The 72,089-nt window shown below is 29.7% G+C and overlaps 1 protein-coding gene across 1 annotated transcript; it reads right to left on the reverse strand.

Moving 5' to 3' along the window:
* Positions 1–19,884: 19,884 nt before the first annotated feature.
* On the reverse strand, positions 19,885–58,650 carry LOC123301239 (serine proteinase stubble). The gene is made up of 9 exons (XM_044883974.1): positions 58,629–58,650; positions 56,101–56,205; positions 37,528–37,975; positions 35,751–35,920; positions 35,112–35,687; positions 34,411–34,606; positions 22,092–22,389; positions 21,883–22,032; positions 19,885–20,319 (listed from the first exon to the last, which is right to left on the reverse strand). Exons 1-9 carry the CDS (start codon positions 58,648–58,650, stop codon positions 20,185–20,187), a joined length of 2,100 nt encoding a protein of 699 aa, XP_044739909.1. The 3' UTR covers positions 19,885–20,184.
* Between the last annotated feature and the right edge of the window lie 13,439 nt (positions 58,651–72,089).

Below are 72,089 nucleotides of genomic sequence, written 5' to 3' on the forward strand. Positions count from 1 at the left end.
TATTTAATTATTATTTGATTTATTGAATAAGACCTGAATATAATATTAATCACACACTACTGTAGGTACTTCAGATCATCCCTAAATCCAGGTTTGCATCTGGATATAAGACGCTTTCTTTGGCAATTAATATTGACAGCCAGTTCACTCTAGGGAACAGCATCATTGGGCGTTAGTATTTGAAACATGGAAAGCTATTCTCTAAGCGATAAGTTTCTCTTCCAAACATTATCTTATTTGAGCCTCCTGTAACAGCTTCCTTTTTAAATTGACTCTTAGTCATATATATTTCCTATTTGTACAACGAGGCATGCTGACCTATAATTAACAAAAAATAGCATTTAATGTCTACGTTAATGATTACTGATACAAGACGTTGTTTCGATTCAAGGTTTATAAGCGTACATTTTTTCATACTTTACCTCTTACCCATCCTATCTTTTAAATCGCAATAATGAAATAAGGGCTGTATATATGGCCCTTGAAGTTGGAAATACAGTTTAAATACTATTAAAAATAAACGAAATAGGGAAAAACAATATGCTCATCGATAAGCAATGATATATGCAGAAGGTGGCTAAGCTCATTCGTATCTTAAAAGGCCAAATTGTATGACCCTTTGAGGCTATGAATGCTTTTCTCACATCGTAATAAAATCTAATAGAATTCAATAGTTTTTTCTAGAAATGCAGAACATTTGTTTTGGAACTTCTGCGCTTGATTGCAAGCGTTTTTTGATAGACAAAATAGTGATAAAGATCAATTTTTGATTAGCTCTATAAAATACGGGTGCCAAAAGTTTTTATCTTGTGTAAGGGTTTTTGGATTGGAGTGTTTAGTTTTTTTAGTTTTTAGAGCAAAGGACAAATATGCTAAGAATTGTATAATAAATTTGCAATAATCATCAATGTTTTTTTTTACATAGTACGCCAGTAAAATCTTACAAGAAAACCAACTCAAATCAAAAACGCTATGTAAAGTTTATTTTTTGGCATGTTTCGAAAAAAATTAGGGGAGTATGAAATTACGTTTTCTAAGCAAAAAAAGTTGTGTTACCTGCGTAAACCGTGAAAAATTTTCAGACTTTTTTCAGTTTTTGCAGTTGAATTCAAAAAGTATGAATTTTTGACATTAGTTGCTACTATCATTTTGCAAGTATATTAAATTTGAAACAGTTGAAGCTCCATCGCACAGTGCGTATATTTAATGATTTTTGAGATAAGACGCATGAAAAATTTTCATGGTTTGCAGAAATATAAAAACTTTGAATTTTGCTATGTAAACCGTTAGAGATAGAACAAAAGTTTAAATGCAAAAAAATGTTACTTATAAAAAATAAAGTTTTGTATAAAACAATTTTTCGTCAACATTGTTTTTAGTGAGGGGGGAAATTAGGGCAAAACTGGAAAATTTATGAAAAAAACGAACAAAATAGTTTTCTAGAAAATTCTTCGAAAAATTTTTTAATCTTTTAAAAACTAGCACAAATGGAGGCTGGAAGGCGATGTAAAGCTACTTGTTTGGTATGTCATTTGGAACCCTTAGGGATGTGTGTAACTACTAAGGGGCCCAATTAACAAACCCAAAAAGAAACTTCTCGACTTGCGTAACAGTTAGAAAGTTATTGAACTAGCTTTTAAGGGTCATGTCTTCTTCGGTCGCTTTTTGTTTTCTCTTTTTTGCTACATGAGCATGAAAAACACCATTTTCTATCTATATATGTGTATCCTATGTCTGTAAAAGATGATTTTTCTTTTGTGCAAGCTAAGCGTAAAGTTTTTGTTAGTACTACTATAGTACTATACTATTCGTATACACAACAGTTATTTTTATATAGCTTAAATCTCCACATATTGTGTGTGTTGTGTAGCATTTTTATAGTTTGTGTGTTCTGCAGTGTAATATTTTTCTATAATGTGACTCGTACTGACTAACACTGACTGTGACTCGTATGTGTAACTCGGGTGTGTTACGTTTTGTAATCAAATGACACATTAAATGTATGTATTGTGTATACAAAAGGTACTTACATACTGCAATCAATGTGTATTTTTCATGTCTCTGAATACTAATCACTATGTATCTAAGACTGGAAAAATAAAGCAAATTTACTTCTCTCAGAATAAAAAGGCATACGATTCATGTATGGTTGAAAGTTCAGAAATCCAAATCCAGCCACCATTAGTTTGACAATTGCAATGAACTAGCTGTGAACTACCCCTTTGTTGCGCAACATCCACTCCCTTTTCACCCCTCCCCACATATCCCCTTGCGTAGGGATTATAGTTTTGTAATGTAGACGTCATGCTCTTTTATTTGATACCCCACTTGAGTATATTTGAAAATATTCGATTATTCATCCCCACTTTATCGCAGTACCTATCCACTCCTTGAAGGTAAGAAGTAAATAAAAGAATCCTTGAAGCTGGTTGTATATATTGTCAATATTTGAGCTTAATCGATGTACAACTTTTTAAGTTTTTGAAGCACATCTCTTTCAGCCCCATTTCAACCCCTTAACTTACTATATTATGCATATTGTTCATAAAAACCTTCCTCTTGAATCACTCTATCTATTAGAAAAAACCTCATCAAAATCCATTGCGTAGTTTTCAAGATCTAAGCATACATATGCATTAGGGACAGTTCGACATACATATTCATTAGGGACGAATTCGCTTTATACTATGTATTGAATTTGATTGGGCGTTTGACTTGATTGATGTTGACTTCTTTTGCATAAATAATAACGACGTAGTTGACTCTTTTCGAATTAGAGTTAGTAGGGTCGCAAGAATGTTTTAGTCAAACTTAAATTAAAAGCTTAAAGCTTCATGTATAATAAAGTTGAGATAAGAATCCAATATATGAAGCCAAAATCTCTAGAGCAATATGCAGTAGAAGGCTAGATTCACAGTTAGAAAAATCTAAATTTTATACCTTTTTTCGAAATAATTTTATTAATTTATTCAAATTTTATTATTATTAAAAAGAAAACCTCATTGACAGCAATAGTTAAGAATGCATTCAGCCTACCTGCATTCTGATCAAATACCCGTATTTGAGTCCAGTAAATAGCTGATAAAATATCTGTTTAGAAATATTAGAATGATTCATGGTACATTTTACTCTTCTGTTTAGTTTGATTTTTGCCCCAATTTCCTAGATTAATTTTATGTAATTACTCTTATTGTGTATGATACGTTGCTAAATTGGGGGCGGACTGCACCTTGATATTTTTATGTACCTACAATTTATACTGTTCTAAGTAAATGTCAAATTATAATGTCAGTGAGGTCTGCCAATCAGCTTCATTCAGGTGACTAGTGCTTGGTTAATGCGTATGATCCTCATGCGCAATGTTATTCTAATATTTTTATCACTTGATTTTGACATTTAAAATAAATTACAAAATCAAACTTAATTTAAAAACCATATAATAAATCATGAAAGTAAATAATCATATATTTTCACAATATATTCCTAATTCTAGAAATTCAACCTTGATTTTGTAATTTTTATTAAATCTGAATTTGGAATAGGTCCCTTGTCCAAGATTCATTTCCCAATTTTTGAATGTGGATACTTTCATAAGCGTTCAATTCGCTCGGGTTGGGTACTGATTTTAGATGTTTTAAGTTCGATTTGTAGATTTTATGATCATTTTCCAAAACGTGATCGCCTACACATGATTCTTCTTTTTCTTCTATATTTTAAATGCCCCATATGTTCTTTAAATCGTGTTATAATTCTAACCCTACATCAGAAATGCGAATTCATACAAAGCATAAAATATCCAAAAATAAATCTCTTAGGTAAATCGTATAGAAGAGCCCTTATATTATTAAATAACACTATACCACATACAAGACAATCAAAATTTATTGCATATTACATAACATAGATAATAATATTAGATATAGAGAATGTGTCCACCTTTAATATACTGGTTAGATGGACGTTTTTGGCAGTACTCAAGAAGCAATTTCATGGAAGTTAAATCAAGAATTATACTTTTGTTTAATATACCATTAGATATTAGTGTATGTATGTCTTGAATGAATTTAACGATTAAAATCTAGGTTAACTGCATTTTTACTTTTTTTGTTGATGATGCTTTTCAAATAAGAAATTTAATATTGATTTGAATGACAAAACATTTTATATTGCCCTAGACATATTGCCTTAATCAGTTTATTATCTTGTGTACATCATATGTAATTTTCTTTTTGAAAATTATAACATTTGGGTCGAATTTAATGTTTTCGCACATTTTATTGACCTCACAGCAATCGAATGCAAACGTTATAATTTTCTTTTACCAGTTTTAAAGAAAATTTCGATTCAGGTGGTTTTAAACCTGACAAAAAGCGATGAGACTACCCAAAATCGACACTATCCGATGGTCTCCGGTTCGAGCCCCCACAAAACCAGTTAAATAATTCGTACTTCAAAGTGAGTAAGAATAGTAAATGAGAGAGAAAACAGCAACGTAAGTGGAATAGGGAGATATGAAGGCAAACAATTTCAATTTTTTTTTATTGGAATGATTGGTACTGAACCATCGGGAGCTGATCGGGTTACTTGTCCATTTGGGAATCAATTGGGTCCTAATTGAGAGCACACGAAAAGTAGTCGGGTGTAAGGTAAGGAATGGAACGATGGTTCGGTTCCTATATAAAATAAGAAAGAAAATAAGTATTCAAGGGCGAATTCGTTTCATATTTCGTTGGTATGCGAAAAAACTATCACAGACAAAAATACAAAACCAATACGCTGCCATTTTATCGTTGGGTTTTAGGTTTCAGTGACAGATAAAAGTGACTGCATATTTTATAGCTTGTGAATGGTGGAAAATTTTAAGAAAAATAGCTAAAATAGTTAAAATTTTTTTATTATAAGCAGTACATTTTCATAACAAAATGTTTGGGCATTGAATGAACGGAAACTTTGTGTTTTCATTTGATAATTATTTTTTCGAAGAATTTATTACAATGGAGTATGGTTTCGTATGATGGCCCGATATGTGGCTTGCTAAGAAGGCATGTATAAGATGAAAGAGAATATGTACAAGTATGAAGATGACAAACGTCCTAAATGCATAATTTCAACATTATACGGCTAAATGCATTCTCTTATAACATACAAACGGTCTGATATTAAGACGGTCTGATATTCAACTGGACCAATTGACTGAGTTAATTGTTGAAATACCATTTATTGACAGTGTTGATGCGCAATCGTTTGTTTTTTTTGACGTCACGTAAATAACAAAAGATATTCACTTTTAAGTAGACACACACACAATTGATATTCCTATATTTATACATACTATACAATTTGCACCTAATTAACGCCCTCGTGGGTAAACAGTGATGTTTACAAAAAAATGTTTCAATCAAAAGTTTTTTATTTTTTTATAAGGAACATTTTTTACATTTAAACTTTTGTTCTATCTCTAACGGTTTATGATGCTCATTTACGAACCTGACCTCACTTTTTACGTACTGAGAACGCTGTAAAAATTTCAGCTCGATATATTTTTTCGTTTTTGAGTTATCGTGTCCAGGACGGACGGACGGACAACCCGAAATGGATTAATTAGGTGATTCTATGAACACCTATACCAAAATTTTTTTCGTAGCATCAATATTTTTAAGCGTTACAAACTTGGGACGAAACTTAATATACTATGTATATTTCATATATACATGGTATAAAAAGTCAAAATAGATTCAAGGATACTTCAAATAGATATTTCCCCTCAAAAATGTATCACAGGACTTTTTCACGAATACAATATACATTTCCTTTACTTTATTTAAGGAAATGAAAATAAATATTTAAAGATTTATGTTACATACTCTTGTGAATAAATTTTTGAAATTATGCAATTTCTTTTTTAGAAATGAGACATTTTTCTTCGTAAAAGCATTACACAATAATTCCATATATATTATACAAGAAAATGTATATCTAAATTTACCAATTTCCATGTTAGTGTTTGTTCATAAATAATAAATACATTTATTTACCAGTCCTTGAAAATTTATATATCTAACACTAAAATTATAGCGTAGCCAGAACAACTCTTACATACTCAAACAAGGCTCTATGTTTCTATAAATATGTATTTCTATCGGAAAATTTTCTCATAAAAATTCAATGTTCATATTTATACTTTTTTCACCTCCATAAACAGTCGTTATTGAATGAAGTTCCTTAAGGCGGCTTGCCATGGTGAACAAACTGGTTGAAATCGTCACGTAAGCATGTGAAAAATGCTGTGTGTATGTGTGTGTGTGTCATATCCATGGCAACCTACTGTATGTTCATTTACTTCAACCACTTGACACTGACCACTTCCCTTACTATTCTGCTAGTTGTCAAACGACAACTAACAGAATATTACAATATATTACAATAACTAAATAGTTTTTATCTTTATTTAAGTGATCAATCAAAAACAGATCATATGCATAATCCCCTTGTTACTTTGCTTTGTTTTCCATCACAGCAAACACCAATTCTTAGACTAGAACTTCAGAATCGGTACGAAATAAAAGCCATTCGTATAGGATTCTTGAAGTATTAAAAGCTATTCACTCAATTGTTATATGAACCTGATTTTTGTAAATTTTAGCTTAAAATTACCCTAAATGCCAAGTTTAATCCAATTCTGATACAAAATTTGTTATGCGTTTTTCTCAATTTTTCCCAAAATTTTAAAATATTGATAAAATTTGTTTTGTCCCAGATTTGGATAAAATCATTTTATAAAGTAATTTTGGCCTAGATTATTCAAAACGCAGATCTTTATGACCTTTAAACAAATTTTTAAGAGACTATTGACTAAATTACTAGAATTATATTGAGGCAATTTTTTCGCTCGATATCTAAGAGGCTTGTCATTCAATCGCAAAATTAGCTAGATTTTCATTCTTATGAATTAGTATGAAGCAAAAGGTAATTATGAACCGAGCTAATTATGACCCAAAAAAATAAACATAAAGCTCATTTGATCATGGAAAAATATTTTACGGGGTATTTTCAGAGTTGATAATTTTGGACAGAATTTAAGGCCATAGCTCGAAAACTATTCATAGAATTGTTAAATGAATTCTTTTTCAGAAATTTTTATTACAAAATTAGACCAGGTACCGAGCTTGATAAAATTCCCAACCAAATTCACTGTGATTTTTTCCATATTTTCAAAGGAGCACTTAAGAAAACTCTTCAGAAAATGGGGAAAGTCTGAATAATTTTATGGTCTCCATAAATATAATAAAAAATTTTTTATTTTCACTTATAAGTCCGTTCGGGGGTTTAGGGATTGGGGGGCCAGTAAATTCTGATATATCGACTAACATCGAGAAAGAGGGCTAATATCCCGCTGAAATTTTAACAGTCGATACTTCAGAACTGTTTCGTTTAATCATTCTTTGGTGTCAATTAATTATTTGGTAGTAATCGAAAAGAGTAGACCGAAAATTTTTAGGCCCGGAGTATTGTTGTAATTACGAATTGGTTGGGTTGAGTTTGTGAACTATAGAAGAGTTGGTTGGGTTCTAAAGTTAGCCTTTGCGTTCAAAAATGAGACACAAATTTTTATATGTTTTTCGGATTAATTTTTTTATAAATCCGGACTATTTAGAATTATTAGAAATCAAAAAACATAAAACAGAAATGGTAAACCTGAAAAGCAACTGGAATTTTGGCAATTCGTGTTTTTAAAATACAACTAATGTCCCACTGATTGAAATGTTGTTTTTTTTTTAAACATTTTCACGCCACCTTCCATGTTTGTATGGAGGTCGTATAGCACTGGTTGCCACGTTTTTATTTATTTAGCTTTTACATTTTCTGTTTGTTGTACAAAGCACAGTGTTAGAAGAACCATATTATTCGTAGAAAAACACATAGTAAACAGAATATTGTTATGTAATAATAAAATAGTTTTGTTGAAAAAGTCAATTTTCATATGTTTTAACCAAACATAAAAGTCAATTTTCACATATTCTCGTTTTTGTTTACGTATTTTTTTGTTAGAAAGCACAACTTTTTGGTATAAATATTATGTCTACCGACACATGTTTTCTATTAGTCAAGTTCCAAGAAACTACATTTTCTTTTTGACATAAGCTGATAATTTAGTTTATTGTGTTTTTTTCAATTTCCAAAAATTAATATTTAGTTTTTGTTTTTGGCTTTTGAATTATTTCATCAAGCAAATTAAAATAAAATTAGTAAATTATCTTAAAATTGTAATTAGCAATATTTTTCCGAGTTTTATAATTAATTAAAATTAACGTAAACAATTATTTCATTTTTTTACTTCCGGTTAAGTTTTTTAATAAATCATTATAAAAAAAAACCCTTTTACCGTTGATAAAGGACAAAGTACTAAAGTACATTTAAAGAAAACTTTGGGCCAACCTCAATTAACAGCCAATTATTTAATGCGAACAGTAACAGGAAGACCGCATTTAGCATTCAAAGTTGTGTACGACTGGCAGTTGAGGTCAGCTGGGAAAAGCGATGATTTACTACACATATACAATATAAATATATAAAAACAAAAATCAATTATAAAAAAGCTCGAGGTGATATATATGTCCCCTTAATAAACGTTTTTTCAATCAACAAAACAATGTAAATTTAATTTACCCTAATTACATTTAATTTTTTTAATTTAATTAAAAAGAGCAAGAAGTGTCGTGGGACACACGGTAGTACCTATATTCCTTTCGTAACTTGGTACTTTATTTTAGAAGAGAAATACTTGTTTGATTATTTAAAGAATTTAACATAGCTAGTTTTAGTTTTGACGAAGAGATATCAAGCTGAAATTTTTATAGTATGCTGAGAACGTAAAAAGTGAGTTCAAGTTCGTAAATGAGCAACATAGGTCGATGGGGTCTTGGGTCCGTAGGAACCATCTTGTAAACCGTTAGAAATACAACAAAAGTTTAAATATAAAAAATGTTCCTTATATATAAAATAAACAACTTTTGTTTGAAACATTTTTGCGTAAACGTCACTGTTTACCCGTGAGAGCACAAATTATGCGCAAATTGGATAGTGTTATATGGGTATATCAGTTATATGTATATGTGTGACATGTATGTATATGTGACGTGACAGTGTAATCAACACAGTTTATACATGGTATTTCAACAATTAACTCATTCAATTGTTTGTTTTCACTTGTTTAAATGATAAAACAAAAAATTTTGATAGAAAAAAACAAATTGACAATGGGGTTTTTGAAAAAAAAAAATTCTCTTTTTTTTTGTCAAAAATGGAAAGATCAAATAAAGTTTTACAACAAAGTTACAGGCAGTTTTAAAAGAACTTTTCAAAAGAAACGAAAATGATCGAAAAAAAAAAATGTTCGAAAACATCATGTTAATTAACATTATGACGTTACAACAATGTTAAATTAACATTTTTTTCGTCGAGAGTTTTCGGTTCTCTTTTGAAAAGTTCTTTTAAAACTGCCTGTAACTTTGTTATAAAACTTTATTTGATCTTTCCATTTTTGACAAAAAAAAGAGAAATTTTTTTTTTCAAAAACCCCATTGTCAATTTTTTTTTTTCTATCAAAATTTTTTGTTTTATCATGAAACAAGTGAAAACAAACAATTGAGTTAATTGTTGAAATACCATGTATAGACAGTGATGATTACACATACATACATGTCACACATATATAACTGATAGTCACATATAATACATATACTACTATACAATTTGCGCTCTCACGGGTAAACAGTGATGTTTACGAAAAAATGTTTCAAACAAAAGTTGTTAATTTTTTTATAAGGACGTTTTTTACGTTTGAACTTTTGTTCTATCTCTAACGGTTTACAAAATGGGTCCTATTGCTTTCATCAATCTATTGTGTATATATAATAAAATTTATTTTTTTAAATGTTTCCATATATAAAAAACATGGAACAAACAAATATTATTAGTTTTATTCTTTGGTAAAATCGTTTAAAACGACCTAAATATAAATTGTATATTATTTACAGAGTGGGCAACCCTTTCATATATCGGTGTTAATTAAGATGATTTTGGATACTTTAATTCTGAATTCTTGTAGGATTTCGTCACAAATGTTTTAAGAAACAAGTGAAAACAAACAATTAACTGAGTTAATTGTTGAAATACCATGTATAGACAGTGTTGATTACTCTATCATATTACACATATACATGTCACACATACATAGCTGATAATGCCATATTAATACATACTATAAAATTACCATCTAATGAGTGCCCTCGTGAGTAAACAGTGATGTTTACAAAAAAATGCTTCAAACAAAAGTTTGAAAAGTTTGAAATGCTTTTGTTCTATCTCTAACGGTTTACAAGATGGGTCCTACGGAATCAAGACCCAATTGACTTATGTTGCTCATTTACGAACTTGACCTCACTTTTTACGTTCTCAGTGCGCTGTAAAAATATCTGCTTGATATCTATTTTCTTTTTTCAGTTATCGTGTTCACAGACGGACGGACGGACAGACGGACAACCGAAAATGTACTAATTAGATGATTCTATGAACACCTCTACCAAAGTTTTCTTCGTAGCATCAATATTTTTAAGCGTTACGAACTTGGGACTAAACTTAATATACTATGTATATTTCATATATACATAGCATAAAAATAAGCCTTTCGGTTAATTTTTATCTTTGATCTGCTGCAATGTTGAAGCTCAAGAACTTTTCGATACATCATGTTTTTCAAAATTACTTAAATTTGAAATTTTGTGTTAGAGCCACTCTGGACTATTAAATACTTCTCTCTTAATTTCCAAAATATTTACGTCGCTTCCCTGCTAGATAGACAATAGCATCCAATGCTTTCACTTACCCAAAACGAAAAATATTTGAATAAGTAAAAATACTATAAATTACTTTGACTTTAAATAACTTCCATCATTTCATTGCAAAGGCGGCTTTCGCAATCTACTATCAACCCACGCAAAGATGCTGTAACAAAAGTTTCTTATTATCAGTGGGAGTCGATTGGAAAAATCTATCGTTCACCAAAATACACAGTAAGAAATGCTTGACGTTTATTATAATGCTGGTATAGTATAGGGACATATACTCAACAAGTATCTGACAATACTTACAACATTGCCGTCAGATTCATAACTACATGACCTATTTTCAATACTTTATGGTACAAAAACTTTGGCGCCACTTACATTATTAGTAAATAGTAAGTTCAATTCGACAATATGGTCTCTTGAGTCCCATATTACATTGCAGATGACGCTATGCTATTTGTTTTTCCCGCTCTAATTTTTGACGCATTTACCAATATAAATTATTGAATTACGATCCTTTTCTATATAGTTTTAAGCGCTATGTTTGTTGTCATACTGCTCGCCACTCGATTATTCTTAACCTATTTGATCATTTTAATAAATATTACTAGTATGCCATTAGTAGCATCAGTGACATTTCAGTGTTAATCAGTACTATTCACCAGGAGTATTGTGTATATCACCAATCAGTATTGGCCTAACACCCATACTGACATCGGCGCATGCACCCTAACTGTTACTCATGTTCCGATACATTTAAAGATAAGTCATCTTTGTTTTAAATTTTGTAGCAAATCCAAATCCTCGAAACCGAAATCTTCGAAACTATCTTACAGTATTGCGTTCACGTCTATACTTGCATAGTGATATCGGCAAAAAATTGCTTATCGTGTAGTAAGTCGTACCAGTTATCACTGAAGAACTGCAGCATTGCAGCTCGAAACTTTGACCAGTAAGACGGACTTGCATTTTAAATTGACCATAAATATATTATTATCAGATACCTCGGGGACCAATTCTGACGATATTCGTGTTCAGCGACCCAAAAAAAACCCCGAGTAACAAGTTTGGAATCATTTTTATCACTATTAATCGAATTGGGAATGTAGTATATTTTGCGGTTATTTAAATGCAATTATAAAATGCGTATTTTTAATTTATTATAAATAAATTTTTGGTAAAAAAATTTCCTGACGCAATAAAATCCGTCTTACTTTTCAAATGTTTCAAACTTTGACTGTTTGCAGTGTTTTATTTCCGCGATTAAGTAAGCGTACACTCAAATTACTTCTTGTAGGGATATCACTATGCGTCTCCACTAAAGTTGACAAATAATCCATCCATTAAGATTTTCAGTATTCCTACCTATACTCAACGTTCTTACCCTATATACATTTAAATTAGTTTTTCACTAAAAATTCATATTTTATTTTCAATTCAATTTCTCTTTTATGGTACTACTTATTACACATATAAAACCATTTTCACAAAACTTAAAAAAAAAAAAACAAATATATGAATTTTCCATTTATATGGATATTAGGATATTTTATATTATACCGTTCGTTGTTCACAAGGAATGAATGTTATTTGACAACTGTTTTTCTCCCAACCGTGTAGTTATCCTATTGTAAAATTGCATTCAAACATATGGAAAATAACTTCATTTATTATAATTTTTCTTTTAGTTTTTTCTATATGAAAATTTTTCTCCAATTGTTTTATTTTACTGTATGAAAATATGATAATAATAGCTTTTTCATTTTTATGAGTAGAAGAAATTTTCGATTAAAATTCAACATACCGTCAAGATAATTTTATTTAATGATTTTACGAAATTAAATTTTTTAGAATGTCATAAGTTTTGTGTGTGTCTGTAAAAAAGAATGGTGACAGTTTACAGCAACTAGAGAAACCTAAAGAAAATCGAATGATTTTTTCCAAAACAATTTTAGAACTTGAGAAAGAAACACTAGAATGTCCTCAGCTGCTAAAACCAAACCATTACCCAAAATTTCATTGAAATTCTTCTAAGAAGAAGATTAAAATATTATCTGATTTACTTAAAAGAATGCATTTTTATTGACTTCAAGTTGAGACATACTCATTGAAATAAATACTTGAAATAAACGGCGACGATACTTGAAATAAAATTGTATATTAAGAAATTTTATTTAGCAAAATGTAATTAAAAAACATTCAACAGACTTGATAAAATGGACAACTATTTAAAGTAAAGCCATAAAATTATTATCGTCAATTATAGCGAACTTGGACACATCTATTTCACAAGCGATGCCAAATTTTAATCCACCTCATAGATATAAAAGTTACGATCGATAGCGGAATTTTGCAAACCCATTTAATAATTTATTGTGAACTGTTACAACTGTTTGGTGCTCTTGAAAAATTTAGTTTTTCGATTTTGTGATAATTTTGTACGTGCTACTGTATTTTTGGCAATGTTTGCAATGTGTTATATAAATAAATTTACCTACTGTCGATGATTACGTTGCTATTAATATACCTATAATCAGTGAAATGCTAGTATGTTGTTTGTTTTTTAATTATATTTTTTAAAAAATTTCGAGTATATTTCGAGTACCGTGGTATTTATTCCGATAACTGAATTTTCTTATATTAACAGGGAAAAAAAACTTCAACATCAGCAATGATGTCAATCAATCCTTTCTTCCTCACTGTTTGATATCATGATATTAATTGTACCACATTTCTGATATACGATGAAGAAAATTATCTTCTACAGATAGGAAAAGTCTAAGAATATAAAAAATACAACTGAAAATGCCGGAAGCACTTGAAATGCATCGAATGAACAAAGATTATTAAATTACTTTGGAAGTACCTCCTAGTGTGGTTTATATATCTTAGCTTTAAAAATATAAGATATTTATATATTTATAGAAAATACTTACAAAAGCCTTCGGCAATCGAATTTATCTTCGTCTTTCTGAATGAAAAGCAATGATAGGTGGTTTGGTAAGAAAAATTATATATGAATAGGAGGGGGATTGAATGAATAAAATATTGAAATGAGACGTGTACTATATAGGTATGGATTTTTTATAACATGTGTCAGAATATGTTTGAATGTTAACTTATCACATTACTTAAACGAAAATCACAGATCCGCAATGATAACTGATTTTTTCTCTTCTATAAGCAGCAGTTTTTGTTATAGCAAAAATTATGAAAATTAAAACACTTTTTGTCTTCAACCTAAATGACAGGTTTCATTGTAGTCATATCTGTCGCCCCTTGAAGATTGCAACCTGGCGTTGAGGGCGATCAACTTGTGGCGTCAACTCATGACGCTAGCATTCCATACCTTAGTCGCGCATAGAAGTTGTTATTATTCACTGTAAGATCCTTTGTAATACGACGAACGGCAACTGTAGGAAAGCAATTGGTCCTTGTGTAAAACTGTGTACTACCTACATTCGCAGGTGTCTCAATTCTGGAGAGACACACTGGTAATTGTTCTGTTAGCTTTCTTTTTTGCTTCACCAAATATTGTCTCATATTTTGTACTTGAATTAAAAGTTAAGTTTAAATGTTATTTTAGATAGTCATCTTGAAAAATCCAAGCCTTTAATATTTGCACATTTCGGGTGCATTCCTAAGTCAAAGGAGGCTTTATAGGCTTTAAGTTGCGCAACCGGCATCTTCGGATACAGCAGGATCCAAATAAGGAAAAAGACCTTTTGCCCAAAAGTAATATGAAATGCTTCAAAAAAATTTAAGGAGACCATTTTTCAATTTTATGGCTATACTATTGTGCACAAATCAAAGTTTGTAGTATTGTTAATCAATTTTTAATTATGTTTTATAGATGCAAATAATGTTTAGGTTATTTGCAAATATTTATACATGATGACATGTAAAATCTAGTTAAAAATTTTGAACTAATGATGTACAAAAGGAAGCCTTGTTTTTCTTCTTGACCTTGATCTCAGAATATGAGAGTTTTTGAAATCTACGATTATATAATATTTTCAAAAATTTTTAGCAAACCGACTTAAGATATATTTCTTACGACATAAGACTAAAAGTTTTGCTGTTTGTACGGAGGGTTGAAAGGGTGAGAATTTTTATCCCTAAATTTTATATAAAATTTAGAAGCGTACCAGAATTTTAAAAATTATTGTAAATAATTATTGAAAATATCTTCTTCTATCCAAAACGAGCCTTATAAAAATTCCTACGCTAAATAATGAAAAACAATTCCATGAATTATTATTATTAAGCCATTCGAACGCTTATTTATTTTTCTTGAAAATGAGCTATAAAAAATTGCCGTACAATTTCTTTTGGACCAAGATATTCGCTTTTTAAGCAATATTGACACTTCGGGGTTTAAATCCTGTATCATTTGAAATAATCATTGTACCGAAATTTTTTTCATACTTATCGAAAACTTAAACTGCCTTCTTTTAAGTTCTTGCATATTTTTTCATACTTTCTAGTTTTGGAATCTATTACTCAAAAAGTCTCCCCTTTCCACTTTGCAACGGAGGGTTCAAATGGTAAGAAATGTAAAATCCTACAAAAATTACTTCATATTGTTAGAAATACCTTAAACATACAAAAGTATAATTTCACGAAAATTTTTCACTTTTCCAAAGAGTTTCCCAATTTTTAAATCGTTATGATTATTTATTTCAAATATGTTTGAAGATATTTGCAATCAAAGGTGGTGGGTTCACAAGATATAGACTATTGTTTTTGCAGATATCTGTACAGACTGAAAGTAAGAATGTTCATGTAAATATGGTGACGAAATGTATGTGCAAACTTATCATTAGTATGGGAATACTTCCAACTTCCGTGCTCAAACTTGTTTAACTCAGACTTTATCGTCATACCGACTTTTGTTTACATTGATTTGTTGCGCAGACAAAATTCTATAGAAGTCTGTGTGAAGTTGGTATCGTGTGGACGTGTGGAGATGTTTTTCACGTCAGAGATGCCAAATTTTTTTATTTTACTCTACTCATCAAACTTAAAGTTTAACATGTATGTACATACGTAGTGAGAGATTGTTGCAGTAATCTGTTTTAAATGACTGTAGTATAATACGTGATCTTGTAACATTCGACAATATTCTAACACATGCCGTAAATAAAAACACACAAGAAACATTCAGAAAAAATATCTTTTAATAAATTTTTTTTCTCTTTGGACGGGCAAGATTTTCTTTTTTTTTTATATATACTTCACAAGATTTGTTTATTACACAAAAATAATAATAATAATAATTTTAATAAATACATAAAAAAAATGGAAACAAAAAATAAACCAAAAAAAAAGTTTCATACTTTTTCTCTCAAAATAATAATTAATTATCATTAAAAGTGACTTCAAAGGCCTTACATTTATATTTATAAGTTTACCTTTATATATTTATAGGTCTACGACCATACGAAGTATTTGATAGTAATTTCGGAATGATTTTTCAGGAACGGGGACTTTTCGAGACAACGATATTAAAATAAAAAGATAGATTATTGAATAAAAACTGCAAAAATCTCTTTTTTCCGATATTCGAAATTCGTCGTCGAACAAAATGGTTTATCCCATTTTTCAGTCATCTTCTAAACGCGCACCCTCAGAAACGAAACGCAAAGAGTTAATTGGTAAATCATTCGAATTTTACAAGGCTTAACTCCACCCCTTAATAGCGGCTCTCCTTCTCATTGTCTACTATTAATAATTTCATTTTCCATTGGCAGGACGCTTTTGTTCTAAAATTTAACAATAGCTCTATTTCCCATTCACAGACAGCGCTCGTGTTCTACAATTTAACAATAAATCTATCAACCGTTCACAGATGGCAATTTATTGCCATTTTACATAATGAATATAAATTTATATAAATTATGTTTAATTTATATAAATTTTATTTGAATATCAATCGACTGAATTTTTATTGCATCTCTGAAAGAAAATTCTTCAGCTATGTAAATTTGTTAAGAGGGTTGTTAGAAAGAACTTTGACAATAGTCCCTTAAATTTTCATCCCCTATGAAATGACAGTCAAATACTACCATTGGTCCTAGACTTATTATATCTTTATATCTCGTTAAGGTAGCAAACATAATTTCAAATATATATTTTAGTTTTTTCTTTATATAAAAAATATATTAAGATACATTCAGATTTTTTTTTCTTGAGCAAATATTTTTTTTATTTATATTATTAGTATTATTTACATAGAGAGTGATTCATAAGTTTGTTAGCACAATTCTATGTATACAAGAAAAGAATTAATATTTAAAAAACACAATTCAAATCATTCAACACAAATGTAGTGACTAATATTTATTTTATATACATTATGTAACTTAAATTATTTTGATACATTTTGTAGTATCAAGTTCGGTAATTATATAGGATATCTCCTTAACCATTCGTTCAATCAAATAATGAATGAGTTTTAGCAAAATATGAAACAAACATTTTAGCCGTTTTTCCCAAAAAGGTGTTGTGCTCCTTTTGTTCTTTTAAAAAGCTTGAAATCTTGCAAAAATATATGTTTGTTTCCCAGTTCGATCAAATTCACACATGTGATGGCCAAATATCGAAGTATTTTCAAAGTGTTATTTGATAAAAGTCCGCGGAAATATAATTCAACAACGTGAATTTGCGTAGTTAATAATTACGTGAAACATGACGCTTGCTTTAAAAGGACTGGCCAGAAATAGTTTCGAAAGCTTATTATATTTTTTGGAAGCTCAGATTGATCCAAAATCGATATTTTAAGTTAAAGCAATTTTTACAAAAATTTTTTTTGTGTTTTTTATATTTTTTAAATATTTTTATTTCTTTAAAATCATACAAAAATAAATTAAATATACAATCAAATTGTTAATCTAGATTCTCACACATGCGCACAAAATAATAGATCAGCCACCAGCCCCAAAAATTGGTCGGGACTCCACTTCAATCGGTTGGGACTCCAATCAATTGTTAGAACCAACCCACAAAAAAAAAAATGTATAGCTTATTCCAATAATTCCCATTCACGTTTTTATAATTCGGAAAATAATGTTTTGTTTTGCTGCGTCAATTGCATCTTATCTATTTTAGGACTAAGCAGACAATTTGCCGTCCTTTTTTGAATCCGTTTGTGAGGTAGATTAGACTCGTTTTTTTTTTTCTAACAATTAATGTGAGTGGCATCCAAAATACAAATCAAACTCCCGACCAATTTTTGGGCTAGGAATTGCTGTAAATATTTAATATTATATACAAATTTTTATATAAGAGAGATAATATTTATCTTTTTATATCACAAAAAACCCATTTTTATAATTTATTAAAAAATAACGTAAAAACAAAAAAATAAAATAAAAAACAAAAATCCTTATTCTAAAAAATATTTTCCTAAAAAATTATCATTTTCTCATGATCAGTAGCAGTACAATAAACAAAAATTGGTAGTATAATCCGAGAGCCAGGGGAAAATTTCAAGAATTGAGGCTACAATTTGTGAATGATTTTTGAATATATAGAGAACAAACTCAGTTTTTGCTTAGCGTTAGAACACATTCAGGTGTCAAATTCGTAAAATAGAAACATAACTCTAAATATAAATAAAAAAAATTCACCGTACTTCTCGAACCCAGCTAGGGACATGTCTTTTGAAAGATACAAACGAAGAGATAAGCCATGTAATTTTCTTTCGCGAACTTCAGACAAATATAGATTTGAGTAAAGTCCGTCCTCTAAGAAAGTTGTCTGGCTGGCGGTGTGTCCATATCATGATGTAAAAAAGTTTAATTCAAATATCTTTTCAACCTTTTGTTGGTATTTTTTAAATTATTAAAATCACGATATTTTGTTGGTATTTTTTAAATTAAATTTTTTAACCTTGTGTTGGTATTTTTTAAATTATTAAAGTCTGCTTCTATTTAAATTATCTATATTTTGAAAAAAGGCACTTCACCAACAAAAAATTACTCGTATTGTGAGATTCGAATTTTTTAAAATATTTTTCACTCTGGAAAACTGTTTAAATCTCTCATCAAAGCTTGTTACAAAATGGTAACTTTTGCTACATTTGACCAAGTAAAGCCCCTTCTAGTTATTCAGCAACTTTCAGAGACATTTATTTTTTAAAGATGAGTAATGAATACTCGATACGTCGGCTGATTAAATAGAGTGCGGTCAGTATTTTACCCAGTGCTCATATTCACCAATTGTGTCCATAAAGGGTTTTAAAATTCATCCCTACACTCAGTAGCGGAGTATCACATTTGCCAAAAGTAAGCATTCAATTTTTTCCGCCCCAAGTTTCCAATCATCTGAATAACATTTTCTTGCCAGTAATATTTCATTTTTTTTATTTTTGCTCTTTCGTTATCGTTACTTAGGTTTTTCACGTTATTATTATGATCGAGAACTTCTTGGAACTCACGATATACTGAAGTTTTCATAAGAAATTGTATTTAAGTATATGTTTGCGCTAGGAAAGGCTCAATCAAGGACTACTCAAGGTGAGGTAAGGTATACCTTAAAACTACTTACACAATATGGACACCACTTGGACAAATTGTACGATCGATAAAGTTATGCAAGTTTTACATTACCTTTTTGCGAAATTTTAAATCTCCAAAATCATCAATTATAGCGTGCATGAAATCCTATTCATTAGTTTTAACTCAATGCATAAAACAACTGAGGCGTTTAGCTTTTCTTGACTAAATGTGGTTTTATTTTTATTTCTGTTAAGACAAAAAAAATTTTCGGGCCAAATTAGCCGCCCCTCTAAAATTGCCGTCATAGGCTCCCGCCTACTCGGTCAGCTGGTAAATTTGCCACTGACACGAGGTATTAGTAATACTTCTGATCTTGAGAAAAAACTATATACATTCAAGTTCACTTTCTTCGAAATTCAAAAAGACACATACACACTTGACTAAAAAAAAACAAACGAAAAAACAATATATAGCAATAAATATTATTGACGTAGAGTACATTTTGAATATTTTCAACAATATTCATCTCACAACTATTTCATAAAAATGATGTTGTCTTGTCCTAGTGATATCTTCTTCGAAAGGTCTTCTTACCTCTCTTGGTGTGGTGATGATTTAAAAATTATGATGATAATCGTATTTTTTTTTTTTTTTTTGTAAGGAAAAAGCAACAGCAACACACCACCACGTTCATGAATCCCTTCCCACACCATCCAGAAGTAAAATGCGTGTAGGTGATGGAAAACATCGTCGAGACTACTATAGCAGAATAATGATTGCGTGTGTGTGTATATTATATATTGACAACACAACATTCGACGACATACACTGGCTGATTACGTGACATTCTCAAGTATCCAAGGCACGAATTTTGATATTCGCGTACATACACCGGGTAAGTTGGCTTCTGCACATCCAATACCCCATGATATAATACCAGCTAAAAAATAACGCCCATCACGGCCCTTTACCTATACGAAGAGAACATAACAAAAGGTTTATTTTTTTTCATTATTATTTTTCGTCGGAATTATTGTTATTTATCGAAAAAATTCTTTTTGAAATTTTTATTTCTAATAAACGTGAATAAAATTTTGTATATATTTTCATTAAAAGTTTTATTTTAAAAAGTATTATATTTTTGGTATTTTTAAGACATTATATTCTGGTGTAGCTAATTCAGTGAATCAATTTTGGACAAGTCAAAGTTTTCTTACAAATATCGAAAATTACAACCTACCAAAAAACAGTGTCGGGAATTTGTAATTTTTTGAGCTCGCGATAGTAAGAGCTCGTAAAGATAGTAACATATCTGAATGTTTTATATTCTCGTTTCTTCTTAGTAGAAAGCTGAAACATTTTTCAGAACTGGCTAAGATAATATCAAATTTGATTGGCAGCCAACTTCTTATTCTATGATTGATGACAAACGTAACGAAATTGTTAATTTTAAAAAGATAGGATTTTATAATATGTCGTTTCTTATTGAAATTAGATAGAAATGATGATGATTTTTGACATCTGAGAGCTTTTACTACAGCACCAGAATATTTCAAATAAAAGTTGATTATTTTTACATAAGGAACATTTATTACAAATTTTTGCGCTATCTTTTATGGTTTAAAACAGGTCCAGTAGACCAAAAAATCAATTGACCTTTAAAGCTGATTTACGATATCTGTCTTAGTTTTTGAGTTTTGATCGTGTTCACAGACAGACGAACAAACGAAAATGAATTAATAAGGTAATTTTATGAACAAGAATACCAAAATTTTCATCAATATTTCTAAGCGTGACAAACTTGGTATTTAAATTTTTAAGTAATTACCAATTGAATCAGTCTCTATAGGTACTAAATTCATTTTTGACTAATTAGATTTTATAGTGCTAATGAAAACCGCTAAAATAACAAAATTTCATTCAATCAATAACTGTATTTTAATTTTACCTTTGAAGAAAGGTTTGACTAAGGATATTTAATTGATTTGTGGTCATGACGTCAAACAGCTGTGTAGAAAACTGCTATGATATTTTCTATGAAAATTGTTTATAATTTAAACTTTGTTTGTTTACACAGCAGTATGACGCAATAACATGTGACTACTATTTCATAGTATTTAAAAACAGATTAAAAAAATTGAAAACTTTGAATTTCGTAGTTAATTTTATTATTTTATAAACTAAAACTAACATTTTTCAACTGCTTTTTTCCCAATAACATAATTTTAGATTATTTCTCGTATAGAGTAAAATACTCCATTAAAGAATGTAAATGTAATTTTAATTTTCCAACCGGAAAACGGGTTGTTTTAGAAACGTGCATTCCGTAATATTTACCGTATCTGCTCCTAGATTCAAGACTTACTACATCCCTATCTAATAAGGAAAGAAATATTCGATATTCCGCCATCTATCTAACTAATGATTTCTCAATACAGTTTTACAGAAAATGATTCTTTTATCATTACATTGTAACGGGAAATTGTGGAGAGATTTCGTAGAGATATATATCTTTCTAGATTTAATTTGCTTACCTGAAGAGGTCCACCAGAATCACCTTGACATGAATCCATACCTCCACCTTCATGGCCAGCACAAAGGAATATTTCTGGAATATACTCATGTCTTCCTGCTCGTAAAAACATCGATTTACATCGATCATTACTAACAATTGGTACTTGAACCTAAGACAAATTATAAATAAATTATTTTTGCATAAAAAAGAGAAAATTTCTTAACTTACCTCTTGTAAAACTGATGGCAAAGTACCACCTTCACTTAATCGCCCCCATCCCGTTACCGTTGCATTCTCTCCAATTAACAAATCATCTGATGCAGGTAAACAAATTGGGGAAATATGCGGTGCGAATTCCAATGGTTTATCTAATCGCACCAACGCTAAATCATATTCATAGGTGAAGAAATTATACTTTGGGTGTACAACTTTTTTAGCAACCATACGTTCCACAAATGGAAACTCTTCTTGTGTTTTGGAAAAGTCGTATTCACCAACTCGAATACGAATTTGGGATGTTAATAAACTGAAATAAAAGAGATGACTTAATAATCGGCTTATGTTAAGAAAGGATTTAAGTAATCATCTTTAATGTTTTGGTGTATTAATTGTTCCTAAAGTTTTGAATAAATAATCCTTACACGGCTTTTGTTATGTTATAATTAGGCCCTAGAAACTGATACACATTCAGAATGTATTTATATTGAAACATTTCAGCTTATTGTCGCGTTATTATTAGTCGACACTGTACTCAAAACAAAATATAATTTTCCAGAAAATAGTATTGGATTTAAATTTAGTTTCAAACATGTAATTACTGAAATTCATTCAAAATTTTTGGCTTATTCAAATATTAATATTTCGGCTAATTCATGCCAATTTTCTTGCGACTTATTCCTTCTTGTATATTATTCCCATTCACTAGTTTGAATGGAAACTAATCTGAAATAAGAACTCCTTTTTTTGCGTGTTCCCTTCTTTACGACCAAAATGCGAAGGGGTTTCAATAGCCTTAAACGAATTTTTCTTGAAATTATAGAAAATACTTTCGAATTTATTTTTTATGTTTTTCTTGAGAAGACCTAGCTTTCGATTCTGATGCAAATAAGATTAAATGAAAATGGAATTGATTTGAACATAGTGTCTACTTCTAGATACAACGTCCTTAATTCAGGAAATTTTAAATATAAGACGTGTTGCGCTGAGGTTGCAACAACGTTAATTCTTAACGGATTGCGGAATGTGGTCAGTAGCATTCTGTTCACCAGGTTCAAATTTAAAGGCTAAAACTAAAGCAAACTTGAATTCCGATTGATTCAGATTTATTTTACAATTTTAAATAGTGAATTAGTCTGAAATTAAACTTCTCCACGAATTGTTTTTCGTGCTGTAGCTATTTCCAAGAAACGAAAGCTGTGCTAATAGTACAATATAAAATGTGTTAAAAATGGTTTTTGTTTTGCTCTAGTTGTCCTAGCTTTCAAACAAAATGTAAAAATTCCTCAATGTCAGAAGAAGGATAAACTAATTCTTTAATTTTTTATTTACTTTCAGTTAGTTTTTTGAAGTTCATTTTTTTAATGAAAAAAGCAAAACAGTTTAGTCTTCAAATCATTCCATACGGTTATTATGTGTAAGAGTAACAACATACATCTATAATTTTCACATTCATTTTGAGGAAACCCAAACGTCAGAAAAATTTTTCCTGTCAGATACGTGTTTATTAAATAAAAAGCTACTATGGTACTTGAACCGGCGATGACCCGGGTCTCTAATTGAAATAGCCCATATTTAAAAAATATAAGTACCTAGTCAATGAGTTATTCATTTCATATTTCGAGTATGTGTAAAAACTATCACAGAAAAAGAGGCAATCCCACCTTTACACAAATACTTGTTTGGCGTTGTGTGCTACTTTTCGTTGAGATAAGTAAGTGCATGTTTTAATATTAATAGTAAAGTAAAGTAAATAAATTTTCCTACGAAAGCCCGGTGCGTGGTTCCCTAAAAAATTCCTATGATTGTATTTGATTGGCATCCAAGCAATCAAACGTGATCTACAAAATATTATGACTAATTAAACAACTTTTTCCTTATTCTTTGTTAGAAATGAATATGATAGTACTTATCATGTGTCATATTTTTGATTTAAGAAATATATTTATTTTTAGTAGAAATTTGGAGTTTTGATAAGCCTAATATGGCCGATCCACTTTTTGACAGAATTCTTGAAATTATCATAATTGCAATGATTAAATTCTTTATAAAACTGTAAATGGACATATGTATTAATAAAAATAAAAAAACGCAATAAAATGATAATTTTACGGGCCATCTTTGGCCACTATATTCCTACATAACCCATTAACACTTTTTTTCTAATTTAATTTTTTTTTTCAGTTCAAGTACTACTTAAATTTGACAAGTTTATAAAATTTGCATTGCCAAAAAATGATTAATTATTTTACTAATCGCAATTTCAAAACAAAATTTAATTTAAACGAGCTTTCGTAGGATTCAGGACCAAATTCTTTAAGATATGGTGAAAATCTGATACTATTTATTTTTAATCCAATAAGTTCTAGTTCAGTGTCATCGCCTAGTTTGTTTTCATGCCAATGATGTTTAATAATTGAATTTAAACACACGCTCACACACCAACAATAATACATTTATTATGTAATACATTTAAATAAACGTAAATTTTCAAACATTTCATTTCTCTAAAGTATATTAAAACTGATTATAATCTTTAATAAAATGTTATTATAAACATTTACGTTATTATTAGTCATATATATATATCGTTTTTACCTAAATATCTTTGCTATACACAACTAACAAAATTTTATATGGGGTGCCCGCAGAAAGTGCAAAGCTAAAAAACATTCATTCATTTACGAGCTCTAACCCGGATACCAACTCGGGCAAATCTTGACTACAAAAACTATGCATTTAGTCGCGGAAACGAAACATTTAAAACAAAGTTCGAAAAATTTGAACATTAGGATGGATTTGAATGGGATTTCTGCATTCGATTCGTCAGTAAATTTTTTTACCTGAATTGATTTATAAGAAATTAAAAACATGCAATTTTCATAAACAATTTATATATTATAATTGCATTTTAAATTAACCATAAATAGACTAAATTCACAATTGGGTTAATAGTGATGAAGATGATTCCAGACTTGTTACACGAAAGTTTTTGGGGTCGCTGAACACGAATATCACTGAGCACGCGTCGAGGTACCCTGTGCACCAGAAACATCGGAGATCAATTCTGTCAAGGACTCTGGCAAGGCAAAATTATGAATTATTTCATTTTAAAATTGTGATTTTTAACACAGTACCTTTTGGAAGAACTCAGATTGAGCTTCAATAAAGTTTTCACCATTAAGAAAATTTATTACCTACAGATTCAGATGTTTATGAAAAACAAACATTACCTTTCGGCGCTTTCCAAAAAAACAAAAAACTTTAGTCATGATAAATTGTTATCGCTTTTACGATATTTTTAAAGCATTAAAAAACATTTACGTGACGCAAATATTACTTTGATTCATAACATATTTGCTAATTTGACTAGTCATGTGACGTTCGAACCACTTGGAATAGAATGATATATTTCTTGTAACAGATTCTTGTTCTTTGCCGCAAAAAAAACAAGTAAAGCCTTTTATTTTTCTAGGCTTACTGGGCTAGGCTAATATATCTTTTCATTTCTCATAGGTCTGAGAAAGACACAGGATACTTGTTATTCGTTTTATCACATTAATTTTTTGACATACCTACTGTTCGAAACAAAAGGTAATCACTTTTAATCAATAAGTTTGTGATGACGAATTTTGATGTGTATAAGTTGTTTAAATGACCAAAACTTTGTGCCATTTTTTAAATAATTAATTTTTTAAGAAAAAATTAATTTTGGATCATTAAGAAGCCATCAAATTTCAAAAAAATTCATCATTTTTTCGGGTTCTAATATTATAAAAAGATCAATTTCCTTTATTCAGATTCGGGAACGCAAAAAAGAGTTTGAAAAATGGTTGAAACTATGGACTTTTAAATTATGACGGCAGAATGGATCTATAGATCTTTATTAGGAATATATATTTTTAAATAAAAATAATTTGAAACGACGATGTAATACACTCGCAACTACATATTTGTATTGAATTCAGTATTTTCCAGTTTCCAATAAATATCACTAAAGAAAGTAGACATTCGGTATATTACAGGATATTTTAATACAATTTTAATATAATCCTTTCTCATTATAACCACCAAAAGTGTAATAAACTTTTATATCTAGAAATACATTAAACACTTCTCTATCTCACTTTTTTCTATATAGCTATACTAAACTATTGATTGTTTCATAATATTCAGTAATAAATTTTACACATTTGACGATGTTATTATTTTTGACGATGTCATTATTAAAAATCCTTTTGTAAAAATTATACAATATATTTGATCTGGTGTTGAGTAATAAAAAACTATATAGAATTTAATTATTGCTCGGTGCAGTGCTTCCTCATTTTATCATCAAATCTCAACTCATTCAAAAGTATGTAAAGTTTCAAAGATGCCAGGTACCTTGAATCTAGGCAACATAATATTTACCGACACACGGCAGTAAATACGCAGGAAATTTTACATTTATTTTTTCGTTTTTTATGGAATACTAAATTTAGGAAATAGTATTAAAAGTGAGTTTCATTCACCTCCGACTAAATAAATTGATGAACTACCAGACTGGCGAAAAGAGAATACTACTTAGAGAAACGTAGGATTTTCAGTGTTTCAATTACTTAAATTAACTCAAGTGTACTATAATCATATGTTGAAGAGAGCGAATTCAGCTATATTCGTTTGGAGTAATCCTATATAAACTAGAGTTTGATTTCCGATACATTATGATCATGTAAGGCGGATCACACTTGTAGTACCAACAATCACACGTTACTTTCAATAGTTGTTTAATATTAAAAATAAAGAAAGAGATTGAAATAATGGTTCTCTAAGAATTAGTAATAATGATAATGGAAATTACCCTCCGTTTTATAGATATCCATCTATAACAGAAGCCACCCACACCCTTTTTTTAAATCTTTATTTATTTTAAACTACAACCGAATATAAAATTAAATTAATCATGTGGGTAGATTCGGTAACTTCGTTCTTATCCAAACGACGAAAGTGTGATCAAATTACCGCCCCAATAATTATAATTGATCAGACAGCCGCTGCCTGGATTCGAACCCGCAACCTCCTAATCAGTAGTGAAACGGTTAGTGAACTTTTATCCGCTCGGCCACTTAACCAGTTGATTATCCATTACTATACATTCCCTGGTACTAAACTCTTCCCAATAATATTTTATACAGCTATATTTAACAGTTGAAAATATAAAACTTTTCTCTTAATACAATTTTCCTCAAAAAGCAGCCGTATAGTTAGTTAGAGTAATCTCAAAAACAAACGCAAGAAAATTAGATGTTTAGAAATGAAAACTTGAGCAGTTTACAACAAACTTAATTTATAATTTTCTTATGTATATTTAATGAAAAACCATATGTTAGTTTGTTTATATTATAATTTTAAGTTCACCTGTAGTTTCTTTATATTAGATCGTGAGCTCATAAAGACACATTACTAGGATTATTTTTCTCTGCTATTTCCACAGTCAATAGCGATAAGTTTGATTATAAAAAAGACTGAAGTTTTAATCGTGGCTAGAGTCTTAAAATATCTGCAACAATGATAGTTATCAATGATAATTTGCAACTGATGGAAGGGTAAAACTATAGAGTGAAATTGTAAAAAACAAAACCATTTTTAACTCTTTCGTCAGAACTATCTGCCATTTTTTTCACGTATCGTGTTGCCAAAAAATATATGTTAACATATACGGCATACAAACAAAAATACGAGTATCGTAAAACCTCAATTTTGTTTCTTACGAATCCTTAGAAAGGCAGGCAAAAAGAATGATTGAAATTTCGTTTCATTATTGGCTTAAGGTCTGTGAAGTTTCTTCACTGCTACAAAATGTGCCAAGCCATTCACATTTATGAAAACTATGTCAAAACTATGGACTATCCCATTTCAAATTTTTATCTATTTCAAAGATATTTACGCAAATTAATGAAAGTTAAAAATAATATTAATAGCTTACCGATTCAATTATTTAAATTGGAAACTAATTTTCTTAAATACGGTTGAAGTGAAACATCTTGTAGATAGTCTCTATCCTTATTTAATTAATGGCTTTATATTATATAAACAAGCATATAAATATTTAAACACCAACTGTGTTAAGTTTAGAATCAAACCGCATTTATACACATGGGACTCACTATAAAGCTGCCTGTATACGGATGAATTTGTGGTTTAAAGACGAAGCACGCAGACTAAACATATTCTGGAAACAGACGTCAGATATTTCAGTCAATCTGTATGGATTTTTAATATTTGAAAATGTGTAATTGTTTCGAAATTCAATAAACCTTCACACCTGAAGAAACGAGGTAAAAGGAAACTTGCCGAGCGGATACTATTCAAGAGTCATGCTATATCGTCTCGTCCCTTTTCGCGGAAACACTACTCTTCATCCCAGTCCCTCAAATTTCGCAAACTGAAACCTCAATTTCACATCTGTACGGCATTATTGAAGTTGATAGGAGATGAGCCTAAAATTCCAGAATTAAAGGGATTGCTTATAGTTCATTCTCGGTTTCCGGGTTTTCATGGAGATCAAATATAATTTTCAAAATTGTATGTTTATATCATAAAAGATTTAGACTAATGAATCCCATAAAAGAGCAAAGCAGAGGCGGACTAGGTAACTTGCTTTCGAAGGCAGTTATAAAAATTAGACTTTGGAAGTCTTTGACTATTTTACGATGAACAAGTTCTACGACGTCGTTTAAAACAATCTTGTGACCATTATTTGTAAAGTTTCCAGTAACTAATATATGATAAAACGTATGAAAGATCAGAAGACGTGGATGGAAACGAAGAACATTTCAGAGCAATATTCACTAGATGTCATCTTTCACCCTTAAAAGAAAAGGTTGATTTAGCGAAAGTAAAGTATTCGCAAACTTTAGTGGATACATCCCACCCTGACTTTTGCTGAACCTGTCCTGATTTCACAGCCTGACTACGGCCCTGTTTTAATGCCACCTATGTTCATTAGTCACCCTACAACTAGACGAAGAAATAAAGTACTAAAATCTATCGATTTCGAGAGCAGTAAAACGGAATAGAATACAGTTTTTTGCATTCGGTTCGTGAGGATGCCTACAAACTTTGTGAACAAAAAATGATGAAGAAGAAATGTAAAACTGGAAACTAATTATTGATGGAAATGAGTCTAATTTTGTTACTCGTTCTACGGCCCACAAGGTGCCTGGTGCCCACTTGGGCACTACCTGTGCAGTATACACCTCGTCTTTTAGAGTTTTACGAGAATATGTAACAAATTTCGTCCTCCTTTCGCCCGCCTTGGACAGCAGGTGCCTCGGGGGCTATCTTTGTTGTGATATTCGAGTTCAACAGCCTCAAAAACCCCAAAGTTAACAAAATTAGAATTCCGTCGATAATTAGTTTCCAGTTTTTCATTTTTCCCACATAACTTTTGTTCACAAAGTTTGAAGATGCCTTCACAAGTCTCATGCAAAAAACCCCATACCGATCCGTCTAACGAGTCACGAAATCCGTAGTTCATTGCTTTATTTATTCGTCTAAACTCAAAACCGATTGAAACAAACATTGTCGTTAGAACAACGCCGTATATAAGAGCCTTTATACAAACATCATAAACACACAAAAGGGGTTAATATTCTCGACTATTGTAAATAATTATTAGTATTATTAATTAAATTTTAAACCAATTACTCTCAACATAATTCCTTTACAACAAAATACACAAAATCCTTCTAACATAGTGGATACAATCATATCCCCTTATACTCTGCCCTGCTCGGATATATCTGAAGTAATAATAATGAAAGTTCTTGAAAACATTTCAATTAATTGTTATGTATGTATGTATGTATAAACGTAAATATTTATGTGATAACATTTTCTCAAGTTGAACAAATTTTCAGAGCTTTTGAGGAAGACCTTAAACAAATTTATTACGATCGTTTCAAAAACATTTTAACACTTTGATAAGAGTGAGTTATTGTTATCTCATCAGAAGATAAAGTGAGTGTGTATTCGGTGATAATTTTTTGATAAATATTTACACATGTGAAAATGTGTTTATTATTTGTTTATGTTTATGTCATTTCTGTGATAAATATTGTTTATACAGAGTGTTAGGGCAATCATTTGACCAACTTGAACTAGGAATCTGTACGCGAAACCGAGTATCAATTTCACCCCAAATGCGAGTCAATTTAGTATTATTTATTTAATAACAAACTGCATTAAATGGCAGTTACCGTTAAAATAATGACAATTTCTTAAAAAAGGCCACTTATAGCCGAGAAAGCGATCTTTTCTTGATGCAGGGTATTGAAATTTTAGAAGACAAAAGAAAACAAACAATTGATTAGTTTATTGTTGATACCCTGTATAGAAAGTTTTGAATGTCTTACATAATCTTTAGCAAATTAGAAAAGTTTAGAAAACAACTTAATTATTGTTTTCGTAAATTTTAAACTGAACCGTGACGCCTCCCTTTGAGTAGAATGATATAAGTTGTTGGTATACCGTGAGCCCTGTCTACTCGCTTTTGTACAACACATATGTTAGTCTATCGCACTCGCACTCATCTCACAAATTTTGTCCCAATTTGCCCTCTTACGGGTAAGCAGTGACGTTTACGTAAAACTGTTTCAAACAAAAGTTATTAGTTTTTTTATAAGGAACATTTTTTACGCTTAAACTTTTGTTCTATATCTAACTGCTTACACGACGGGTCCTACGGACACAAGACCCAATTGATCTATGTTGTTCATTTAGAAACTCAAACTCACTTTTTACGTTCTGAGCACGCTATATACAGTTTATATCGTTTCAGATTGATATCTCTTTTCGTTTTACAGTTATCGTGTCCACCGATGGACAAACCGAAAGATGGACAAATTAGGTGATTTTATGAACTCCTACCAAAATTTTGTTCGTAGGATCAACATTTTCAAGCGTTATAAACTTGGGACGAAACTAAGAATACCTTGATATATATTTCATATATGCAGGTTGAAAAGCTATTAATGTGAATATTGCCGCAAACATGCGAAACAAACGGTTGCTAGAGAAATCAGAAATTAGGCACACAATGCCGCAAACATACGACTTTGCATTACGATAAAAATGAAATGATGAAATGGGCAGATGCACACTCATATATCTATCGCTGATTTCCGCAATTTATCACCAGAATCATTAAAAAACAAACAACAAAATGTTAGCTAATACTGTCAAATTTAAAATTTTCCTAACCTTTTGGCAATATTCACAAAAGTATTACTTTTCTTCCTAAATTTCAGCTTGTTTTTCACCCACAGCCTCTTTCTCGAAAAAGATACTTTCCCGGCTATAAGTCTATCGAGAAACGGTGATCATTTTATTATTATCTACCATTTGCAGTCCTGCTGGTATAGCTTGATCCATCCCATTTGCATAATATTCATTTACACATTTTCCCTAAAAAACAAATCAAAATTTCCATCATAATTTCGGTTTTTAAGATTTGTAACAAATCCTTCAGAAAATTCAGTCATTTTTGGACATTCTGTAGAATAGGATTGATTTGTTAGCGTTGTAAAAACATATTGGTTTTGAATGACTATTATGAATGTGATTGACAAACGATTATAATGATTTTGTGTTCAATCATTTTAATTTTTATATGATTTACAGCGTTCTGAATACATTTTATTAATGATATGTTTAAGCTTCATTATGAATTTTAATTAAAATTTATCATATTTTGTTATTTATCATAAATGCCACCAGATAAAATTGTACTTTTCATCATTTTTGTATTTCATCTAAAGCTTAGCTACTATTAATATTTGCTTATATCCTACGAGTCCTGTAAGCCTTTACTCTTACGAACTAGCCGTTTCTTATCCACTTTGCTGCATCAACATCTTATTTGTATTGAACACTCTCTGCCAACCCAATATAAGCGAGGATCCAGAGACTAACAATCGGAGATTTTTTTCCTTCTTATTTAATGATTAAACGAGTAATCTTTGAAATATCTCCAAAATCGCACCGAAATATAAACTTCTCAAAAATTATTTTTGCCAAAATTTCAAAAATTATTTACCCAATTGTTAAATTAAGCCAATTTTTTTTATATTTTTGGGGTAATTATTACCCCACTTATCGGGTCACATCAAATTCCAAAACATACTTTTTTGTAATTTTTTTAGAGAAAGGCACTCAAGAAAATTGAAAAATATGTTTGATTCCGATTTTGATAAAAATTAGTTTTTATGTACATTTATTTTCGTTTAGTGATTGAAAGGTTAGTGACCGAGGTGTCTCCTAAAACCGAATACAAAGAGAGATATGCCAGAGCAATTTCTCCAGACGATAGCCCATAAAATAGTCGTTCAATCTTAAAATAAATTAGATTTTCATGTTTTGGATAATTAGGAATCTAAATTTATGAAGACATTTGCCGATTAGACGAATATCTTTCGAATTATCTTCTGCCTCGCAAAATAAAAGCTTTTCGAACAGTTTCTCAGTTATCAACTAAAATCTTGTACGAAGAGTTGAAACGAAACAAACTAAGTAAGAGCACCAACATATTTGGAAAATAGTGCCATTAAATCGAATCCTTTATAACAACTTTAATTATTTTCCATCCAAAGTTTTATTTTCGAAAGCGAAATTATCGAAAAATAAACCATTTTAATAGGTCGTTAGTATGAAATACGAATAAATCAATTTCAATACAGTCGTCAACAGTCAACAAATATAATGCGTTGTCAATCGTTTTAACAGAATGTATAAGTTGCATCCAACTTCAAATTAGCCGTTCGGTTAACAGTCTAGCCATTTGACAAAACTACGGCTGAATTATGTTCAGCCGTAGCATATAATAAAACATGTAATGACCTGACGGGCTGATGCTGAGGCCATTCGTATACAATAGGATGATCAATTGGCAAACAAGATGAAATATCAGACAGTATAAATTGCTTATTTAAGTAAATTAAAATATAAAATATTGTTATTTGGAAATCATGAGATCAAATAGCGTAAATCAATAACAAAGTATACATGTAAGTAGTTAAATGATTATTTGTTAACGCAAGTTGAACTTCCACGGTATTTGGATTAGCAAAAAACTTCGTTTTTAAAACAAGCACATCTGTTATAACGACACTGATTCACAGTAGGCTTTCAACTACATTTTTTGAATGCCTGGCCACCAAATGTGACTGACTTATTACAGCCTTGCATAGTTTGTGTCCGAGAACTGAAACTCTTGCCGTGAAAATCAATTTTGAATAGCACCATAATTGACTCCAACTTTTTGTCACTACATTCTTCCATTGTACTTTTTTTGGCGTAAACGCAATCAAACTGCAAGAAACACCGACATTATTGTTGGTGTTATATCGTGTGATGGCCGACGCCATATTAAAAGTGTGTGGATTTCAGCGCCAGTTGCCAGAAAGTGGAAGTAAATTTAAATGATTAAGCTAGGCAAATAGTTAAATGTTATCGATCCAAGTTATTTGCGTGATTGATTGGCTGAATAGAATTCAGACCAATAGTTGACTAGGTTGTTAATTGAATGGCTAAATAAGTACATGGCTGCGACATGCATACTCAGTCAGCCACTCAGTCACAAACACACCCACTTCTATCTATTATTTATTCAACTATATTATATAATATTTCTCTGATTATGATAGAATATTGACATATAGAAATCGATTATACAAATAATATTAATATCCGAAAATTGATTAAAATGGTCCAAACATAAATATATGAAATATTTTTATCATACACCAACCGAAAATGATTGGCTTATATTCTTCAATGGTTCTCTTTCCTCGTCCTCTATGGTATAATTAACTGCGTTGTGGAATTTATTGGCTTAGTGGTTGAAATGGTGGTAATGGTAGGATTGAGCTTTTTTTATCAGGCTTAACTAGAAGAAAATGCTTGTAGAAACAAAAAACTTGTAATGAATCGGATAAAAAAGTAACTATTTTCCGGTCACAAATGGACATACCCAATTTTTGGGTATTAAATCCATGGCAAACCCACATTCAAGAGTAGGCGTCTGGCCTCGCTGTGCACAAACATAAAAAGCTATTAAAAAGCTCCAAAACCCTATTTTGGATTGAATATAAAATCTGAATTCCAATTCATAAAATGTTCTATTATACCATTATCAGGAAGGAAATGACCCGAAGGGCGATATAAACATATCGCCATTTTACTAGTGGCAAATATAAATGTACATTTAAATAACTGTGAGAAACATCAGTTCTTAATTCTCCAGGGAAAAAGGTATCGTTTGAAAATATAAAATTATATTAAAACTTACTCATCGACGCAATGTCCAGCAGTGGCGATCCAATTTTCATTTAAAATTGCACCTCCACACCGATGTGTACTGGAAAATCCAAAGAATGATGTACGTCGAACACTAACTTGCCATGGCCACCGACCAAACGGGGCGTTTTTTCCCCCTACGATACGTTTTTCTGGTCGCATTGGAAATAAAGGAGTTACACCACAACCTAAACAAAAAATTTACACAGTTTAGAACTAATATCGCAAAAAATTCCTTCATAGTCGCCGTAATTTTTGCAAAACTGTTGTAGAAAAACTGCAAGGATAAATTATTATAAAAAATTCATTTTTTTCGATTGCATTGTAAAGTAAAACGGGTCTTTTCAAATATGTGCAAGAAAGCAAATTCCACTGCATAAAATCTAAACTTAGTTTAAGTCCTCTTTTTGCGCCTTCTTGTATTGCTGTTATTTTTAGCAGATTAAAGGTTTGCAAAATATGACCATTGAAGGCTCATTGATTACAAAATGAATTCAAAATCTAAAACCCCGTGGTTTTTCGTTCAAAAACATGTATCAGAATTTCCGCTATTCCCTTTCGAAAGCTTCAGAACTATGAAGTTACATAGATATAGAAATACATTTTATCGGGACCTATTTTCATTAATTTTGTGGAAATTTTTTCGATTTGACAGCGAATGAGAAAGTGTAATTTTCCAGGATTCATACTTACGAGCTTGTCGATCTCCTGACGTAGCCGAAACTGAAATTAGTGTCGATGTAGGCATCAACGATTCACTTGTGGGTGAAGGTGTTTCATTTTCTTCCGTTGATGTCAAATGCTGTGTTAGCATTGGCGGTCTTGGATCAAAATTTTGTTTATCTGGCATATAATTTGGACCAGAATTTGAATGATTATGATTAGCCCCATTATTTGTGGCAGTCTCATTTTTAACTAAATTTAAAGTTGTAGGCTTAATTAGATTTAGGGTAGTCGTATGATTTGGACGAACATAAATTGGTTTTGTATGATACTGATTGGAGATTTTTTGGGTACTTGTACTTGCAGTGCTGCTAATTGTAGTAGTTGTTGTTGGGGGCGGTAATGTTGTAGTTGTGGTTGTTATAATTGTCGATAAAATAGGTTTCTTCGTTGGTTTTGTTTTATGATTCAATATAATTATCGATGATGGTTTGTTATTATAATTATTCGATGGTCTAACTTTTGTTACAAAATTCGGTTCTGTTGTTACGTGCCATACACTTGTAGATGGTGAACTAGTTTGTGGACGATTTTGCCAAATAGAATCTGAAAATGGAAAGTACTTATAAAATGTTTCTTATAAGTGGTTTTGTGTAAGCAGCTACAAACCAGGTCGATGACTAGCAGTGATTCCATCCGGCTGTACAAACGAACTTGTTTGTTGTGGATTTATTGTTGTCGGTAGTGTGGTTGTTGTTAGCTTTTGTTTGTGTGTTGGATAAGAGGTAGCAGCACTTGTTAGAAACGAGTGTTGTGTATTTGAAAATGATGGTTTTTTACTAAAATAAAAATACGTAATGAGTTGTTTTTAAAATATCACGCTTCTTAATAATCCTAGAATTTTTTTTTTGTGTAAATACAAGCAAAAACTTTTTTTTTTTTGCTTTTTACCCTTAAATTTTTTTTGTAATAATTAAGAAGCTAGATGAACTAAAAAGTAGAAAATGAATAAAAGTTTAAAAAAACTAAAAAAACCCACTTTTGTAACTACCTGAACTAAAAATTAGAAAATTATTCCTCTAAAGTAAAAAAAAAAAAAATTTAGTATTAAAAAATATCAATTAATCGTAAAAAAGCGTAGGTGGTTTTTAAGATATTTTATAGTGACTTTTCTTTAAAAATACCTGTCAATAAAATATTTACAATTAGTGAAATATAGTACTCCACACTTTTTACGTCAAAATTATTTTTTTCTGAACTAATAGAAATTATTTTCTACTTTTTAGTTCAGCTAGTAACAAAAGCGTGTTTTTTTAGTTTTATTAAACTTTTATTTATTTTGGGTAATTTGGACACAAAAAAATCAATAAAATTCATCTCTGACGAATATTTATATACTATATATATGTATTTATCATTTATATCATGGATATAAGTGGTAACATCTTACTCCACAAGAGCCCCGTGAAAATAGCTCCCACAAAGCGAATTTTCATAATCTGCAGATTTGAAACGTTTGTCCCAGCACCGGCAGATTCGAATTTTCATAAAAATTAAATGTCATTTGTTTGAGAATTGACCATTTTTGCCGACCCAAAATTTTTATTTGTCCACCCTTCAATTTTAATATATGATGAAATTAAAATTTAGTTCAGAATCCCCAAATGCGAATTTTCACAATGAGCAAATGCCATTCGTTAGGCTACGGTTTGTCCACGTCCGACCACCCAAAATTTTTGCCCGTCTACCCTTGAATTTTAAATTTTGAGGAAACTAAAATTTGACATCAGCACATTGTGGGAATTTTAATTTGGTAATGCTGGAGTCAAATTTTGTTTTTGTCATAACCTTATTTTGACGGATTTGCAAATAACAATTTTGGGTGGACCAAGGTGGACAAATGATGGACAAACGAATCCAATCAGCATTTTATGAAAATTCGCATTTTGAGTGCTATTTCCACAGGGGCTCAACAAGCCTGTAATTGTTCCGCAATGTCCGATTTACTTAAATGAGATTTCAAGTTAGGATGACCACTTCAAAGTTCCCGACAGTCGGAAGATAATAAACCATATAATCGGGATACAGTGAAATTTATCTAATTATATCACCGAATCATAATACTGTACGATAATATTGACGTTTTTTTTTACCCAGTTTTTGTATAATTAAAACTCGGAACTTATCTTATAATTAAATGCTCGGAACTGAAAATTTATCTGAATATGAACAAATAATCAAAAAAATATCTTTTATGTTGATATGGCGTTCTGTTTTACGTTGATATGGGTATAAGTCCGGAGAAACAACACGTTTTCTAGAACATCCCTATCACATCTAACTAGGTGGCAACCTTATTTTAAATTCTACATTTAACGCTATATTTAAAATTTAAATTTTACGCACGGGTAGTTTAAGCCACCCGTGCAATTAAATAGATACTCACGTATTATTATGATAACCACTTGGTTTATGATGTGACGCGGTTGTGCTATATTGATGACTAGGAGTTGATGATGTATAATAACTATTAGTATTATTCTTCTTTACATAAGGTTTATGAAAATGTTGATATGTTGTTGTCATATGATGATGCGATGAAGATGTCAACGTTGGACGACGTGTTGTCAACGGTGGTCCGTATGTAGTTGTTGTGACAGGTGGTGAATACAAAATAGCTGGACCGTTTGCATAATCATCACCATCATCATCTCCATCCAAACCCCCGGCACCAATTGCATTTGTTGCTGCATTATGCGAGCAACATGATCCAAACATAAATGAATCGACACACATACCCAAATGTTCACCTTCGGATTTTATACATTCCCATACAAACATACAGGTTCCTTTTAAATTGTTTACCTCACATGGTTTTGGACTGATTTGGTAACCTGAAAATCAGAAAAGAATGACGATTTACTGTACTGGAATTTTTATTTTAATAATTATTTTAATTGTTTATGGGTCTAGGACTAGGTGTAGTATTTAAAAATCGTTCCAGAATGGCTGGAAATTTGCTTTAATTGATTAATTTTCATCAAATGCGATATTCAAATAAGAACATTATATAAGAGAAGACACTGACTGACTGACTGACTGATCGATCAACCCACAGTTGAAACCACTGGATCTAGAATCATGAAATTTTGCAAAAACGTTCTTTATGTGTGCATTAAGGGGTTAAAATACGGGTTAAAAGTTTGTAAAAAGCATGACCAATTTTGAAGTTAGAAATATAAAAAAAGCTATATCAGCTCATTTTTTTATTAAAATTCATTATTTAAGACGGTGAAATAGGGAATGAAAGTTTGTATGAAATTCGGAATTTGTAGGGAGGGTAACTTCTACTAAAAACATAATTGAATAATAAGAATTTTGTCCGACATCTTAAAGATAGCAAGAGAAATAGTTTCAAGAGTTTAATATTGATCGTTTCATTGAATTAACAATTTAATGTTTATTAACAAATAGAAACATTTGCTCTTTGATACTTGAAACTAAAAAACACATCTCATGAAGTTTAAGCACAGCGCGAGTGATTTCTTTCATTTGTAACATCTTTCACTGTACTATCAGCTTTTTTTTGAATTTTAAATATCATTGAATATTCATCAAATTAAAAGCTTATCACGCAGTTGAAAGTATTCGTGACCTTCTGAAAAAGAAGTCATCGGCTAGAGAAATTATCAAATTTTAAAAATTTATTAGACATTAGTCGTTCTGAAACGACTAATAAAATACTACGACGGATCCTAGTCTTTAGAAAGTAAAACCAATTTACGGATAAAAATCTGTCTTGTTTCATTTATTCATCATGTTTTTGTCTTGTAATATTTGTGGAACGTATAATTAAATTGATTAGTGTAAATGTGACTTTATAATGTATAGGATGGACAGTAGGTAGTGTTTCAAATTTTGAGTCTATCGGTATAGCGAAATTTTGAAGGTTCCAAAGAAAATGAGGCATTTCTCAAGTCATTATAGAAATACATTATTATTGCAGTTGGTTGCTATATGGTCGATATGTCTGCATTTTTTATGTCTCTGCAAATATTATTGCATTTGGTTGTTATTTTTGTTTTAATTTTATGATTTATGTTAATGACTTTATTATAGATTTTGAGATTTCCATTATCTCTGAAATTGCAGATATTATCCGATATTATAAAGTTTCTTTATTACTTAATGTAAAAGTGTTTGCTTCTCTGTATGTCTGTTTGTTTGTTCATTCGCGCATCACGTAAAAACTACATGAACCGATTTTGATTTACATAAAGTTTGAATTAATGTTTATCAATTTAAATAGTTTATCTCACTACAATAACATTGCGTTGGGTCGGAGATAACAATAATGGCCAGCAGACATAAAAAACGAGATTCGTAGGTAAATAAGGCAATCAGAGTGAAGTATTTCTTTAATTTATTTTATGTTTAACAATTCTAAAGTAAATAGGAAACCAGGTTGAAGCCCATCTTATTATCAGAGAGATGAGAGTTAAGCTGGTGATAAAGGGTGCGGGTTAAGCGTCATGAAGTTGATAGACGAATATAACCTGGTTATATACTTTTTTTAAAGCAGTTCAATCGCAAAATGGCTTTTCTTAGTAATTCAAGAAAATTGGAATATAAGATTAATAAAATTATTCTGTGTCGAAAAAAACAAGAAATTTTTTCACCGCCTCTGTAAGGATTATAGCAATCAAAATATGTATTACTAACGTGCTGGAGACTTAAAGAGTATAAAAAAAATAGATACTATATACCTCGAAAACGGTTTTTTCCATTTTTTCAAAAACAATGTAGGTGCCAATTGAAACATTAACTTATGACGAACTTTTGATACCAAGAAAACGATACTTGTTGGTCTTGTTAAAATGATTAATACACAAAACAACTTATAAATTAGCAGTTGTGCCTGTTTATTGAGTATATGTATAGAAACAATATCTTAGTATTGTATACTGTTGTCACAAATAGTGTACAAATATAAGAGGATATTTTCAGGGATTTGACTATCTTAAATTTAAAATAACCAAGCGAGACAGGCGGTTAGAGACTAGTATTTTATAATTTAACTGTTAATATTCAACTCTTAAAATGTTAAACGCTGTAATAAAAATATAAATCATAATATTTAATGAACAATTAATTTTTACGGCCATTAACAGTATTTCCTTCTTGTAATGTTTTGAAATGAGCATGACTACCTGCTTATTATAAATTAACATAAATAAATTTATATTTTTATCAATACAACTTGATTATTAAAATTAATGATGTGTGACACTCAATACTTATACATATACGTAGGTATATGTTGTATAGTAAACATTTTTTTAAATACAAGATTTTAAAAAATTAAAACAATTTTGAATTGATGTAACGTAAATTCCTTTCGATCGAAAAACTCAAAACTACATAAGAGATAATGTAAATAATTTTCATGAATATGCTGTTAATCCGGACGCCAGCAGGGGTATTTTATACTTTTTCCGCTCCACTGAATTTAAATACATTTATCTCGACGATCAGTCCCTCCGAACGCAGCATTTGAAAAGGCTGTTATTTAACATCCGATTGATCCAATGATTTTTCTATTTTTAAAGGGCTCAAAATTTTTGTCTTTAACTGTGCTATCACATGTTTTTTTCCTATTTTGATTATTTATCGGTGCAAAAAATCCGCATAAATACAAATAATAATCAATAAATGGAAATAAACACTGAGTTAATTGTTGAAATACCCTGTATAGACGGTGTCGAATGACAGACCTTGAATTGTTTTATAAAATAAATCAGTTTTAGAAACATTTATATCAAATAAAATGAACAACGTTTCGCCCTTTCGAAATTTCTAAAAAAATTCCTTTTTTCTCGCCTTCAAAATCAATAGATTAGGTATTTGAAGCTACCGACAAATTATCAACTCCCTATCATGTATACTTTTTGAAAAAATGTTTACGAAAAAATGTTTCAGACAAGTTGTAAATTTTTTAAATTTTTATATTTAAAATTTGTGCCATCTTTTACAGTTTACAAGATGGATCCTGCGGATTCAACACCAAATTGACCTATGTTGCTCATTCACGATCTCAAACTCACTTTTTACGTCTTGAGTACGCTATAACTCGATATTTCTTTTCGTTTTTGAATTATCGTGCTGGCAGACAGACGGACAAACAGAAGTGGACTAATAAGGTGATTTTATGAACCTATGCCAAATTTTGGAATATTTCTAAGTGTTACAAGCGTTTACGCTCGCCAATACATACTTGCAAAGATAAGGAACGCAAAATTTTACATTTGTTACAATTTCCTCCACTGATAACCATCAATTTTGAGCTTGTTATAAAATTTAAAATGTATTATAAAATCATTAAATATATCTTTAAAGTCGAAAAGTCTCACATAGACACATTCAACGACTCATGCATAAATTTGTGTGTAAAAGTTCTATCAAGGTTTCTTTGCAACGAAGGATGCAAAGATCGGATTAACACATCAACTTTTCGTATGTAAAACATTATTTCTGTATTACATTCGGCGTAGGTATATAGAAGTGAAAAAACGTACTATTAACTTTTCAACGGGTGTTTTTTCGGATAGAAAAAATTGTACATTGTAATTATAAAAAAAAAAACAACGTATAATTTTTTTTGTTAAAATATTTTTTTACCATTTAATTAGCATTATTAATGTTGTTAAAGAGTTGATGATAAAACATATAAAGTGAAATGATGTTTTAAAAACTGACTACTTTAGTAACTGGCTGACTGACTGACTGAGTAAAATGTCTGCAACAGTGATTGAGACTACATAACATTTTTTTAACAAAACTTTTATAAAAATACACGACACGAATACTATTATTAGGATTCCGTAAATTTAATTATGAAACAGACCCACCCTTTTATTTATAAAATTTTTATGTGAATAATGTGTTCGTATGTGGACTTTTATCAATCAGTAACACATGGAAATAATTGCAAACAACGAAATTCAAAAACCTTTGTATGTGAAGGACAAAATCATAACTTCTGTGACATTCATAATATATTATTATATATGACCTGACAAAGTCATCTTAATTACTAGTTTTAGTATCATTAATATAAATAATAGCAAACGGTATGAGCTACCCCTAGTTGTAAAAAATACATTTTCATACCAACCAAATTTTTAAATTGATGGAATAGGGAATATTCATTTATTTTTTTTAACATTTTTAACTCATTGTTTACCCCGTTATAACATAGTAAAAAATATTAATACTGTTTCAAAATGCTGTAATTCAGTGTTAAAAAATATTTAAAATAGAGAATAATTTTGATATGGTTAAATGCAGTCCTTTTGGCGTCATTTGATGATAGTTCAATGTACTGTTTCCTACAGGTGTAATAATATAGTAAATATAGTTTATATCCATGGTAATACCACACAAAATATAAGTAATTAATACCATACAGTACGTCAACAAGTCTGACAAGCCACATACTGTGACATCACGTCCGTTACAAATTTAGATTTCCGTTGTAGAAATTTGTAGTGTCCGACCGAAGCTTCGGCTTCGGCTTGGGCCACCTTCGGCCAAAAAAACCACCTTCGGTCAAACATTCGGCTTCGGTCTGAATTCAGGCCGAAGCCGAAGCTTTGGCCGAAGGTTCTTAGCAAACGTCGGAATTGAACGAATTGTTCTAAATGTTATTATTTTGAAATAAATTTCAAGGTAATTTTTTTAATCATCTTTAGATTGACTTCTAGATCAACTTCTCAAGATCATCACCTCTAAATCAACTTCTAGAGATCAATTTTAATATTAAAGTTTTAAAATCATGTTTTTAAGCCTTCGGCTTCGGCTTCGGCCGAAGGTTGTGGTTCGGACACTTCGGTCGGACACTAGAAATTTGAATTTCCTTCATTGAGTTTGTTCTTTTATTAATTAATTTTAGGATATCTTTTATTAATTAATTTTAAAAAGATTAATTAATAATATAATTGTTTAGATCAAATGTCCAGCCAATAAAGTTACGGAAAAAAAAATTGAATCAAATTTAAATTACATGAATATTCACTATTGGCACAATATTAATAGGTACATCATATAAAAGACAAACTTCAAGGTTTTCAAGCAAAAACAGATCTCTGATTTGCCAATAACAATATGACAATAACAAATATTTAATATAAAGGTGATATCAATAAGCGCCAAAAAGATTTTCAACCAAATAGCCAGTCAAATTCACAATCTCTTGCGTGCTTAAATTTTAAAAAATTCGTCTATAGCTTCACTCAAATCCAAATTCGATGTCGCCTTATTTTCAATCGCAATTAATAATAAATGTCGGAAACGATACAGACAGAAGCCAATTCAAATTATATTGTATATTATTACCTGTTAGGTTAGGTAAGGTTATATTGACTGTTCACGAAGGTCACACTTAGGCTATACAGCCCATTGTGATACCATATACGTGTTTTACCACCTTTCCGCTGATAATTTCATTCATCAGATCCTCAATTTCAGAGGCTGAGTACACCTCCTTCATGCATATACCATGCACTACATCAGATCATCACAACTATTAATTAAATTAATTTGGAAATCGAACCCGCTACCCTAAGCATACTGCGGGCGGAATTGGTTACGTCTTAACCAACCGAGCTAATAGGGCGACTTTATTACCTGTTACTACTGAGAGATTCTGTATGTATTCATATTTAATTTAATATACATTAAATTATTGTAAATTGCTAATATCGATGTACGGTTAGAAACCATAAACCTAAGCTTTGATGTTCTGGTGATGTTCTGATGTTTTACTGCACCACCTTGCCCTATGATAGCTAAGCCACTGAATTCTTCTAGTTTCTATATTGAAAGGCAGGAGAAGCATCCAAATAGTGCACTCTTCAACATAGAGCGATGCACCATTTGTGTGATCCCCCCTCATGGATTATTTTCTGTAGGGATATGAAGACTTGAGAGTTAGATCGTCGAACGAATATTTAAACACAAATGGGAAAAAATTGGCCCACTAATAAACCCAACACATGTGATATTATTTTAATGGGTTTAATTTCTGTAAGTTTATTTTCTTAAAAAAAATAAAAACATTTTTAATTTACAATAGGAAGTAAATATCAAAGAATCATCAACGTGGTGAGCTTGTTTCATGCACCACCGATAATTATTATTGAAGTTCGCCAATCAATGTAACAAATTATTTATTTTTATTTTTTTGCAAGTAAAATTTATAATTACTATTATCAACGTGTATATGAATGATTCTTCTCTTCATCATTTATTATATATTAAAACTTTTATTATAATATATTTTTTGCTTTGCTTTGCTTTGCTGTCTCTTCAAAAGGTATAAATTTTGTTTTGTACTTTCTACTTTAAAACGGGTCAAAACGTATTGTATTCTTTTATTTATTTTTTTTGTTGCTTTAAGACTTTATCATTATTATGGCAGAGTAATGTACCTTGAATTTTATTAATTAAAAATTATATTAGATTACCCCTTCGTATTTTATCCATAACAGTTTCATTTCATTTTCTCATTTTAAGTGGTAAAATCCGACAAAAAGGACAAAATAATTGTTACATTCAGTAGCTCATGTTTATTTTACTTGAAAGCAAGGATAGCAATACTTTTCAAGAAAATGGAGGGTGATTTGAAGGGTGTCATAAGTTTAACGTGTTTGTGTATCTGTGTATCTGTATGTCTGTCTGTGGCATCGTAGTTCTTAAACAGATGAACCGATTTTAATTCTTTGTTTGTTCGAATGCTAATTTGAACGAGATTATTCTTTGCTATGTCCCAGGTGCGAGTTTAGGATTCTGTATCCGATATCTACTAGAAAAGAAGTGATGATCTTCTAAAGGATGACCAGATTTTCTTAAAACATAGCTAAGAACATTCAACCAATTTTGATCTATTTTGTTGGAAAGTGAATTTGATCGAGAGTATTCTTAGATATGTTTTGAGTGCGATTTTAGGTTTCCATACTCGAAACAACTAGAAAAGATGATATTGATGCGGCTGAGTAGATTTTCTTGAAAAACTGTCGATCAAATTACCTTTCAAACAATCATAAAATCAAAATCGGTTCATCCGTTTAGGAGCTACAATGCCACAAACGAATCGATCAGGCACGATTTTATGTCGGGGGTTTCTTTAATATTATACAAGAGGACATCTATAAATTAAATCACTCGTTCAAGAGAGTGAAGGGGGTCAACGAAATGTGACATTGTGTGATAAGAGGCAGGGAATCAAAGGTTTTGTGACGTCACATGTAAAAATCTAAAATATTACGACGCGAAATTTATACGTACACAAAAAAGTTATATTACCAACTCGATCTATATTTATAAGGTTTATGTAGATTTAAGTCGGATATAAAAAAAATTAATTGATTTGTAAATATAAAATTGAAAAATATATGACGTCATAGCTGTGGGGAGGGAGTTTCAAAAATGTGTGAAAACAAATGTGTGTCATCTGTGATAAAGACAGGGAGTTAGCACAAAATCATAAAATTTGTGTAACGTAATTTACGGATGTTCCTTATTAAGGTACAAAACTTAACCCTATTATTAAAAAAAATGACTTTTTTAAAGATTATTATTATTAAAAAAATGATTTTTTAAGATGTGACGCGACTGATAGAATATTATCGCTCGTTTGTAAATAATAAGTACCCGTAAACTACATCTACTCTTGTAATAAGAGCTGTTTGAGTAAAGACTTCAAATAGATCTTTCTTAGTGGGTAAAAGTGATAAAAATTATCAGTGTGAACTTATCACATAAAAAGTAAAAATGTAGGTGTGAAAACTTAGCACGTACTTTTTTTTTTTAAACTTTCTTAAAATTTCTTCTCAACTCATTTTGAAGGTGTGTTCTCTTATAACAGTTATATTAATTAATTGGAAAGGAACAAATTTTTCGTACAATTTTCTTAAGAAGGACTCCTACGTAAAAATATTTAAAAAGAATTTGTTCTTTCAATTTAAGATAGTACGATCGTCAAGGCAAGATTGGACTTGAGGTGGAAACTATATCGACCTTATTTTCAAATTTGATGATGAATTTTGTTATAACTTCATTAAACATAATTATCAATTTTGGATATTTTAAAAATTACTCCGGATATTGAAAAATTTTATTCTTACTTTTCGTCTTATTTTGTCAATTTACATAACGTAATTCACCATCTAAATTGAAAAAATATTTTTTTTTTTAAATTTGTGTTCCCACTACGGTGCTCAGACATCCTTGATTAGTCGGGCTTTTTGTTTTCCATAATTTAATTTCTATCGACTAGTTTTGGAAATCTCTATAAAAACATATCATCTACCATTTTATTATAAGACCAATTTTAAATACCTATATGCCTACTATTGAAGTCATATATTTATTTAAATAAGAATTGGTTAAGACTTAGTCCAATTTCAGAATTGGTTTAGACATAGTCCAACTTCATATTTAAAATAATCAAACCTTTTATCCAAAATTGCCCTGGCGCTTTTACATCCTTAAATAAAAATCTATTTTGATTAATAAATTACTAAAATCGTTATATACAATAACGTAGACCGGTATTGCATATTTCAAGGTGGTATTAATCAGTTCACTGTATTTTAAACCTAAGGCCATTGAAACTATTTGAAAAAGATCGTTAAATTTCCTTTGAAAAATCCTATTTCTTAAAAGTGTTTTTTATCAATCATTTAAAATTATTAACAAAAATTACTTAGTCCGTAAAAAATTATATATGTATGTACTGTATGTTCTGAATGGATATGTACGCAGTTTTGTGATTAATGAATCTCTCTACTCAAACAACAACTAAATTTTATGGTAGCACACTGAACTTAAGACATAATTTAGACCTTTCAAAAGAATTTTTGTTTAAAAAAAATTAAGATGTATCAACATATTTTTCATTAAATAAAAGTCTACCTTCAACCAAAATAGAAGAAGTCATTAATAAAATTTATTATCAGGTGCGTTTAGTAGTGTCTGTCTCAAGTTTCTATAAAAGTTTTTTTTAAATCTATTTTTGGCCAATAGCGACCGTGAGCGAATAATAAGTAAAATTTGCAAGATTCTTTTTGTCAGCCTTTTTGAAGGTGAGTTTGTTCGTAAATAAAGAAAATCGAAAAAAATTGAAAAAAGAAGTGAAATTATAAAAAAACAAACCCATCTTTCAATCCTTTAAGTATTTGCAAACGTCTTGCCTTTTTCACGAATTGTATTGTCAATACCTTTAATACCTTTCTTTTAACGCAAACGGCAGGCCATAGTCGAAAAACATAAAAATTGAAAAACGCCATTTCCATTAATTCAATACACGCATTCAATTTTCTATATTATAAAGCATGTCTTCACCAGTCCTAAAAATGGTTCATAAAAACCAAAAAAGATTGTGAGCTCCGGGTCAAAGATTCCGTCCAAAATGTTTTTGTTAATCTATTTTAACAAAATTGCAAATTATAGTACATAGTGTCCAAGATAATTTAATGGCCATTCTCTTGATTATAATCATTTGATAATTATGCGACACTTTTCAAAATTTATTATGGGTTTGGCCGAGTTTTTTTATTTTGGTAATAATTTTAGATAATATGGTATTCAGTTTAAATTGCAGTAGTTTCTCTACTCAGGTATAAAAAACCGTATTTTTGGATTACTTAGCAATATTATTTGTTTGCAAATTCAAATTGTGATGTTGTGGAATATTTTTGAGAAATTTTATGATAACGACCTGATGACCAATCTATTTTGTAAATTATTTAACGTACTTAGGCAGTTAGTCTAGTCGGAAAGATGAAAATGGTGAAAAATAGAGTTAATCTTCTGAAAAATATGTGAGATAGCTCGTTGGATGTGGAATGATGTCTAAAATTTGTCAAGTAGCCTATGTAGACTTAAAGAGTATTTGAGTAAATCTTAGCTTAGGCCCTACATTTTTTGTTCCGTTGACATTGGTGTAACCTTATACGAATAAAATGAAGACGAGGTTATCCTAAATAACTGTCCATATGATGCTATTTTCGACTTTTTACGAGAGGACCATATTGTTAATATACAATTTTCTGGCGAGCTTGTACTTTTTCTATCGTATTAAGGATTGCCTTGGAAGGGTTTTTGCCGCAAATGGGAACTATTATAAACTGTAAACAAGATAGAACTTATCGAATTGAACAAAAAATAACTGCAAATCTGTGAAGTGAGACGCGATACCACCTTTAATATTTTAAAATCTCTTTGTACTTAATTTAAGAGGTAGATACTTAGTGGATAATAAATTGTCGTTAATCAAAGAGGAGCAACAACAATAACCCCCTAAGTGGAATAAAAAGAATGTTTACCAAATATATCTTATCTTAAATATATTTTGTACTGCACTAAAAAAAGAGAATTATTTAGTGGTTTGTTTTGCTTGGATGTGATGGATGAGATAAATGTATAATAATTGTGGCTTACATTCAAACAAGATTTATAAACCAAAATCTTAGTTAGGTCTTCGTTTTGTACCGAACAAGCGATTTATCTCAAAATGTCTGCACATTCATTTATTTATGTTATACGTGTATATTGTTTTTATTTCGTGTATAAATGGAACTTTTTAGGGCCTTGTACCTCCAGACAGTCCCCGGCTTATGTTTTCATAACCTGGACAGGCTCTTGATTATGGCATCCCTCTCTCCAGTGTTTGAGATGTATTATGAAAAACAAAAAAACTCTCAAATATAATAATGGGTGAAATTTTTTGTGGGAAAATAAAGACCCTTTCCTTAATATTTAAGGCACACCACATTTTTTCCACTCTAATATTATTTCAGTTTTATAGGGCGTGCTTCCTTCTCTGCGAAATTGTCCATTATCTCAGTAAAGCCCGTCTCATAGGCGTCTCATTTTTTATTCAAAGGCTGGGATCGCGTGACCGGACAGACGTTCCAGGGTCATCGTTGAACGCAGGCAGGGTTTAATTATTTTCAGTTTGCTGAAGCTTCGCTCATAACTTGCAGATGGCCTTGGTAATGTACTGTATATATTCTGAAAGCAATACTACAATTAGAAAACGCTTCTGGAAAGTCATTATTTGCGCAGATGTTGTAACAGGTTGAATGTACTTGATTGGCTTCATTTATCTGCTGCTTTTTGGATCCAAAATGGGATACGTTTGAAAAATCAATTTAAGATGTGTTTCAAAATCAACAGAGTATTATTAAAAAAATTTTGTTCATACACATTATACTATAATTTCCGCGGCAAGTGTGCCAATTTGTTCCCTTCCTAGATCCAAACTGACTCCAGAAAAATTTCCACAAGCAACATTAACTTGGACGAAATTTAATAAAGTTTATCTTAGCTGTTTGTTTGCTTCTCATTTTTAATTGATTGACCAATTTTTAATTGGTTCCGATACAAAGAATCAATCCCGTTTGGAGACAAGCTAAATATATTTTTGATAATGTAAAATCAATCAAGCTGAATACAAAATGTAGATCATTGGAAGATTTTAGAAGTGTTTCAAGGCAGAACACTTGTCCGGGCCAAGGATTGAATTAAAATCAGTTTTTTGGAGGGAGTCATAAAAGCATGGGATAGTATTTGATCGTAAGATGCTAACAGCTTAATTTCTCTATGTATCTGAGAAAATTTTCTTAGTATTGATTTATGCATTATATTCACTTTCATTTTTTCGATTAGCCAATGCTTCTGAAACTTGGAACTCTTAAGTCTGCCATTTTTCGATGCAAAGCTCTACCATTCCGTGAAAATAGCAGAACCGACTTAAAAGTAGGTATTTCGAAAAAAGAAAAAGAAAACAAATACTCAACCCGCACTGAATCAGATGTGAGAAAATGAGACACGCTGATCTCATTTGAACATCGAATGAATATTTCTCATGCTTAACTGGTTCATTTTAAAATAATTTTTTTATTACTAAAATCTCTGATTTGCACAAATCAAAAAAAAAAAGTAATGATATATCTGGGAGGCGGTTAGTTATCCAACTGTGAAGACATGAATTTAAACAGAAATAATAATCGTTTAACGATCGATCATTATTAAATTCATGCTGATTTCTGTCAACAAAAAATGTCATTCATAAAATAAATCAGGTTTGAAATGTTACTGAGCATTGATATCACTTTAATATTTATGTTAACAGATATATTTTATTTATTTGGGTCTTATAATTTCTTTAATTTTAATAGACATTTTTGAATTTTAAGGACTTAAATGATTTTTAAACGAGGATGAACAGATTTTCAGCACGATTAATCTTTAATTTTAGATTCACAATATCACGAAGATATGCAGTGAGTGATTTCATTTACTTACTGCAGATATGCAGCAAGTAGGTAAATGAAATAAAATTAGAACAATTATAGTGGAAGGACTGAGTATATTCAGTTGAATTCATTAAATGAACATCTAGTTTAGTTGATTATTACATGATTAATTTTCGAGATATCTTCATTTTGGAATAAATGATTTTCGTGCAGAATTTGAAGGTGCTCGATACCATAACGAAAGTGTTACGAAAAACTGAAATTTTGTGTATCAATTAATGATTATTTAATACACCGTCTGTATAAATTTCAAGTCAAGTCTCTGTGTGGCTTAGGTTAGGTTAGGTTATATTGGGTGTCCACGAAGGACACACTTAGGCTATAGAGCCCATTGTGATACCATATATGTGTTTTACCATCTTTTCGCTGATAATTTCGTTTATCAGCTCCTCAATTTCTGAGGCTGAGTGCACCTCCTTCATGCATACCATGCACTACACCAGCCCGTCACAACTATTAATTGAATTAATTTTGTTCTGTACGGCTTACGATAAATTAATTATTAAAAACAGCTCTTTTTACATGGTGGTATTTGAAGAAGTCGTTTTTTAATTAATATGTGCTTTTAAAAATGATTTAAAATTTACATAAATAACTTGTATCAATATTCTTCAAGTTTAAAGCTTTATTATCATACCAAAATTAAGAATTGTGCATAAAAATGAAAAACTTTTTTTGGTAAAAACACTAACTTTGATAGTTAATTTCTCATAAACCGTAGGTACAGGGAATCGATATGAATTTTTCACAAAAGACGTGTAAAGAATGATTAATTGACAAATAAAATTTTAAATCTTTATAGTATGATTTTCAATTAACGATATCGAAATATCTTATACAATTGAAATAAAAATGATAACAAAAATTGAAAATTTTATTTATCAATTAATCACTCATTCTCTTGTATGTCTTTTGTAAAAAATTCATATTAATTTTTTCTACGGTTTCTGAGACATGTGACCGTTTTTAATAGTTAGTTTCTTCTAAACCATCTAGAGAATCGATATGAATTTACAAAAGACGTATAAAAGGGTGATTTATTCATAAATAAAATTACAAATTTTTTGGACCATTTTCCTTTTTTTTGGTATCTTAAAATATCTTAAATAATATGTTTCATAAAATTGTAAACTCTGCTCACAAAAGTTTGACTGTCTACGGTAAAATTTTAGTGATGAGTAAGTTTTTTTTACAAGTAATAATTCAGAGTTTAATCTTAAGTCAAGTTAATTTAAATATACTTAATAGAGATAAAATCTGTACACATCCAAAACATTAATTTCAAAATTCCCACCCAATTCTTTTGATAAAAAAGCACTATGTTCTTAAGGTCATTTGTTATCTTTACAATATGGTATAGGGACCGTGCATCTAGAATGTCACGCCAACTAGTAACTAAAAGGTGAACCTTTTGGGCAATAATAATAATACTATTCCTCAGTAACATGTGATTTTCGATTGATTTGTTTTTTATTGAGATAAATTTTTTAATAATTTACAATGTCTTCATCAATAAAGTCGTGTTGTATAAAAGGTTGTTCATAAATTTGCCGGTGAAATTTTAAGCTTTTCCAAAAAATACTAGTATTTTTTCGTGGAAGGAGAGTAAGCGTTTAAAATGGATAAATGCAGTCGAAAAATATGTGTAAGTAATTAACAATTATTACAATAAATAAAAATATATTTTAAGTTCATACAAAAAAAAAATTCCTTGATATTTAGAAATTAGTTAGCAATCATGAAATAGATAAAAATTAAATAATAAAAATATAACCTACAATTTTTTTTTTTTAATTTCAGTAAAAATCCGAAAGACTGGAAGCCGAATAAAAGTACAAGAATTTGTAGTGCTCACTTTATAAATAATAATAAATCTGAGCATCCACTTCATCCATTCTATGTTCCTTCCATTTTTCCGGAAAAAAAAATACTAAAAATTCAATTCAATCTTTGCAACGTTTTGAACGTTTGAAAAAACGTCAGTCAAAGAAAAATAATAATGTGGAGTTAGTGATGATTGACAATGTAAATGAAAATCAAGAAAACAAAAATTTAGCTGGAAACAACAATAATAATAATAAAAATAATAATAATAATAATACAAGTGACATAAGAATGGAGCAAGACCCAGTTGACAGTTACTCAACGATCATCATCCAACTAAACAAAAGAAAATTTAATAAACTTGTTAAGATCAATTTCTTAATGTATTTAACAAAATGTTTTATTAAATCAATAAATAGTAAAAATAATAAATAAATTCATACATACTGTTAGTTTGACATTATAAACTTTGGATACTTTCGTTTGAGCAACCACATTTGCAGTTATGACAACTGGATGATTTGAATGCCTTTTTTCTATAACATTCAAAACATGTCCTGATTGAAATAACATCTGTCCTTTCAAATCATTCTGACCACGAATATTATGATTGTTGTTTATTGGCAAAAAACCGTACTTAATTATTTTTTCCATTTTTTTTCATTTTACTTCATTTATTATTACTAAATTTTTGCCCATTTTGTTCATACTTTTCACACTAGAGCGCGCGAGCTTCGGCTAAAGTGCTGCCTCTACAGTTAGTGCACGATCCCTATAGTAATTACCAAACTGCATAGTGTAAATTAAGATATAAAGATAAAATGTTTTTGAAAAAATAAAATCACCTTGAAAAAAATACAAAAAAAGTAACAAAAGTGAATAGGATCCTATTTATTTTTTAAATTTTTCTTTTCTTTATAATTTAACTATTTTTTATTTTTGCTTGAAATTTTATCAATCTGCTTTATTAGACCTGAGTTTTAAATGTTTTTATCTACGGTTGCGTTTTATATGTTTTTATTTCCGAATTTTAATCGTATTCAGTTCGGTAATGCCATATAACTGACATAAAATCCAAGGTGGGACAGATAATTGTATGCGATTTTGAAAACTCCATTAAAATGAAATACCATTAATTTTTGCCAATTATCTGTTTACAGTCATGGGCTTCATAAAATAATGTAAGAAAATTTAGTGCTGAATAAAATTTATTCTATTTTGCAAGCAAATTGTATCATATTTTTACCCCGACTATGGTGAGGGTTTTGTGTTTGCTATGTAGGCATGTATGGGGATATGTATTTTCATTTGTGTCCTCATCTTACTTCTTACTTCTTAGCTACGTTTCCTAATTTAACAAGTATTATTTAAACAAAATTTCCATATTATGACAGTAAATAAATAAGAAATAATATACTATTTAATTTATAGATGTTTTCCACATGGTACTTTGATGTACATAGGGACTTGTATGGTGTTGAATAATTACAAATAGAAACGTTATAACTTTAAATAAATCAAAGCTCAAAACTCGAATACTGCAAAGTCACTCTCAAAAGAGAGTATGAAAAAGAAAATATCCTCAGCTAAAATTAACCAACCTTAGCCAAATGACCTATTAGCTCATTTGGTTAAGGCATAACCAATTCCGTCCGCGGAAGGAGGTGCGATCAGCCTCTGAAATTGAGGAGCTGATAAATGACATTATCAACAGAAGGTGGTAAAATACATATATGGTATCACAATGGGCTCTATACCCTAAGTGTGTCCTTCGTGGACAGCCAATATAACTTAACCTAACCTAAAGATAGCTTTGAAGCCGGGGACTGTTTTGTGGAAAACTTTTTAATCCTAGAGGACCCACCGACTGTATTGAAAATGTTATTTTTATTTAGTACATATCACAATTTCAAATGCAAATATTTTCTTGTTGCATAATTTTTAGAGCTTATTTATTACTTTTTAGAAGACGGGTTTTAGTTTTTGAACTTTTTTTTTTGTAATAAATAATAATTCATATTGCGCTTACGCTGTGAGAGAGTAATTTATCAAAAAAATATTGGAATACTGAGGGACTCGATCCGACAAGAAGTGGTTCCAATTCAATTGAGAATGCTGCAGCATTTTATGCACTTCAACATTCATCTGCAAAAATGCCTACGCCTAGAAGAACGTTATGTTATTTGAATTGAAACTCTAGAATAAAACTTTTAATATTAATAGAGTTTATTTAAGTTTTAGACAGTAGAAAGATAAATAGGAAATATTGATTGGATTTCTTTTTACAGTCATTTCAAAATTGCACACTTCCCTGTTCCACCCTGTAAAGTTTACGTAAAACCATGCTCTTTAGCTTGTTAAAAAATAAACAAAGATCCAAAATAAAATGAAAACAAAAACTACCCAATATCTCTCTGAGTACATACATATATTTTTAAAGGCACGATTTCGTACAATAATAATAAACAACAAATTCGATGTATTTTTTATTCCACGTACAATGCGATCAGCATTCGGCAGTAAATTAAATGTTCAGTAAGAATCAATGAATCCTATTTTAAGGAGGTGCCACATAAAAATTCGATGACCTATTATCTTGTACATTATTAAAATTGAATAATGGTAAAACAAAAAGTTGGTACACAATAAACCAAACCAAGACGATGTGAATATGGTTTTTAGGGACAAGATAATCAACTTTTTGAAATAATAAATTACTGTATTCATTGGTAAATAACGTAAAATTTTCTTGTTGTAGTAACTATTGCGAAATTACAATTTTCGAGCATGGTATATTAATAGTAAGTGGTAGTCATGGTATATTAATTTAACGAGTTTCACCTACGAATCTTATATCGTCACTTTTCGCCTTTTTTACAGCTATGGGTGTCTTTTACCGTCATAGACTAAATATGGCCATTCAACTCACTTTTTCTTTATCCATGGCCGAAAGTTCGTACTTGCTGCTTCTGCTGGTAGGCAAAGTCCGACATTTATACTTTAGACTTTTGGCCTCCTAATAGAAGCAGGAAGTACGTATTTTCGGCCAAAAATAAAGAAAAGTAGTACACATCACACGGGCAGAAAGTTTGAGAGCCCTGAACTGCGCGAGATGATGCCCGAAGGAATCTCAAATTTTCTACCACTGTAGTGTAATATACTATTGATGGTTTGAAGGATGGAAGAGGATTGAAAGGAAGAAGTTGTTACCTTCTTTCTTTCTTCCAAGGTCTGGTTGGATAGCCATATTCAAACCTGACACGATAGAAAATTATGAAATACCATATATTTGATAGTATCTTTTTGAACAACTTAGTACAGAGTAGTATCAAAGTGGATATACAGTTACAAAAAGTTTTGGTTTTTATGATTAGTCATGGATTCTTAATGGTTCTTAGTTCAATTTGCAATACCTGACTACGATCGCATGAATTTTCATAATCAATATTTATAAATAATATTATTGTGAAGTTTGCAGAAATGACGAGTATTTTGGTGTTGATGTAGACAACACAAACGTCAAAGTTTAATAAAATTAGACTATTTGCCAGCGAGTCCAAAATCATTAATTTACTCATAGCTATATCCAGTTATAGCCCCACTTTGTTTATGTATAGCCTAATAAAACTAAAATAATAGCCTAAACATAATTTTTCACCAATATTTTCGAAAGATTTCATCGAAATGAAAGTTTTCTTTGCCAATACATAAATTAACTTGCTATTGTGAACAGTTGTATGAAGTAGGTACACCCGTAGCCCGTATCAGGTATAAAAAGTATTTAACTTATTTCTATATTCAAATAGTATACTTACTTTTATTACCCGAACCCCGTTGTTGGGTCCGCAGCGCTTCATGATAAGATGGAAGCCATATTAATATGGCACCCAGCACTCGGACCCACAGCATACTTGATGCACCTGTAACCAAACAAACAAAAAATTTATAAAATAACTGTACCCAATATTGCAGAGCGCGTTACTCTATGTCTTTTAATTATAAAATGAAAGTGTTGATCAAAGAAAAACAAAAAGAAGAAGAAAAAAATTGTTTACAAAATTTGGACAAAAGAAATAAGTAATTTTTAGTTGTTTTTGTTTTTTTTTTTTTGGTTTGTGTTACAAACAAAATTAAGGTTTTTGTTTTAATAGTCCACAAACTGAGAGTCAGTTCGTCCAAATGTACAAATACAATGTTTTTCTGTCTCTTTTTAAACATATGGTTTTTAAATAATAATACACAAAAATTTTGTTATAATATATGTGCTGACTTGCATTTTTATATAAAACTATCTATCTATGTAACTATCTGATGGTTGGTAGGATAAAAGTTGGTGATAAGATTTTGATTTCCTCCATATTTGGCTGTGAAACCTGGTTTTTACAATATATTTTACCTAAGCATGACCTCCTAACTGGTCGTTATCGAATGCTAAATGAACCCATAACCAAGTTAGATTAGGTTCTAGTGGCTGTCCAGGGGAGAGGGGCACTACGATCGTAGGGTCGATAAGTGGCCAAACAAAAATTTTAGTTAAAAATATTTATCTGAACGCATTACTATAAGTCTATTTTGTACTCGCTAACAGTTTTAGCGTAACACCTTAGAAAGTTAAACTTAGGGGGTTTTAATCCAACTTCTTCCAGCAGCTTAAAATTCAATATCTCGAAAATCAAACTTCTCAGTCAAGTGCAAAGGAAAGAAAAGTCTTGTCTGATCACCAACTATCAGATGCTCATAGACAAAGTTTCTAGCCCTCTATAGCCCAAAAAATGGGTGGGAATTGTGACCATTATCAACTTTTATTCAAGCTTACTACGGAAAAATAAGGATTTAATTTTTTTTCTCAAATCTGAACCAGATGTATGTCAATACAAAACGGAAATTGCTAGATAAATAAACTTAAATTTTAAAGCTTGATGACATATATTTATAAATCCTGACGACACACATAGATTTTGGTTCAATTTTGACTCTTTTATAAAAAAAAAAAACGTTATTTTTCGACGTAAACGTGATTGAAAATTATAAATAAATTTGGGGGAATTCAAATAATTGATGTAGGTGCCGTCTAGACCAGAGTCCCGAACCAATTCTCGGGCTAGGGACTGGTCTATTAGGATTTTTACTTAAAAATCAATGTCAGTTCCTTAAGTTTTATTATTTAAAAAATAAATTAATTATTACACTAGAAAATAAGAATCGATATACCGTTAATAGTTTTAATTATTAATAATATATTTATATTTTTGTCCGTCATTCTATCTGATTTTTTTTTTCATTAAATTTCATCTCATCAAAATATGAATTAAAAATTTATTTTAAATATATTAGGTTGAATGATTAAGTGTATACCAAGTCTGTTACTTTAAAGGTTCTAAGTGAACACGTCATTACTATTCGTTGTGTCCGTAGTAATGGTAGGGACAATAAAATCGATGCAAGCGCTTCCAGTGAAAAATTTTGGTGATAAAGGAGGCTGTTATGAATAATTTGCAATACTTTACATGTTAATGTTATAGAAACTGTCAAATTAAAATTATTGAAAAACAGTAATTAGTTAAACTTAATGCATTAAAAATTGTGAAAATAAGAAATCAAATTGCACAAATATTATTTTTCAAATGTAAATTATCATAATTATTTATTTAAATTTGTGAGACAATAATATTAAATTTTCAAGGTAAGTCATAAATGCAATCCATACAATTATATATGCATCCATACAGTTCTATAACTAAAGTAGTGTATCGTTACCATGGAAACGCCACCAAAAAAACTCACGGGTGGTGCGAATAATGTTGATTCAAGCTAGTTACAAAAAACCTTAATAAGAGCCTGACAGATTGATATTTTGTACAAGACAATAACACGTACTTTGCACATAAATGAAGTAAAATTGATTGGAAATCGAGTGGTTATTCTGATATATTATTTTTTCTTAGACGGGCGTTTTCTCGCGCATTCAAAAATTTACGGGAATGTTCTCGAATCAAATTTTTCGTAATATAGAGGAGAAATATTTAATACGCAAATCAAAAAAAAAAAATTTTCAAAGAATTAGTTTCCAGAAGCATTGCTGGAAATCGTTTTAATTCGTTCATTTGGTCCTAAATGTGTGTAATTCGAGTTTGCTCAATCCTAGGAGGTGTGTATAACTTTTGGGCACCAAATTAACGCTTAATTTTTTCTTTTTTTGAAACCGGAAAAATTTCTCAATTGCAAATTGAGAATTATTATATTTTGTGAACTCCATACCACATATCTTTGAAGCAGATTACTCCTATCAAAAAACCCATAGAATAAAGGTTTTAGAAAATAAAATTGTACGTTATATAAGCACTTAAATTTCGTAATTCAGTCATTTTAAAACACTGAACCGAATTTTAGGTTTTAGATATTCATTCGCAGCAGAATTTGACCCTTTTTAATATTGAATAGAATAAAATTTTCCACCCGACGTACCGTTTTTGTGCTACAAGCAAAAATCTGAAAAAAGAGCAAAAATTTCGCTATCAAAAGTTATGCACACATCCTGGAAGTAAAATAAGGTATAATTTTTTTCTCATTACATACCATACAACCGTTTCTATAATAGTGTGTGTACGATCAGTTGTTTCAAATTCTGCTACTATAGTTATTTCTCTTAGAATCACTCATAGGTATTTCTGTACAACAATAAAATTGTTTTACTTTGCTTTATTATATCTCAAAAATGAAATTATCTTTAATTTTTATGTATTTTTTTTATCTCAGAAGAAAGACTTGTTAAAAACACAACCCCGTCTATGATCTCCGTGTTGAGTATCCGAACTTTTATTAAGACTTCAACTTTTGATAGTAATTATATTATAATATCCTTAATAAATGAATACAGTTTTTGACACTATTTGCCCATAGTAAGACAACAAACTTGGATGTTATTTGATGACAGGAATTTCCATTTCTAAATTTTGCCTACTTAGTTAGATATATTAAATTTATAGTTAAAAATTTGCATCATAAAATTAGAATTTCTTACCCTAAAGGTTGAAATTTACTGATAAACACTGCAATTATTATATGAGTCTACAGGAAACCCAAAAAGAAAGAATTTCTTTAATATGATACGATTAAAATTCTCTCTCAAGGTCATATTATAATTAAATGTTTCATCTTGGTCAATATTTTTAAAGTCATTGGAAGAGATAAATTATTATTCAATATAATTAATAGAAAATAAAATCATAGTTATTAAATAATAATGATGATGATTTTTATGGAAGACCTGCTTTCGTAATTAAAAAAATAAAATTATTCATTTCGACCCAGTTTTTATTTAAATGGTTCTCGGATTGTATAAACAAATTCAAAATTTAATATGTTGAGAGCCAGGTATGCAAAATTTTGATCATGGATTTTTTGGATTAGAATAAATAAACTGTACGAGCTCTGTACTAAAATTAGAGATTGCAAAAGGTGGCTTTACAAATTACGTTTTTCATTTTAAAAGGTCTGATTGGTTCCATTTATTTAATCTTATAAAGATCATTTGCCGTATAATTTTCAGTAGCATTTGCCACTTCATAAGGCGACCTTTTGCGATTTGTCATTTTGTGGAGAAAGTATATACAGGGCGAATCAATTTAATATAGATATTATGGCTAATAAATCCTCTTGTGATTAATCTATCAAAAAATAAATTAAATAAAAGTTTATTTAAGCTATTTTTCTTATTTGATAGGGGGACATCATGTTCTGACATTATATAGGACCTAGTTCTCCGGGTTGCATTATTAGTCAATTTAGATTCTAAAAGGTAAGAGGTAACTAACGTTTTTTATTTAAAACATTTTTTCGAAAACCGTTGGCTTTGGGAGGAAATGCTACTTTTATTTATATTTTATCGATAATTGTAGGTCAACTGACAACTTTTGGATAAAGCATTTTTCTGTAGTTAGTTATTTTTGAGGATCAACTTTCTAATTTAAGGTGTTATTCTATCTCTTACCTTTGATGATCTACATTGACTAATAAAGCAAGTCGAAGATCCTAGTCTAGCCTGATGTCGGAACATGATGTCTATGTTCTGGCTCTTAGAGTAAAATTTTATTGTAGACTCATTAATTAAGAATTTTATTAATTAAAATTCATCTATACATTATTATTTAGGATGCGTATGCCCATTTTATTCCATTCTTTTGAATTTATATTAACTGTCAATTCATATTAAGAATGTTTGGGTATTATTAATTATTTAATTGTTTTTGGTATTCTTAGAATCTATTGCGATACACCAATGAAAATTATATATTTTAGTCGATGTAATACATATAATATATGAGCATTATATATTTTACCGTCAATCTGATTTATGTATTTCAATTTTATAGTGTTTGAAGTTCTTAAAGAGTGATGAATTTTTTGATAGTGCTAAAACTGAGCCAATTTTGACAGAAATATCTCATACTCATAGCTTTCACATGGGTGGTATAAGAAATAAAAAATATATCAAATCCTAACTATTTTAATATTATACATTTGAAAGTAAATCTTCCTGTCTTTTACTTTTTCACAACTAAACCGCTGAACCAATTTCGATTATTTTCGGTTTAGAGGTAGATGGGATCTTGAAAAAGAATAAAGGATATTTTTGTCGTGAAAATAAAGCCTGAAGGGAGTGAAATAAGGAATGCATGAGGAACCAGTCATTTTCCAAGTTAGCTAGAGTTAGAGATTATTCACAGTATTATTATTATATATCACTATTGAACATAGACTATAATCTACTTTAATTTCTATTCTAATATCTATATAACTCCTGTATTATAACTCTTATATATCTATATTACCAATCTATATGATAACTCCCCGAAAATAGGAAAAAATATACTAAAACTACTCTTTTCATTTCTGTTCACGCTAAAATGATGGTGTTTATACCATTTGACGCGTAATTAAGTCAAATTAATAGAAAAGTTCGAAAAATTTTAAAATATATGAACGTCGCATCACCCTGAAATAGGAAAAAAAACTCTCAAACTACCTTTTTCTTCTATGCTAGAAAATGGGGTTTTTTCTTTCAACGAGAAATTCCATTAAACTTTCAATACGAATCGAAAACTGTTTCGATGCAAAACTTTGCATACATGTGTTGCATATCAATAGTGTTTGAATATTATTTCGGTTTGATGGCCAATGTTCACCTACTTTTCGTAGCAATAAAAACATGTTGATATCCAAGTGTTAAACCGTCTCTAATTTATCGGCGTAGACATAAATCAAATGAAATCGGATCAGTGGCCGATCGAGTAAAGGCGCAAACGACGTTAACCATTTGGATACTGACTGCGAGGTTGTGGTTTCGAATCCAGACAGTGGCAGTCTTATCAATAATAATTAATGGGGCGGTATATTTCTAACACTGTCGTCCCTTGGATAAGAACTGTATAATCGGATGTAGAAAAAGAATGATATGGGGGGCCTTTCTTATAGTTGGATGTCTGAAAAACGGAGATTAAACCTCTTTACCATTATTATATTTCAAATGAAAATAATCTTATAAGGTAAGGTCGTATGATCTTGTAAACCAATTAACAGGTTCATTACGTGAAATTATTAAAAAGAATAATAAATTTTCATAAAAATATTGCATAAAAACACAAATTTTCAATAATTTGCAACCGTTGCTTTGATAACTAAACACAAAGCAACTGTCTGCTGTCAAATCAGTTATCAAATAAATTAGCATTACCAACTCAAAGATGTGAACCTCTAAAAAACACTCTTTACCAATAGGAAATAAATAATAGACCATATAGAACAATAAGTCGCACACTTGACACTTATAATATTTTTTGTGATAATAAATAATATAAACTATTTATTGAATTTATCATCATAGTTTGTACTTACAAATAATGTTAATCATAATTAATAATTAGTAATAATATTAATAATAAAGAAATGGATCTGATTAAAACTGGGACAATGTTGGCCTAGTTCACACGTATGTACGTACACATACTTTATAATATTTATATTTATATGTGCACTAAACTTTGATTGGAAGTTACCTATAATAGGTTTAGGGCCAAGCGGAGTATAGGGATACCTTTAAAAATTTAATAAAACTATTATAGAAAAATTAAATGCATCAAAATAATTGGAGCTTTTTTATGTGGCCTAAATATTGAAGAAATATTGTCAAAAAAATATCGTTCAAATAGGGGATAATTCTGATGTCAAATTGGCGCTATTACCCATAAAAATGTAAAACTAGACTTGATATCATGAGAAAATTTGAAAGTGAATTTTAAAATTGATTACGAAACAACGAATGTATAAGCAATCAAAGATTGCATTTAAAGGATGCCCGTCTTCTTTTAGCAAAGCAAAGCTTTATATGTAATCTCTATGGCGATACCCACAAAAGACTTCACTATCGGATATCTTCCTCTTTGTTTAATTAACCAACCTTACTTTTCTATTCGTGAAGTGAGAATTCTTCTTCTGAAGTGATTATAAAAGGTTTGAGTTGAATGAATGAATGATGAATGTTTGTTTTTAAGTCTCGAATTGTTTATAAACTATTCACTTCATCTTTCAGATAAATTCAAAAATAGCCAAATATAATAATAATAATAAACTCAAAGATAAAAGGCAAATTATTCCAATTTTTTCAGTACAGATTTTACAAATAAAATTCGAGTGTTCTGTTAAAGGATTCGTGGTTCCCATTTTTTGACAGAGGATTTTCTTTTCACAAGAAAGCTTAAATGTCTTATCTTAAAAATAATACAAAATATATTTTGATATGTGTAGAAGTAATTATTTATTCAAATTTTTAACCGACTTCAGACAAAAAAAGGAAGAGGAGTTTTTCTTTTATGTTTGTTACCTCAGAACTTTCGACTGGGTGAACCGATTTTGATGATTCTTTATTCATTTGAAAACTGGTGCTTCCCGTGTGGTCCAGTTCATTTTGGTCAAGTTCTAACAACGGCATTCACGAGAAAACCATAAAAGTCTTAAATTTGCATTGCAGAATGCACGACAAGAGGACGAATAACTCAATATCACGCCCACCGATTTTGATTATTCTTTTTTTTTGTGACAAATTAGTTAGTGTTCATCAGATTAACTAAAAATCTCAAAAGAAAAGAAACTTTTAACAAAAAGAAAACCGACTTCAAAAGAAAACTTTCCCAAATTAAATTAAAACGCACTAAGAAGTAAAAAATAACGATAATATAATGTAGTTGAATTTTTTGTTATTTTTGGAGTCGGTATCAGCCAACTTAATGTAGCAAGCCTGTTCTGTCAGACTTCTTCCTTGGCTGACACCGACTCCAAAAATAACAATAAATTTAACTTCATTATATTATCGTTATTCTTTTACTTTTGAGTGCATATTTATTTAATTTAGGGAAAGTTTTCTTTTGAAGTCGGTTCTCTTTTTGTTAAAAGTTTTTTTTTTTAAATTCTTATTGAAAGATCCTGTATCTGACACTTATTTCAGATTGGTTCGAAATCTGTGAGATTATTGTAACGATCGTTTTGTTTCAGGAGGCTTAGCAAATTTTTAATTGTATGAACTAAATTAATGAATATTATTGCAGGATTTGCAAGAACATTGGTACCTGAATGAATAAACAAATAATAGTCAGTCTTGAGGACTCTCGACAGAAGTGAAAACTGAAAACTTTGGAATCACTGTATTTTTTTGAATTAATATTTTGAGTGGCTTTTGAACACGCGTCTTTTTAAAAGCAGTCCAGCAGCAATAATACTGATCCACCAGTCAGGTGAAATTCATATTGAATTTTTAGCTTTAGGTTCGATCACTCAACCGTAGTTGTATTGAGAATCGAATAAAATAATTTTTGCGTTTGTTTCCAATATCTTATTATTGGAATATCGTTCTCAAAGGATATCCAACAAGCTCCATGTCGTAAAGAACAAAACAGTTCCCAAAAATATTCAGCCATTCTAAAATGACTGTCTAATTCTACACTTGGCTCCAGACCTATAATACTTTGGTGTAGCTTATTATATTATTATATTACTATGATGGATTCTATGAATAACGAACTATAAGAACTTTTTTTTTAAAGAATGAATGATTTGTAACTTTTTATTTATTTATTTTATTATTGTTATGAATAATAATAATAATAATAATAATAAATTGATGATATGGAGAAAAAAAAAAACAAAGAATAGTAAGTATAGTTATCGATGTGAAAATCTTTGATGAAGTGGCTGTCAAGTATAGACAATCAATGGTTTAACATGCTTTGTTCTATCGTGTTTGATTTCTCCATGAAATTGAATTATCTTATCCTTGATTTTAATTTTTGCACTACCAACCAAATATATAAACAAATCTCGCCAAAAAACATTAATATTGAAATATAAATCATATCGACGTTTTTTGCAAACTGTCAAAGTTGATCAGACAATACAATGCAATTATATAGTACTATTCTAATTTTTATTAACAGAAATTAAAAATTTTAATCTATAAATTATTAATTTAAAGTTAGATACCATCTTATATACCTAGTAATCGGATTTATGTAATTATTTAATTACAAAAAATAATAAATAATCGTCTTTTGACTGCCATTTTCATTTGGAAATCTTGGCAGATGAAAATTTTCGTGAATTTTTTAATGAAGGTGTTTATAAAATCTTTGTCAGATTATTATTATTTTTTCATTTTAACGTAATGTACGAGATTTAGTTTATGAAAATAGAATATTTTTACTTTTTAATCTATAGAAGGTATGGAGCAACGTTATCGAAACATTTATTATTCACAACATGTAAAAATTCCAATTTTTAATCCCCGAACAATGGCAAACAAATTTTTCGAATACATCACGTTTTAAAGATATGACGGCAAACAAAATTATTTACCCTTATATATAAAAGGTGTTTAACCTACAGTTCTTCCATAAGATGATTGTTGGGCGAAAGCTTCACTATAAACAGGGAAACTTTTATTCAGCTCTGCATGTCAGAGGGTAAGTCATGTACTTCGACATGTACTCGAAGACTTAAGATTTTTGACAACATAAAATTGTTCCATGAGTTGTGATTCATGATAACAAAAAAGCCTTGAAACTAATATTGAGCTTAACGTGTCAAAGCGAGGTTAAATATCTTCGAAAATTAGATTTTTTGACTTTTACACTATTTTGGAGATGGACAAAAAAAAATTTCCTGGCAGCGTTTTACTGACACTTTTTATTAACCACCGAACCAAAAAAGGAGTGTTATAAGTTTGACCGCTACGAGTCTCTGTCTGTGTGTCGGTCTGTGGCATCGTAGTGCCTAAACGGATAAACCGATTTGGATTTTATTATTTCGTTTTTAAAGGTATTTTCATAGGGAGTGTTCTTAGCTTTGTCTCAAGTGCGAGTTTAAGGTTTCGTACCCGGAACAACTACAAAAAAAGGCGATGTTCGTCAAAGTTGGTTCAGTTTGGAGAAGGCTCTAGGGAAAAAGGTAATTTAATGGAGAATGTTTTTCGATACGTTTCAAGTGCGAGCTTAAGGATCCGTAGCCGTAAAACTTCTCGGGGGCTTTTTACATTTTGTAAATTTCTTTTTCAATGTCAATTCTTATCTTGAAATATTAAACGTATTTTTAACTAGGACGTGATCTTCTGATAACGATATCCCCGCTTCATGCGGAAGGTCGTCATGGCTTAACCCATTCATGTTAATATATTTAATTTTATTTTAAATTTAAATTATATTAAATTTTTTTTTTAATTAAAAATATAAAAATTTGAGTTTCTTAATTACTTGCGTAGTTACTTGACACGCAAATTGCTCTCATATTTAAAATACTTCAAGCCGAAATTTAGAGGAATTTAGGTCAGAAAACTTTACTCATAGAGTTTTATTAGTTTTACTTAAACATAAAATTAAGTTTTATGTGCTCGGGTTATGAGAAACACATCTAACCGCTCCATATAACCATTATACGTGGAAAAATTTACTTTCTATTTTTCAATGCATTAAAATTATTACTTTCCACATAAATTGTGATAAATAAAATCTTCCTTTTCAAATTTAATATTTACATAAATTTTCTTACAGCTCAAAGTAATAGAAAGAGAAACTTATCTTATTTTGAAAACTATCAATTTTTAAATAAAATAAATGTAAGTATAATGTACTCGTGCAAAGCTATTCATTGTGATTTATCTCTTTGTAATAATTATATACGTTCGATATTTATAAACCAATATATAGGTACATATAGTAAGTATATAATATAATATTACCATGTTAAGTAAAAGTCACTTAAGTCGTCAATCTTAATACATGTGTTAATGTTTACAGGTGTGATTATTATTATAAAGGTGTAAAATCATTTATCACAAGAAGAGTTTAACACATTCATGTTTATTATTTGTATTTTTGTTGTATTACACTCTTTTTAATAAATTATTTTCTATTTTTACGCATTTTGTTAAATGAAGAAAAACTCTCTCTAAATTTATTAGACAAAGAATTATTATCATTTCCTAGAAAATATACCTGTTTAAAAACCTTATCTGAAGTTCATTTTTACACTAGATGGATATGGTTAGGTTCTCTGTATATTTTTTATATTATAAACTAGCTGGGAATTACCCGCTTTGCTGGAAAACATACCCACTTTCATCCCCTCCCCCATATCCCCTTGCGTAAGAGTTAAAGTTTTGTAATGTACACGTCAGGCTCTGTTATTTGATACTTTGGTATTCCACTCCCGTAAGGTTAAAAATAGATAAAAACAATCCTTGAAGCTATATATATACCCCCTATGTATGTATATATAGAGCTTAATCGATGCACAAATTTTTAAGATTTTAGAAGCACATCCCATCAACCCCTGATTCTATTTTATGCATATATTATACATAGGTAACCTTCTCTCTGGAATCCCTCTATCTATTAGAAAAAAATCGCATCAAAATCCGTTGTGTAGTTTTATAGATTTAAGCATCGACAGACAGACGAGTTGAAGAGACGTTGTTTTATACTATGTATTGATTAATGATATTTGTGAACATAGCTTGATGAAGTCTTAAAAATATTATAAAAGTGTATGCAAATTAAGTACAAACTTTCTTGGCTTTTTTTATTCTTAACTGTCTAACAGGTCAAGGTGAGGTATTTTCTCGCTTTTATCTCAAAATGGGCTGAAAATATTACAGCTTTAATTAGAATGAGCAAAAATTTTCGAGGTTTCCACATAATTGGCTTATATTATTCAGAACAGCCACGCTTTCGGTGTCTCTGTCTAGGTTACCTACTTAACCCGTCACTACTGTCGTCAATCGTTCGATAATCTTTAGTCGCCTGATAAGAGATTATATAAAAAATTTTAATTAGCTTATTAGAAATAGATTTATTACGTGATTATTGAATGATATTAAACTAACGAAAGTAAACGAACAGGCCCGAAAATTTCCGAACTTAATATGGTTTTGCTTACACGTTTACTCTCGTGATAAGAGAAATTCTCACAATTTCTGAAGGTTTTGGCAATTTTTTTTTTTTTTTATTTAATTAAAGGCAGAAAAAATCTGAAAAATTCATAATGCGAAAACAGCTAAAATTACATGAAGGTAGAAAAAATTTCAACCCTATGTACCATTTGAAAAATTAAGGTTATATATTTTTTAATCGGGTTAATGAATTCTATGATGGAACTCAGCATTGGAAAACATGAAGTGCAAAGGTTAAAAGATATTAAAGGGTAAAGATATTGAAGTACAAAGATATTAAATGATAAAGTAGAAGGTACTCTAGAAGTGTTCTGCTATCGAAGTATGAAAGATTGAGGATCGAGACAGGTTACCAAAAAAATGGAAAACTATTATTTAATTATTTAAAGGTTATACACGCAATTCACTCGTAAACCTCTCCTCATTTTAGTTCTCAAAAACTGCCCAACTTTTTTTTACAGTCAATAAGTAGAATCCAATAGTTTTTCCTCAGACAGATAAGCGTTCGATTCATTCGCCAGCTAAAAAAAGTTTGGAGAGACATTCTTCGTGCCAATAGAAATTTGAAGTTATAAGAATATATGATAATAGTGAAAATAATTTTACCACACAAAATATATAAAAAAAAAAAAATTTGAGTTGGCTCATGAATAAATAGCTACAAGTTTGTTTTTAATTAATCAACCAAGTTTTCAATACACAGGGTTCATATCAAATTTCGTTGCACATATTAAAGCGTAGATAAGCTAAGAGAAGTTACACAGTAATAGTTTATTGATAATGCATCAAAAATTAATTAAATTATAACAAGTTTTAAAAACTAATTATAATAAATGATGTACTAATCAACTTTGAACCTATTATGAACTGGTTTTACATCAAATTCAATATTTTTGCTCAAAATAAAATTCCAAATTTACCATATGTGAAATAAAATATAAAAATAATTTTATAAACTTTTTGCTAGAAATCAAAATTGGGTACGGCTTGATGCAGCTGTGAAATAACACTAAAAAACCCATTATTTCAAAATGAATGCAGTAAACCTAACCTAGTGATAACTTTCTATATAAACAATTTTATTTATGCGTTGCTATAAAATAATTTTTTTTTATTTTAAATAAAGAAAAAAATAATTTATAATATAGATTTATAGAGAAAATATGAATATTTTTCTTGTATGGGAGAAATTAAGAGCGATTAAACTGCCAACTAGAATTATTATAATACATATATTTATAATAATATTATTTAAAAAATTATTATTTACTTTGAAACTTGATATGTTTCATATAATATAAAAAATATCATTCTTGATTTTTTTAGTTTAGCGGTTCCAGCAGCTTCATCGCTTGCTCACTGCATCATGCTTTTGATTAATGATGATAACTTTTTTTTTTTTGTAACAAAATTTATGCTGAAAGTTTCCAAAAAATTGTAGAGGTTATATAAAAGCTTCACAAAGCTCAATTTAAAATAGTACACCCAGCTGAAAGAGCATAATCCATACCTTGAATTTGATCAAACATAAATTAAATTAATCTAATTTTCGTAATTTTTAAGTCAAAATTAAATTAATTTTCATTAGATGTCCTAAATAAAATTTTCATAATTTTTCCCATTTTTTTCCAAGAGAAAAATTGTAAAAATTCGATTAATTAAAATGCTTTGCTACAATTTTTACGCAAACATCATCTTGGGCTATTTTTTATCATAGTGAAAACTATACTACACTTACTGCCTAATACCTAATGCAAATTGTGGTTCTCTAGATACCAGATTCGCAGTGCTCAACTTTCCAATCCAGTGAGTCGTTGGTGTTTGTTCCCTGCAGTATTGTAAAAAAGTTTTGGTTTATTGCACGGTACATGCATATAAACCAAATATATACTTTGTAGTCAAATAGTGTTTGTTATTTTTAGCTTTACAATACCACGCAACTAAAAAAATATATAATATATTGTGTGCAAGTGCTGCTTATAAATTTCATAATATAGATATCTCTCTTCAACCATCAATACTCTAACTATAATCGTCTCTGTTCATAAAATGCTGGATCTTCAATGAACTCACAATTAAATTAAAATTTTGTTTTTATCATCGACAACCTTGTATTTTTATGGTATTATTATAAACTACAAGATTGTCTAAATATTTTAAATAGTTTTTTATCACACGGTCTAGATTTTTTGATATAGAAATATAGAATTGAAAAGGATAACCTCATCATTTTTTCAGCCAACTTGGAACGATAAAATAATTATAAAAAGCTCGATGGCCTAGGAATTTTTTGTAATTTTTGGAAACTTTGTTAATCAAAAAATGTATCTATAAAGTTTTATTGAAATCCCTGGTATTATTCAATCCTTGAATATCTTCTTAAGTAAATGACTTTAATTGTAAAATCCTTTTTACCCTAGAAATTGGGTCAAAATTTTCTCAAGAACCGAATATTTATTAAAAATGAAAACCAAAACCTGTATACATTTTTTCTGCCCATTTTCTTCGTTAAACTTAGAGAAAACAGACGCATAATATACGTGATACCTACTTGAAATATTTATTACTAATACAGTTTACAGGTTAAGATGTCATATTAAAGCGTGTGAATACTTTAATAATAACACTCGTGTAAGTCATCTAATAATTATATATTTTATTAAAAGAAATGTAAAAGTGTTTTAGAAAATATCAAATCGAAATTGATATGAAGTTAACATAAAATTATTAACCATAAATCAAAGTTAATTACTGAGACATATATAAGCTATCATTATCGATTTCCGGTAAACATTATAAACTAAACTATAACTGGGTTTATTGTAGAAAATTGTACTTAATAAGTCCAATTTCATAAATCGGAAAGAGGTCTTATAGTTATGGTCATTTCTGTGACGTATAGGTACTCTGAGAGATTTGATCTAAACAATTAAAGAATAATCTTTGAGTATTGGAAATTAAACAAATTATTTATATAAAATTTTAAGTAGTTGCTTTTAAGATGTTTGTTTCTGTTCAGTATTGTAAAATATTTGTGTTTTTTTGTACGGTACAAACATATAAACCAAATACAGGCTTTGCAGGCAAATAATGTGTTATTTTTAGCCTTACAATACCACTGAACTACAAAAATATATTATATATTGTTTGCAAGTGCTGCTTATAAATTTGATAATATAGATATCTCTCTTGAATCATCAAAACTCTAACTATACTCGTCTCTGTTCATAAAATGATGCATATTCGTTGAACTCATAAGGAAATTAAAATTTTGTTTTTATCATCGACAGCCTTATATTTTTATGGTATTATTATTAACTACAAAATTGTCTAAATATTTTAGATAGTTTTTATCTAGAGAATGTGATATCTCTAGATTTTTTGATATAGAAATATCCAATTGAAAAGGATAACCTATATGATTCATCATTTTTTGAGCCAACTTTGAACGATAAATTAATAATAAAAAGCCCGATGACCTAGTAATTTTTTGTGATTTTTGTAAACTGTGTTAATTAAAAAATGTATTTATAAAGTTTTATTGAAATCCATAGTATTATTAACTCCTTGTATATCTTCTTAAGTAAAAAACAGAGTTTTAAGTAATTTTTTTAACATCTAACTGAACAAATTCGTCATTGAAAAAAATAACTTAAAAACTGAGAGAAAAAAATTTTTTTTTATAAATATTTTATATCCAAAAATATTAAGAGTCGTGATTCTGCTTAATTACTTTATTGTATGTAAAATATTTGTATAAAATCAAATTAAAGAAAGCCAATAAATCACTGGTCAATTGCCAATAAATCAATTTAAAAAAAAAAAAAAATGGAAACAATTTGTAAAAATATCTGGCTATAAATAAATAAAATGAATAAAACATGCGAATTATTTGTTACACACACTGTTAAAGAGCTGACATGATTTTTATGTAAAAATCCTAAACGTTCGATGGTTGGTCATTTTATAGCTAGTGATAAAATAAAACTTTTGTTTCATCGAAACTTACCTTGGGAATCCGGTGCTTTTTATATATTAGAACATGGGCTGCTAGAAGAAGTACCTTAAGTTAAAAATTTAGATCTATTTCTAACCGACTTCAAACAAAAACGGAGGAGATTATCAATTCGACTGTAGTTTTTTTTTTTTGTGTTACCTCAGAACTTTTGACTGGGTGAACCGATTTTGATGAATCTATTTGAAAGCTGGTGCTTCCCGTGAGGTACCTACTATTTCAATTTGGTCCAGTTCTGACAATGGTATCCATTATAAAACCATAAAAGTCTTAAATTTGCATTAAGTGTGCACGAC

This window comes from Chrysoperla carnea, chromosome 5, assembly GCF_905475395.1.
Source record: "Chrysoperla carnea chromosome 5, inChrCarn1.1, whole genome shotgun sequence".
NCBI classification, from domain to species: Eukaryota; Metazoa; Arthropoda; class Insecta; order Neuroptera; family Chrysopidae; genus Chrysoperla; species Chrysoperla carnea.

Excerpts from the sequence above, each read along its gene's own strand:
- LOC123301239 (XM_044883974.1), bottom strand. The coding sequence starts at position 58,650 with ATGACTGAATTACGAAATTTAA. Across the intron at positions 22,390-34,410 it reads GCTGGACATTGCGTCGATGA|TTTATTAACATCCCAAATTC; the intron begins GTAAGTTTTAAT and ends CTTTTATTTCAG. Across the intron at positions 22,033-22,091 it reads TGCCATCAGTTTTACAAGAG|GTTCAAGTACCAATTGTTAG; the intron begins GTAAGTTAAGAA and ends AATTTGTCTTAG.